At 39.3% G+C, this 72,089-nt stretch overlaps 3 protein-coding genes across 6 annotated transcripts; 2 read left to right on the top strand and 1 right to left on the bottom strand.

Moving 5' to 3' along the window:
• Positions 1-17,265: 17,265 nt before the first annotated feature.
• Positions 17,266-36,486, top strand: LOC306867238 (uncharacterized protein). 4 transcript variants are annotated; one of them, XM_079412838.1, is made up of 8 exons: positions 17,644-17,805; positions 25,341-25,689; positions 34,114-34,155; positions 34,679-34,759; positions 34,832-34,956; positions 35,411-35,485; positions 35,939-36,221; positions 36,298-36,438. In XM_079412838.1, exons 6-7 carry the CDS (start codon positions 35,450-35,452, stop codon positions 36,212-36,214), a joined length of 312 nt encoding a protein of 103 aa, XP_079268964.1. In that variant the 5' UTR covers positions 17,644-17,805; positions 25,341-25,689; positions 34,114-34,155; positions 34,679-34,759; positions 34,832-34,956; positions 35,411-35,449; the 3' UTR covers positions 36,215-36,221; positions 36,298-36,438. The 4 variants fall into 4 exon arrangements, with proteins under 4 accessions (XP_079268965.1, XP_079268964.1, XP_079268966.1 ...); XM_079412839.1 differs by lacking the exon at positions 25,341-25,689 and having other exon boundaries at positions 17,266-17,805; positions 36,298-36,486; XM_079412841.1 differs by lacking the exon at positions 34,114-34,155 and having other exon boundaries at positions 17,700-17,805.
• Positions 36,487-43,378: 6,892 nt separating this feature from the next.
• Positions 43,379-50,393, bottom strand: LOC306866799 (uncharacterized protein). Its single transcript, XM_079412164.1, has 3 exons — positions 50,336-50,393; positions 49,966-50,105; positions 43,379-46,023 (listed from the first exon to the last, which is right to left on the bottom strand). Exons 2-3 carry the CDS (start codon positions 50,048-50,050, stop codon positions 44,765-44,767), a joined length of 1,344 nt encoding a protein of 447 aa, XP_079268290.1. The 5' UTR covers positions 50,051-50,105; positions 50,336-50,393; the 3' UTR covers positions 43,379-44,764.
• Positions 50,394-60,452: 10,059 nt separating this feature from the next.
• On the top strand, positions 60,453-63,934 carry LOC306866906 (uncharacterized protein). The gene is made up of 2 exons (XM_079412338.1): positions 60,453-60,531; positions 62,397-63,934. Exons 1-2 carry the CDS (start codon positions 60,477-60,479, stop codon positions 63,434-63,436), a joined length of 1,095 nt encoding a protein of 364 aa, XP_079268464.1. The 5' UTR covers positions 60,453-60,476; the 3' UTR covers positions 63,437-63,934.
• The last annotated feature ends 8,155 nt before the right edge of the window (positions 63,935-72,089 follow it).

Here is a 72,089-nt window from a genome sequence, read left to right as displayed (position 1 = left end):
GGGCTTTGAAATGATCTTTTCTAAGCGAAGTAATCACATTTTTTTTTCTTAAAAAGGTAGAAACGGAAACACAGCATCTGTATCAACATGTGCGTTCTTGAAGCGGCAGCCATAAGAGAACAGATCCTTATGCTTTCGAATAGCTCTCGCGTATGCTGTTCGGCTGGGGTCTTTAATATGGCGGAATGTATTTTTTTATTATTTTATTATTATTTTACAGCAAGTCTCAGATCTAACAGACGACTGTGATCGACGGGTTGGCCATCACTGAGGTGCTGTAGGCTACATTAAAAATGTAAAAGATAAAAACAATAACATTGTTATTGAAAAAAAGTCTTTGTCTTGTGGGGGAAGAATCAGTCTAAGGAAGCTTGTGATTTCTATCACAGGTTTACATGTGCCGGCCATCTCTTTGACCATCAGTCTTGATTACTTGCCCCAAATTTGACAATCTCCTTCCTGGTTGGAATTATCAATAAGTATTCTTTTGTTTTAATGTTGCAAGCTGTTTTGTGAAAATGTTGGTTGGTTAGCTTGCTTCAGACTAGTGGCGCCAGAATCTAATTTATGACGTTGTCCTGTTTTCTTGGGGCCTCTCTGGAATTTCAGCTCCTCATGTTTCAATGTTCTGATGAATCTTAAATTTGTCTGATTCAGTCTCTGATATCCTACATTAATTATTTGCATATTAAATATAAATATGTTAATGTATACTGTATAAGTTAGCCGGGAAAAAGACAGACGCACTAAAAACTATAATAAAAACAAAAAAAAGCTATATATATATATATATATATATATATATAAGTGTGGTCAATCGATTAAAAAAAAAAAAAGAAAAAGAAATTTTTTTCTGAAATTAATCGCAATTAATCCCATCTGACATTGCATTTTTTAAATATAGTTTTATATTGCAATAATTGCACATTTAATCTTAATCTACAAACAACATAAAGACAGTATATTTTTAATATTTGTTTAACGACATCATTTTTTTTAGGACTGCAGGCCAGTATCACTGATACCAATTAAAACCAATTAATTTCCCTATAAAACTTTCCCCCTAATATTTAAAGGATTAGTTCACTTTTAAAAAAACTTTTGCTGATAATTTACTCATCCCCATGTCATCCAAGATGTCCATGTCTTTCTTTCTTCAGTCGAAAAGAAATTAAGGTTTTTGATGAAAACATTTCTCCATAAAATGGACTTCATTGGGACCCAAACGGTTCAAGGTCCAAATGACAGTTTCAGTGCTGCTTCAAAGGGCTTTAAACGATACCAGACGATGAATAAGGGTCTTATCTAGCGAACCGATCGGTCATTTCAAAAATAAATAAAAAAGTTTTATAAGCACAAATGCTCGCCTTGCTCTGTACTGTGATGCGCGTTCGTGACGTCACGTAATATGCAATTACGTTGAAAAGGTCACGGTTGACTTAGGCGGAAGTACCGAGTCAGTGTTTACAAATGTGCGGAAGGAGTCAGTAGGCTTTTTAATATTAAAACACCCAGGATATGCACAAATGGGCATTTTAAACGATAAACTGACACAAAGACATTTGAATATGTGTATATGGTCCTCCTTCCGCACATTTGTAAACACTGACTCGGTACTTCCGCCTAAGTCAACCGTGACCTTTTCCACGTAATTGCGTATTACGTGACGTCATGAACGCGCATCACAGAACAGAGCAAGGCGAGCATTTGTTCTTATAAAACTTAAACTTTTTTATTTATTTTTGAAATGACCGATCGTTTCGCTAGATAACACCCTTATTCATCGTCTGGTATCGTTTAAAGCCCTTTGAAGCTGCACTGAAACTGTCATTTGGACCTTGAACCGTTTGGGTCCCATTGAAGTCCATTATATGGAGAAATGTTTTCATCAAAAACCTTAATTTCTTTTCGACTGAAGAAAGAAAGACATGGACATCTTGGATGACATGGGGGTGAGTAAATTATCAGCAAAAGTTTTTTTAAAAGTGGACTAATCCTTTAACCAATGACTATAGCCATTCAACTTTACATTATAATTAAGAGCTATCAATTTGAACATTTATTAGACTTTAAAAATAACTTCACATAAATAATCTTCACATAGTTCACAAAGTTACCGAACACTAAATTCTAAACTAATACAGATGAATCTTAAAGCTATAAAAGTTATTGATTTCCTCTTTTTTCTTTTGTTCTTGATGAACAGACATCACAGCAGCTGGTTATTAGGTTTTTTGATTGCTATTTCTTTAAGAGCTACCGCTGACAGTGACAGCGCTGGGCTGCTCCAGGACAGTTTGGGAAACCTTTTCAGAGACATGTTCTTTGCATGCACAGTTTTAAAGGGCACCTATTATGCAAAATGCATTTTTACATGGTGTTGGGAAATAAATGTGTTGGCAGTGTGTGAACACAACCACTCTACAATGATAAAAATCCACCCACTCCTCATTTTTTGATCCCCTTTAAACCAAGTCAGTCTCACGAGGCCTGCCGTTTTGATTCTCACCGCAGTGTGACGTCATATGTCGGAGGGCCGGGTCACGGGGGTTGATTGACAGCCCTGCATTGCTATAGTTTCCTCCTTCAGCGGTTAATTTATGCTGTCCTTTCATTTTCTCCGCGCTCGAGCAGCTGTAATGTCAACAGTGTCTCGCAAGCAATCCCGATGCTCTGTGTTTGGATGTAAGACTGAACATAAGAGTCTTCATTTTCTCCCAACATCTGAGCTGCTGAGCACGCTGTACATTTTTCAAGGTAATGCGCCTCAAAATCTACCTAAATACATGTATCACTCCAGACTCCTGTGTGAATGTCATGTCATTATAGTGCTTAGCGTTTTAACTGTATTTGTATGCATACAGAGTATTTTTAACTGATCAGCACCGCGCTTGTGACATTATTTTGTGCTGTTCGTAGCACAAGATTCGTTCAGTAGCGCGGCTCGGTCAATTGATTTGCGCCAATGACAGGTCAGCACGGTGCGAGCTCTGTAACATCGGTTCCCTTGCTCAGTTATGTTGCTTCTACCGGCTGTTTATTGCTGTAGATATGCAATGCAGAGAGATGTATACGTGACGCCCTCTTCTGGAGAGGCTCCAAATCAGCTCTTTTTTAGACACACCCCAAAAATAAAATTTTCCAGCTGTTATAATAAATGATCTGTGGGGTATTTTGGGCTGAAACTTCACAGACACATTCTGGGGACACCCAAGGCCAATATTACATCTTGTAAAAAAGGGCATAATAGGTGCCGTTTAAGGCAGCTTTAATCGCCTTTTTGGTAACTTCATGCCTTAACTGACCACGAGCCACGACATTGCATGCACGTAGATTATTTTGCGCTTTGATATGAAATGATACAAGGTACAGCGCACGCTGGCGCCTCTGTGCGTGCATTTGAGGAGCCCACGCTGCGATCACAGTACCGCTCCGCGCTCGCTTGACTCAAACCTTGAGCCTTGAACTAAGCACTGATGTATTTCTTTATTTGAGTCCAAGTTCATAATAAAACTCTATGAACAGCTCCATTGTGAACATACGGAGCTGTATGAACAACTGCAAAGTTGCAGGTAAAGTAAACAGGTAAAGTAAACAGGAAAAGTTTGTCCGAACGCTTCCGGTTTACTTTTGCGAGGGAACCCAAAGTTTCTCAAGGGAACGCAAAAGTTTTGAAAAATAATTTTTTCCTCTCACCCCAAATCAGTGGCGGCTCGTCAGGGGGGCAAGGGAGGCACAGCCTCCCCAAAATTTTGAGGTGAAAATGGGAGGAAGAGGATGATTTAATGTTAATAAAATTCACAATTCATTTTAGTTCATGTCTCAAAATGTGTCTTTTTTTGTTCGTAATTTCACAGCTGTAATATCATAACATGCTACTGAAGTTGCCGTTTTTCTGTCTCGAAACGTGAATGTGCCGAATCTGCTGATGTAATTACAACCGTTAAGGAATGAGAGCGGGAGGCCGGGGGAGCGCTGAGCTCTCATGCCTCTTGTTGGTAAAAAATAAAAAAACAATTAACCAATCAGCATCGAATGTTCACTTTCACCTAAAAATCTGAGAGGGGTCTGGCTGCAGACCGTGGGCGAGTGGAGCTCCACTCACTAACAGGAAATACGTCACCTCCACATGAATAATTCAAAATGGCGTCGCTGTGAGTTCTTCAAACTTTAACTGGGAGCAGTTTAGTGTTGGGGATAGGTGAATGCTACTCTCAGATCAAATGCAGTGACATTAATTAATATTAGCATCAATAAGTCTAAGTGTTTCATTTTCCTTGTAGATGTTGGCCCTTCGTACCATTGTGGGCAGCATTGTGCAACACTTACTGCCATCAGCAACCTCAGGCCCTGCAGAGCATTGTGGGCAGCTAGAGGAGATCCCTCCAGGAACAGTTGGTACATGAATGCAAAGCTTATGTGACAAGTCCATTTCTGTAATTGAAATAATTGAATGATTTTGTTGATATTGCCTGTGTTGCAAATCTTTTAAATGCTACTTTTAAATTTGCATGTCTTTTTGGCTTCGTCTTACTTGTAGGTCAGCTATGTTCTGGACAAGGGTAGGCCTGCCCATGAAATTATTATTAAGGATGGTCCTACATGTTTGACCAGGGAGAACCTGTTATCTTTAGGTCTAAACAGGCAAATGGACTCAATGGTGGGTGAAAGATTTTGTTGGAATGTGAAAGTACTCAATATGTTTTGTTTGTATAAACAGTAAAAAAAAATTAATTCAATCATATGCACAGGTGGGAAATGCCTGTCTGAGGCTTGTGAAGGAGTTAGTCGAGCTACAGGTATGTATACTAGGATGAGAGTTGCTGAAATCGCGTTTGGTCTCGTACTGTATCGTGTATCTTGTCAGTGTGTGCACTTGCTTGGCCATTTGTAGTTGATAAACAAGAAAGTGGGTCCAGCTGAATTGAAATGATCATTTGTTGGATTGGTATAATAAAGGTTATTATACTGCGGCAGCGGTCGCGTGAAGCCCTCTTAGTGTGAAGACCAAAGAGTGTAAAGACCATCGACTCTACCGTGCGACTCCACCGGGCAGGGACACCGGCAAGGGATAGTAGTAGCTTTTTATTAAATTTTTTAATTGATATGTTTATTATTGAAATGTTGTTGTTATATGCATGTGTTAATTTGATTTAATTTCTTTATTTTCTTAAATATGTGGGTAGATAGTATTTATAGAGTTGTAACTTTTTAGTTTTAGTTACTTTTTCTTATTTGTAAGTCGCTTTGGACAAAAGCGTCTGCTAAATGACATAAGTAAGTAAGTAAGTAAGTAAAGTATACATCTATATTTTAGTGGGACCTATGTGAGTTCTGTGTAGTACAATGAAGAAAGTAAGTCAGCTGTCTTTCTGTAGGGGAAAAATATCTTTATTATGGACCTCCACATCCCCCCAACATGGCTCCAACCCTTGAATTGTGACCCTTTAGGCAGTCTTCCTGTAAGGACCTACCCATTTGCACAGCAATAAATAAACTGATTTGAATTGGCAACATAACATGCTTTCTTTAAGGTCGACTCCACAGAGAAAGATGCACTTATATTCCCACTGTGGACACAAGGGCATATTTTGCTATGTGTAAGTGATGCATGCATTCTAAGAAAGTTTGTCAAGCTACACCGTTGATGTTAAAAAGAAGCATACGAAGATTCCTTTTTGCAACACTTATTGGAATATTCCACTTGACAAGTTATCTCATTGCCAAGGCTATTCTCATAGGTGATGCTGCCACTCAAAAGAGGAATACTGTTCCTCGATTCACTGTATGCACAGCGGGAACAAGGCTTTGGCCACAAGCCCTACCGAGACATCTTGAGGTTACAACAGGATGATCTATTTTGGCAGTCATGTTCCCCTGACTTGACTTGACTGATTGTTGGCATTTCATGTTCAACCAAACACTGAATGTTCTGCATTGTTTGTGTTCCCCAGCTGAATCATACTCTGTGTATTTAAATTGTAAATATTCCTCGTAACGCTGTCTTGATTTTTATCAGGGCTGTTACACAACAGCTCATTCCTGGGCCATGGGAAGAACAGTCAGGCTTGGATGTTGAGATAATATTCATTTACAGTACAATGAAAATGTACAAGAACAACATGTATAAGTTTGACCATCATTGTAAATTCTTCAAAATGGGTGTTCTTTCTTCAAACAGGGACTACCCCTACAACATTTTGGGATTGACTGTGGAGTATTCATGGTTATGGTGAGTTGCCAAGCTCATTTTCAGGATGTTTATTGATGTCCACACAACATCCATTGTGTCCACACCATGTCCATTATGCCCATTAACGCTATTACTGAGCACCTCATTTTTATTAATCTTTGTGAATTTTTGCTCATACACAGACATGGCAAAATATCAGCCTTCATGCTTTTATATTATGTCTGGTACATAACTATGGAGGCAGCATTTGATTTCACCATTGTAAGTGAAGTCTTAGTGTTAACATAAAAATGTTTAATGTTAATTGTTTTGAATTACCTTACAACTGTTCTTATGTTCAGGATGACATGCCATATCAGATGGCTGCTCTGCAATCCTCAGGCTGGCTCTGACATGCCAGAGATTTATCAACATTGTCAGCCAGGAGCATTTTCAACAGGAGGCACACTTCAGCTGGCTTGATAGTGAGTTCAAGAAGTGTGGTTGCCCCCTCTTGTTTTTTGTGGGTAATCTTACTCTCTTCCATTTCCAACATGAAACTTTTGACAGTTAAAGATGTTCATTTATTGTCTGAATTGTGACTTAATGTGCTGTCATAACTGTGTTTTGATTCTGAACAGGTGTAGTGAGTTGGAAAATATATTCAAAGAGACACTATGAAATGTACAGAAAGCCGTACACCATCTCTAGGTGCAGTCGCCTACACTCTCAGAAATAGGGGTACAGTAGGAGTCCATTTCTGTACCCCAAGGTACAATCTACACTAACGTACCCCATAGGGCTTATTATTGGACCTCATGGTACATATATGTACCTTTTTGAGGGTCAAAAAGGTACATATATGTTCCCCAGCATTAAAAGGTACATATATGTACCGTTTCTTTTAAAGGTTAAGGTACAATATCAAGAGAGAGCTTCTGCTAAGCCAATTTTTATTTATTTATATAAAAGTAGTTGTTTAAAGGTTTTAATGACACCTTAATTATTTAAGGTAGATTTTAACTTATCACTATATTTGAGTAGCCTTGAAATAAAGGAAATACAAGTTTTGTAAGTCAATTTGCTGATATTAAATCATTATAATACAATTATCCAGCTGATGAAATTATAATATTATATTGATTATGTAAATGAAAAACAACACATATAAACACACAAATGGCTGATTCTCAGTTTATTTCATCAGAAACATTTTTGCATTGCATAGCCTGAGTACATTATCCCTCCCTAATTTACTGGAGAGAGCGGGAACGGAGACTGCCAGCTGACTACTTTTGATTGGTGGAAAGATGTGTCAAATATGTAGAGCCAGCCCTGATTGGCTGCTTGAATCTCAATTGAAGAGAACGTCGTCCGGTTCGCGACTTCGCGGTCTTTCTTTCGGCAATCGGTGGAGAAGAAGTCATACGGTTACTCATGGCTCTTACAGGGCTTTCAACCGAGGAGGTCCTTCAAAAAATATCAGAAGCAGGCATAGAAGTAACCGACGTCGAAGCCCAGAGATTCAGAGGTAAGTTTTTATTTAAATGCCATTTTATTTGACAAAATATTTGTGGTAGCCAATGCTAACGGGCTAATGTTACCCCGCCAAATTGTATGTGTCCTCTGCTAGTGGATGAAACGTGGAATGTTACCGAATTTTTCCTTGGCTGGTCAGGCCATGTTTTTTAATATTAATATTATAAATTATTAGGATTGCAGAAGACTTCAGAACTTTAAACTATGACCGGGCCTTGTGCATAAGCTTGACAGTTGGTGGCGTCATAGGCCAGTCCCGCCACTCGACCACCGTCTTTGCCGCTGCATGAGCACTGTGAAATGCGGCCGCCATCTTAAACAGTTCTTAGTTACGTTGCGTGGCAGCAGTTTAGATGCTGAGCGCTATACAGCATTTTCCTGTTCAAATCCGCGGACAATCGAAAATAGGGCTCGGGGTATTGCTTTTCACAAGTAAGATTTAACATTACCGTACTATTGGTTGTATTTTGTGAATAAAATATTACCAGAGTTGAGAAGGAGCAAGGATCTTTGATATTACTGTACTGAAATCGTAGCCAGCTAATGTTAGCTAGGCTATTACTGCACCGGCTGGTGTTCACCCGGCTATGAACTTAGAGTTGATAAGTTAACAGTGTGTGTGTGATTTTGGTTGGGAGACAGTTGTAGGTTACAGTTTGACAAAAAGCACAATGTTGTGTTTTATTGTGAGTGTAAGTTACACAAATGAGTAAACACTGCAGTTTGAATGATGTCCTGTATGAACAAATTGTATGTTTTTGTTTCCACTGTTCGACCGCGCCCGCGCCTTACACACACACACGCACACCATATTCCAGCCTGTTTACAGTCACAGAGCTTCAGAGCTAAGGCAACAGATTACGTTAGGTGTCCCTAAATAACCCGCATATCTAATGCCTGGTTCAGGTTACAAGATTTGTTTGTCTGTTACAATAGTCACGGTGTCAGATTACACGATTTTGACTCATAAAATCTAGTGTCGTGGACAAGAAACATGTCAGACTAACGTTGCTTTCATGACAAGTCATCGGTGCCGTCACACGCACACATTCACTCGCACACACACTGTAACGTTAGCTCGCTCACTCACTCACTCGCGCACACACAATCGCTCTCGCATGCACACACACTCACTGTCGCTCGCACACATGGCGCACACACACTCACTGTTGCTCTCACTCTCGCTCACATACTCACTCTTGACGGAACCCGTCGTGGAGGACCGTTAAAAAATGAAACATGCTAGTCTTTCTGTCGTGAAGCATCGCAGACGCGACGTAGGTTGTCGCCCACTATGACACTATACGAGATGAAACGATCGAATCTTGCGTCCCAACGCCCGTTGTCTTTTACGAATCCCCACGACACCCTACGTCAAACGGATCGGGCTAAAATCGTGTAATCTGAACCAGGCATAACAGTAGTTCCGCATTACATTAACGTTAATTAATTTGCACGCGAGTTTTATTTATTTTTATACGTGTATATTCATGCACCGAACCTAACATGGGCATTGGCCACAAAGCTAATGTTGTTGCGATTATGTGCTGGTCAAATTATTTCATTTTGTTTGGATTACTTTTTAGTCAAGTGCACAGCTGTTTCATATCCCTATGTTTACTTTCTTTCAGATAATGATGTGGATGGTGAAACAGTTGACTGTGGCCTCACAGAGACTATGGTATCGTACCTGTTTCAAGGATCTTTTAAGAAGCAGGTCAAATTCAACCAGTTTGTATGCAAGCTGAAAGAGCCTGTAGTAACGCTGACATTAGAGCCTGTGCCTCCAGAGGAATGCCAGCAATCTAGTTCAGCTATACCAAGGTTAGTGAATGTATGATGTTCTCAAAGCATCTTCCAAGTTTCATCTTAGCTTTAGTGACCAACTTGAAGCTTAAGAACTCTAGTACCATAACTTTTGTTCTAGTAATTATTGTCCTCAAAGCAGTTAATATTTGGGGCAGACATTGCATTTTTTAATTCAGGCTACCTGAATTTTCATACCTGACCTGTTGCAAGGATTTAAGATATATTATCAAAGACTGCAGGCCTGCACTTTACGTATTGTTTGGTAACCTATTAATTGGAAGGGTCTTAGCAGTGTAAACTGTTTGTTAATTTGATTTACACCTAAAATTAAAAGTAAAAAAAAATCTATATTACAGGAATGGAGCTAATGTGAGACTGCCTGGTAGTTTTGACATTCCAGCATTCCCCAGCTACCTACAAACAAAACTAGACAACAAAGAACCATGCCAGAAAAATCCAAAGGATAGACACATAATGATCCGGGTTCTCTATGAGGCTGTGGCACAATACACAATGTACGTAAGTGTGTTGAAGGCAATGTTAGACATGGGAAAGCGATACAATGATTTGCAAGACTTGAATGTCAGTGATGTATCAACCTAAGCTAGTTAAAACAAGTTAACTTAACCTGCATGTAAAAGGAAATGTCACCTAGACTTAAAGCAGTTGAGCTAAGGCTAATCTATACTTCCATTTAAAATTTCATCTGATTCTAGGAAACTACCAGAAATGGTTAAATTGCCTAGGGGGAAATATTTTTTATAGGTGTAACTGGAATATTTTAACTGAAGTCTTTGTAGAGCATATTTGCCCCATGAAACAAAATTCATGCTGAAAAAAAAAATGGATTGTGTTTGTCCTGGTGCATGATTATTTCAAGGCAGATGGCCTTCAATTGAGTTACATTTCTTCTCTTGTAGGTATCCCACAACTTCAGAATATGTGCAAGTTGTAAAGATGCTGATTGCGAAATATCCTTTCCTGAAGGATCTCGAGGGAAATGGTTATGTAAGTGCATTAGCAAATAACTATACACAGTATTTTTAACATGAGGTATTACATCTTCTCAATGTTATGTGCAGGTCTGTCATAAAAGAAAAGTGGGGTGGGGTTTGGGATGTTACCTTAACTTAGGTAATGTTACCTAGGTTAATTGTTCATTTATGGAGACGAGTAGCAGCAACCTGGATGTAATGTAGGCTAACGTCAACAACAGGATAAAACGTGTCGGTATCTTTCTCTTGTTACATTTTTTTTGCTGCCGTATCCATCTCACCTTTTTTTTTACCCCTGACCAGTTTTCATGCCTGAGCAGTCTTTGGTAATTAATATTTCTGTTTCAATTAGCACACATGGCACATGTCTCTGAGGCGTAAATTCAAATGGGAGCGTGCACCTCTGGTTGACAACAGTGAAGTGAGAGGTAGTAAGGAGAAGTTTGGCCACACAAAATCAAAGCAACTTGTTGAAACGGCGAGGACCAGTCAGAGAAAGGTGTCCAAGGTCAGTGATGCCCAGCTTGGTGCATTGGTAATAAATGAGGCTTAGTTAAGTTGTAGTTAGTTGGTTAATGTATCTGTCGTATTTTCTTTTTCACAGTTTTGTAGTTATCAATTGAGGTTGGTCAAGTAAATTCAATCAGATTGATAGAAGATTGGTTCACTCAATGGAACTACACAAGACAATTTATTGTTTAGTTTTATGTCAGATGTGTTTGTAAGTGTATCTCTCTCTATCTCAATTCCCATAAAGGCACCAAGTGTTCTGGGTGAGGATCCATCCTCCATTGAGGCTCATGTGAATGTCTTAAATAGCCAGTACCAGAAGATGCAACCTGACTTAAGGATTGTACGAGACCGAATGCAGCAGACGTTTGCATGGCGGCAAAAGGAGATTGCTAATGGCATGACTGTAGAGGACACAGTTAAGAAGTACCCTTTTTTAAGGACACCCACCGGGGTAAGTAAAAATGTATCCTAAGGTCATAGTTAGAATTTTTAACGGTATATTCTTATTTGCTGGTCCGTGTGAGTGTAATGCATGCACCAAGTTTGATTCCCTGTCATGAAAATGAGAACTTCACCAGGAGTGTACTGTTCCAAAATGGCATACACACAGATACAGAGCTCTACAGTGCGACCATTTTGCTCGCATATGCCCCTAAAAATCGATACGTGCGAACCGGAAAAATTATTTACGAGCACAATGTGCGAGTAACTACAACCTACCATAATCCCCCCACCCCGCCAGCTGCGGTGCACCTTCACTAATCGTTCAAAACACCACGTCCCGAGTAGCGGGCAGGACGCGACACAAAGCTGGTGTCAATCATATGAAAGTTGTTGAAAGTCTGGCAGGAAAAAAGCCAGCTAGTCACCGGAGCACCGGGAGAGATTCCTTGTGAAGTTTCAATGACAGGGAAGGAGTTATTGGGTCAAACTTGGTGAATGTATTGTACTCTAATAAACAAGCTATGTAACTGAAATGTTATTAATCATCATTAAAAATGTGACAGTGGAAATAAATGATGTGAATTTTAATGGTTTAGTATGAAAACTAACATGTAGTCTACACACAAATGTCACATATCTTCCATATGCCATTAAGTACTGCTTCTTAGATTAGTATCAAGCTGCATGGTGATTTCTGGTATGGAATAAAGCTTAATGTTTTTTCTTCTGTAGTTGTGTGATGAGTTGGAACGTATCCATCCAGCAACAGGGAACTTGTGTCAGCGATTCAATGAAGGCTTCAAATGTATTGTACCGAAGGTGCTTCAACTAGCTCAAAGGAAATGCCCACTATTCCAGTTTTACCTGGAGACAAAAGAAGAAGCTCTTACTGAGGATCTTCCAGGTACTGATTAAATGTTAATGCCTATACCACAGTGTTTCCAAGTCGTGGGCCTTAATATGTCTTTAATTCTATTTTAGATTTGTTGTTATTCTTATGTCATAAAACGGTGTACTTGAATTGAGGTGTTAATTAACACCGGTTTTGTGGGAAAATCATCTTTATATTCAAATTGCTTGCCTGAAATTGACATCTACACTGGACCAAATGTCTAGTGATGACCTTTATATTTACCTGCACTGCTTCTGAATTAGAAAAATGTTGTTTAAATATCAAGTATATCTCATGTCTTGCAGATATTGACTTTAGGGCAGCCCTCATCTTTCTGCCTTACATCTTCAAGGAGAACATTGATCGCTTTATTACACTTGGAGAGGTATGTCTTGCTTACTAAAATCTCTTTTGTTCACCTCCATAACACCAAATACACTTGACAAATGTACTGATAGAAAGAAAATCATATTAACACCACACGTCTCCACTTAAAGGAATACTTTATCCACTTTTAAATATTTCATTACTTTTAAGTGGTATGTAAAGTGGTAATGAGGCTGATCACCTCATCATTGTTGCTACGCTGAAGACTTGCTTGGATGGTCATATTGCTTTTTGTCTTCCACCATTGTTAAATTACTTTAGATTCATCAGTTCTTGCTTAAATCCAGTCAAACAAGTTTTAACAGCAATTCATATGTTCTTGTGTGTCTAATTTACTAGCTACCGAATCTGCACACCACATCAGAATATAGTCACATTCTAATTATAAACCACTATTTGAGCATATAATGTGTATGCAAAGAATGTAGATGATGCATGTGCTTGGTAATCTAGTGTATCTACCCAATAACACAATGCTAATCATTGCTATTTTAACAACCCTATCAATGAACAGCCTCACATTCCTCCTTAAAGAGCAAGTGCAATATGTCAGAATGGATTAAGTTTTCGTTCGTTACCAGAATTTGTGAGGTATTAATATTTTGCACCAAATGGTAAGAATGTCAGGTTAATTTTGCTTTTTTCCTTTTGGCTTTGAATAGACTGATCTTGACAGCCCGTACCCAACTATTCAGTTCACCGACCGAGACTGGAAAATGGCCTTTGCCAGGAGAGCTCCAAACATTCTGAAAGTGGACCACATCGAGGTGTTTCGCAACTCAGGAATCGACGAAGGAATCATCTCAGCCTTCTGCACATACTTTGTGTTCAATCTTGCATATCCAAGACATCTGAAGAACACTCTGATGTTTCTCCAAAGGTACATTGCCAAAATAGTTGTGGATGGTGACCAGCCTCTGCCAATAACTGTCACTAGGCAAATAAATCTCCTATACTGACTCCACCATGCCTCGTCCATACCAGTGCCCCAAATGCTCCAGGAAGACATTCACCTTGATGAAACTAATTCAGCACATAGGACTCATTCATGCCCATGAAGCCAATTTCACAATTACATGTGGACTTAATGACTGCCAGTCAACATTTACAAAATATGAGTCTTTTAGGCGACATGTATATCGAAAACACACAGACCGTGTTTTACGGCATAATGATGATGATGGAAATACTGAGGTAGTCGAAGAAGATTTTGATCAACCTAGGACACACACTGTCACTGAAAATCCTCCATGTATGGATGAGCTGTTAAAAGGTTTTAAAGAAAATCTTTTTAGGTTCATTCTGAAATGTAGAGAGAAAAATCACCTACCATTGTCAGTTCAAGAAGAAATTGCTGATGATGTTAATTTCTTACTGTGTTTTTTTAAGGAGAACTATGATGCTTTTATAGTTTACCACCTGCAGAAAAGTGGTTTTGACATGTCACAAAGTCCAGAACTGAAAAGGGTCATACAGTCTAATGATTTTTTTGATGAGGCCTCAAAAGCTATTCGGTCTCCGTACATGATAAAAGATCATTGTAATTCCAAGCTTAACATGACAGAACCTGTCCATTTTAAGTTAAGGGACTCTGTAGGACACTCAGTGGGCTCCTATTCATATGTACCCATTGGTAAAGTGCTGAAAAATTACTGTTCTCATGAGGACATTTGGGATCAAATTCTGAATGAGAATAATCCAGAGACAGACAGCGAATTTTTAACAGACTACTGTGATGGAGAAATTTTCAAACAACACATGTTTTTTAAAGATCACCCAACTGCACTGCGGCTGCATTTCTATGAAGATGAATTCGAAGTAGTTAACCCATTGGGGTCAAAAAGAACCAAGCACAAGCTGTGTGCATTCTATTATACTGTAGGCAATTTGGACAAGAAGTATAGATCGCAGCAGAGACATATTCATTTAGCGTTGTTGGTGCGTTATTCATATGTTAAACAGTGTGGTTTGGATGTAATCTTAAAACCTTTGCTAAATGATCTTAAAAAACTGGCAACTGATGGTTTTACAGTAACTGTTGATGAAACTGAACACACATTTCGTGCTGCTCTTGCAACTCTATCTGGTGATAACTTGTCAGCTCACATGATCGGTGGATTTACCATGTCATTTAACTCAGGTAGAATTTGTCGTTATTGCATGGCATCTTATGGAGATATAAAACACATGTTTGAGGAAGACTGCTTTGTTTTAAGAACATCAGAGGTTCATCAGTGTCATCTTGCCCGCATTCAACAAAATCCTGACGACAAAGTGATTTATGGTGTGAATGGTCCTTCACCTTTTGAAGAGTTGCAATATTTTGATGTGACAAAAGCTTTACCACCGGACATAATGCACGATTTGTTAGAGGGTGTAATTCCACTTGTTATGAAGCTAGTTATTGGCAAAGCTCATACAGAGAAACATATAACTATAAGAGAAATAAATGAAGAACTACAAAAACTGTGCATTGGGCAAAATGACAAGGTAAACAAACCAGTACAGTTATCAGAAAGACTGCAGCATGTTGGTATTACTGGATCTGCTTCTCAAAAGTGGTGCCTTTTCAGGCTTTTGCCTTTTGTAATGGCCCACCGTGTGCCACCTGATTGTAAATATTGGCATGTTTTTCTGTTGTGTCGAGAGATTACTGAGATCGTTATGGCTCCAAAGGTGAGGAGAGAGAACCTTTTTTTGTTAAATGTACTTGTTCAAGAGTTCCTGACAGAAATGAAAGATGTGTTTGGGGGTGTTATTACTCCAAAGTGTCATTACTTAGTTCATTATTCAAGACTGATACAAATGTATGGGCCCCTGCGTTTGCTATGGTGCATGAGATTTGAGGCCAAGCACCAATATTTTAAAATGGTTGCCCATAACTGCAGAAATTTTATAAACATAGCTACAACACTGAGCAACAGACACCAGTTCAGACAGTGCTGGGAGTTTTGTGGGAGTATGCTGGGTGAATTTGAGAAAGTCCTGGTAAAAAGTGTGACCACTCCATTTTTATCTTTACCTGTGGAGCTGCAGAGAGCCCTGATGGACAATCACAACCTCTGTGATGTAGATTTAACAGAGAAAGCTATCCAACGTGTGTCTGAAGTAACAGTCAACAATGTGAAGTATGCGGTCAGAGATGTATTTGTCATAGATGTACTGCATTCTGAGCGTATTCCATTATTTTGGCAAATCAAGTACATCTTTAACATAGACACTATGTGGATCCTTTGTGGAAAAATGTTGATTCCTCTGTTCTATGACCATCACTTTCATGCATGCAGTGTCAAGGTTGATAAAGAATGGACTTTACTGAAACCAGGAGATGAAATGGACTTTCAGGCATATGACACTTACTCAGTTGACGACAAGTTATATGTCACAGTTAGACATTGTGTTTAAAATGAAATGTAAAATAAGATAAAAAGGACTTAATAAATTCTGATATTAATACAGCGTGTGTGTAATATATATATATATATCATAGTCAACGATTGTACCCTGTCAAAGCCAATTTTGTACCCTTTTTGAAGGGTCCATTTTTGTACTGTTAAAATAAAGGTACAAAATTGTCACCACAGGTACAAGACTGGTCTCTTAAGGTACAAATCACGAGGGTACAAATATGTACCCTATGCCAAGGGTACAAAAGCTGTACCCTTGAGGGTACAGCCCCAGTGACAAGCCATTGTACCCCTAAAGGTACAATTATGTACTTTATTTTCTGAGAGTGTACAGTGCAGCCAGCTTTACAAAGACTGTGGGGATGGCTACCAGGGAAATGGACAACGGGGAGTGCTTTTGGGGTTTTACTCCTTAGATGACCACCTTGGCTACTGTAGCTGGGATTGCTTTACAGACGATGGAGGTCTTGGAACAGGCAAAGTGTGTGTATGTGCGCACGCAGTGTGTCTTTACTGTAACAATTTTGGTTACTTGCAATTCATGTTTTCAATATAGTGTAAGATGTTGCTTTTTTTGTTTTTTTTACTCCATTAAAATTGTTAAATTGTGGAAATTAGTCATTATTTTACTATTTGATTTGTTCAAGTTAATTTCATTTGTATAGCACATATACAACAGGCTGACCAACATGCTTTACAGATTATACCACATACACAGAAAAACAGACAACAACAAAAAAAAAGAAGGTATATGTTGTTATTTAGCTTAAAATACAAATGTTTCATTTAATGTTCACTGCTAAATATCACACAGTGTTTACTTTCTAAAATGTATGGAATGTAACATTGGTAGTTGAAATATGTATAGTTAAAAAACAAACATGAACAAAAGGCAGAGGACCTCAAAATGTGTATTTTAAACCTACTTCTATGGTTTTATGTCTGTAGTGCAAATTGCTGGGGCAAAAAAATAATAAAGAGAGCGCTGTCGTGTCATAAACCGTAAAAGCTTAGTTTATTATTATTAATGCCAAGATAAAAGTACAGAAAATATCAACATTATGTACAAAGAGGTGACATTATATGCAAAGCACCATTTATACATGTGTATATAACAATTAATAAATAGCGAGTGGAGGTGACGTATTTCCGCTCTTGAGTGGAGCTCCACTCGCCCTTGCCCGGACCAACATGGCGGACGCGTCGCGAGTGGAGGTGACGTATTTCGGCGAGTGGAGGTGACGTATTTCCGCTCTTGAGTGGAGCTCCACTCGCCCTATGTCTGCAGCTAGACCCTATTGAGTAAACCGGAAACTGATCTGCCGATCACTGTGGAAAACGGAAGTACGTCACGGGACTTGTGCACAGAGCCTATTAATAAATAGCGAGTGGAGGTGACGTATTTCCGCTCGAGTGGAGCTCCACTCGCCTTTGCCCGGACCAACATGGCGGACGCGTCGCGAGTGGAGGTGACGTATTTCCGCTCTTGAGTGGAGCTCCACTCGCCCTATGTCTGCAGCTAGACCCTATTGGAAAATCTTGCGATTCTTCCCCTTTAAATTTGAAACGGCAGCAGACTTCGGCTCCTCGCCATCTTTCTGCGCGTTCTTCAATCCACAGACTGCGGTGCGCAGAGGAGAAGACAAGGTGTGTGTTTATCGATAGATTGTTATAATATCTACATCTGTGCAGTTCTTTGTCTTAAATACAGTTTACAAAAAGTCATGGGAGAGCAATCGGTTTCCAATCTTCTGTAAAGTGTTCGCTGCATTCACCACTCATCACACCACAGCTGTTTCCTTCAGCGAAAGCCCTTAACACATTATACGCATACTTTATAGAACGATCACGTTATTGCTATTTTCATTTGAAAATTTAGCTTTCAATATAGAACTTAATATTACAGTGCATGTGGCATTAACTACCATACAGTTCTGCATAGAAGTGATTAAAGACAGTGACAGACAGCACTCAGTCAGTGCACTCATTTTAATTGCATATCAGAGTGATTGACAGAGATCGAAACATTGTGTGTCCTTCTCACAGACTGCTTCAGTTTTGCTGTTTTTTTTATTTTTTTACTTTTAAAAGTTAATCACAGCACCCACATAGTTTAATCCATTGTCCAGCCTTATAGCTGTGTTGTTTATATTGCTAATATGGATAGTCAGTGAAAGTTTAAAGTGATATGATGTTTTATGTTTACAATTTTCTGTTTGTACTTGAGCATAGAAAAAGATTTGTACTAGTAATGCAAACAGTAACATTTTTGGTTTGTACAGTAAACAGGTGTGTGTGTGTGTGTGTGTGCGTGTGTGTGCACCTGGTATTCATCACGTCCTGGGGACCAAATGTCCCCACAAGGATAGTAATACCAGTAAATCTTAATCTTGTGGGGACATTTTTTGGTCCCCATGAGGAAACAAGCTTATAAATCATACAGCATAAAGTTTTTTGAAAATCTAAAAATGCAGCATGTTTCCTGTGAGGGCTAAGTTTAGGTGTAGGGTTGGTGTAGGGCAATAGCACATACAGATTGTACAGTATAAAAACCATTACGCCTATGGAGAGTCCCCATAAAACATGGAAACCCAACATGTGTGTGCGTGTGTGTGTGTGTGTGTGTGTGTGTGTGTGTGTGTGTGTGTGTGTGTGTGTGTGTGTGAGATCAGGTAGACTTGTATTTGGCTTGTACTCGGATGTTATACCCATCTATGCAATACAGTGGAATACTGCAATAAGTTTAGTATACCATCCTACCCTATTAATACATTTTTTTGTAAATATTTATTTATTTATTATTATTATACCATCATTGGGGTCTGAGCCCCCCTAAAATGAAAATCCTAGCATCGCCCTTGCTGATCGCTCAAAAAAAAAAAAAAAAAACATATCCAGATAAATGGCGCCATCCGGATAGAGTGAATTGTGGTTGGATGAGAATATAAACCTATACCATTCCGACACCCAATTGGTTTGTACGCGATCCATCACACCTGCACATGACACAAATCACGTCACACTCAAAAAAGATTATTTCTTAAAAGTTATTATTTCTCCACTACTGGCTCATTTATCAAACGGGTACTTTCTCTTCGTCCGTTGCCCTCACAGATTCCTGCAGCTAAGCTTGGATGTACATTTACATTCCAATAAAGGTTATTGATGACATGCCTCTGAATTTGGACTTTTTGCACCATTACAATACTTACAGGCAACTAGTCATCATATCTTCCGCTCCATGAAACACGTTAATGCTCAGTAGTACACATATATGGTTTTTTAATGTATTTGCATTGTACTAAAATGCGTTCATTTTCAGTGGGCACATATACGGCTGAAACAGGTAGCCTAGTGCATCCCACATTTTTCAACATTAACATTTTAATATAACATTATAGTCATTATGGCCTTTAGGAAAAATTTTTTTAAGGAGGTGGGGTAGTGCACAATAGGCCCCTGTGCCGCCCTCTTTTGTCCTTAATGGCATTTTTTTCCCCTTCCATTACTTTTACTTTTATACTTTAAGTAGTTTTGAAACCAGTACTTTTACACTTTTACTTGAGTAAAAAACTTGAGTTGATGCTTCAACTTCTACAGAAGTCTTTTTAAACCCTAGTATCTATACTTCTACTTGAGTAATGAATGTGAATACTTTTGACACCACTGCATTGCGAAGTCTTGATTTGCCCCGGCTGTCATTTCTGAGCGTTATTACCTGTGTTTGTTTTATACCTCTCGACCCTGGACTGTGTATCGTTGCTGATTGTTCTCTGCCTGCCCCGACTTGGATTTGTTTATTGGACTTTTGATTCTCGCTGCCTGCCTCGACCTTCCGCCTGTTGTCTCGACTCTGTCTCTGCCTCGCCTCTATTGCTCAGTTTGCTGGTGATTGACCCTGCTGTATGTCACTTCACTTCACTTCACTTAATAAAAGCTGCAAATGGATCTAACCCAGTCTGGTCTATCGCAACAGAAGACTTCGCCAAACAAGGATCCAGCGGCTTTTTTCAACGGACTTGGGTCAGGTATGGATGCAGCGATCTTGTGGGAAGTCGTGGCCTAATGGTTAGAGAGTCGGACTTGTAATCCAAAGGTTGTAGGTTCGATTCTCCGGCCGGCAGGAATTGTAGGTGGGGGGAGTGAATGTCCAGCGCTCTCTCCACCCTCAATACCACGAGTGAGGTGCCCTTGAGCAAGGCACCGAACCTCCAACTGCTCCCCGGGCACTGCAGCATAAAATGGCTGCCCACTGCTCCGGGTGTGTGTTCACGGTGTGTGTGTGCACGTTGGATGGGTTAAATGCAGAGCACGAATTCCGAGTATGGGTCACCATACTCGGCTGAATGTCACTTCACTTCACACTTGTTACTAGCCCTCAAGCAGGAGCACGAATTCCGAGATACTTGGCTGAATGTCACTTCACTTCACACTTGTTACTAGCCCTCAAGCAGGGTACACGATTACTCGAGCGAATATTTGGCTCTGGCTAATGGCTCAGAATTACCAGACTGTGTGTTAATAGACTTTTTTTGTGATGGTCTTAACCAGCCGTTGAAATCAAAAATGATTCGTAAGGGCCCTCGTTTGTCACTGAGTCATTTTCTGGATTATGTTCTGTGGACTGTTGGTTCAGCATTCACTGTGGGTGTCGTGGAGGAACGCGATACCGCACTCACTAGTGTGATAACAGCCGTGCTGGAGCACACTCACAAAATGGCGGCCACAACAACACCCCGTCATGTCATTGCTGCCAGTCATGAGTTCAGTCAAGTCACAGCTGATGTTAAGGAGTCAAGTCACAGCTGATGTTAAAGAGCCAAGACAAGTCACACCTGATGTTAAAGAGCCAAGAAAAGTCACAGCTGATGTTAAAAGAGCCAAACCAAGTCACAGCTAATCTTCGTGAGTCAAGCCAAATCACCATTGATCATCACAAGTCAAGTCACATCTCCGCTGATCTTCCAGAATCTCTTCTCGTCTCAGCTGGTCATCCAGAGCCACACCACGTCTCAGCAGGTTATCCAGAGTCTCTTCACGTCTCCACTGACCTTCCAGAGTCTCTTCACGTCTCTGCTGACCTTCCCGAGTCTCACCACGTCACCGCTAACCATCTTAAACCACGTCATTTCACAGCTGAGCAGATATTCACACCCAGATATTCAAGCCCTGTCACACCCAGATATTTAAGGTCAGTCCTTTGAGTTCCCTGTCTGGTATCCAGCGTAAAGGATGCACCGCTGGTGTCTGTACGCGCAGCTGGTACCCCCAAATCCACTCATTCTATCCCTCCTGTTCCTGAACTAACTCTCTTTTCCGAAGTGCTTCCCATGATGGGGATCGCTCTTTGGTGTGTTTGGGCCGCGTACACCACCACAGAACTCCCAGAGACAGCGGCGACCACTATGATGTCTCTAGAGGTGGCAGCTGTTGCTGCAGAACCTCCGGAGGTGGTGGTGCTTGTTGCTGTGTTCCCCGAAGCGATGGTGCCTGCTGCAGTTTCTCCAGAGGTGGCGGCGCATGCTGCAGAACCTTTTGAAGCAGGGGAGCTCGCTTCAGCTCCTTGTATGGTGGTGGCGCCTAACAAAACACTTCCAACCCGTCATGTCATGGTCAAAAGAACCGTAAATGAGCACTGTACTTGTCCTGGTAATGAACTCTCCCTGTTTTATAATGGTACTGCTGTAGAACCTCCAAAGTTGGCGGCTACCGCTGCAGAACCTTCTGAGATATCAGTGGTATCCACTCAACAGCTCTTTTTCTGTCCTGTCGCAGCCAAAAGGGCTGTCACTGAACTGCTGTCCTGCCCTGTCACGGCTATGGAGGCTGTCTATGAATTCTCGTCCTGCCCTATCACGGCTATGAAGGCCGTCTATGAATCCTCGTCCTGCCCGGTCACGGCCATGAAGGCCGTTTGTGAGCTCTCGCCCTGTCCTGTCACGGCTAAGGAGGCCGTCTGTGAATTCTCGCCCTGCCCTGTCACAGCTATGGAGGCCGCTCGTGAACTCTTGCTTTGTCCCGGACTGGTCACAGAGGCCACTTATGAACTTTTGTCCTGCCTTGGGCTGGCCGATGGTCCCATCTCTGAACTCTTGTCCTGTTCTGAATCAGCCTTGAATGCTGATTTTGAACTCTCTGTCTTGCCCGTTTCTGTTAATCTGTCTGATCATGAACTGTCAATCTGCCCAGGTTCAAGCTATGAATCAGTTTTTGAATTGACTGTCTGTCCCATTTCCCCTAATGAGTCTAATGTAGAACCACTTGTCTGTCCAGTCCCTAACAAGAGACCTGTTATCCACCCCATTAGTCCAGTAGAGAGCCCAGAAACTGCAAATGCACAATATGTTTATCCCGTTAACCCTGTCACGGCCATTGAGACCATTCATGAACTATCTTCTTGTTCTGTTTCTCCAAATGTGTCTGTCTTCTCAGTCTTAGTTAGGGAGTTTGCTCATGGACTGTTTACCCGCTCAGTTGTCACCAAAGGAAATATTAATGGACTTCCCATGTTCCCTGCCTTGGTCCTTGAGACCGTGTATGTTCTCTCTGTCTCGTGTGTCGCAATGTCCTCTAGGTCCCTGCCATGGTTTACAGTTCCCTCCGCCCTGGTGGGCTCCTGTGCCGTCTGCTCCGCCCTGGTGGGCTCCTGTTCCGTCTACTCCACCCTGTTGGGCTCCTGTGCCATCTGCTCCGCCCCTGGTGGGCTCCTGTGCCATCTGCCCCGCCCTGGTGGGCCTCTGCTCTGTCGGCCCTGTCCTGGCCTCTGGCTCCGCCCTGGTTTCCTGCCCTGCCGGCTCTGCCTCGATCCCCAGCCACTCCACTTCCGCGGGGACCTGGCCCTCCATCCCTCCCCCTGTTCCGCCTCCGCTCCACCGCCCTCCTTGATTGTATATATTGGGGGGGCTATGTCAGGAATCCTGGCCATGAACTTCCATTAACTCACCACCAGAGGTCATTCGCTCATCACATGAACTCTTGCACTACACTAACTGTTGCACGCCACCTCAGACTACAATTCCCATCATACCTCATACCTGGGACTGATTGCACTCCACACCTGTATCTCATTAACACACACACACACAAAAGCCATTCACACACAGCACCTCATTGCGAAGTCTTGATTTGCCCCGGCTGTCATTTCTGAGCGTTATTACCCGTGTTTATTTTATACCTCTCGACCCTGGACTGTGTATCGTTGCTGATTGTTCTCTGCCTGCCCCGACTTGGATTTGTTTATTGGACTTTTGATTCTCGCTGCCTGCCTCGACCTTCCGCCTGTTGTCTCGACTCTGTCTCTGCCTCGCCTCTATTGCTCAGTTTGCTGGTGATTGACCCTGCCTGTTTGACCAATCTTAATAAAAGCTGCAAATGGATCCAACAGCTACAGCAGTCAGCTTAATTAAATGGCACAACACATACTTTTAAGAAGGGATGGATGTTGCTTTAAGTGATAGGCCAGGTAAGTGAAATTGTATTATCTTGCTATCTGAGTCCTTTTCTTTACATTTTCTGACTAAATGCTACCAAAAAGCCATTTTAAAGTGGTTAAGCAAATACTAATATTAATCGGCAGGGATCCCCAGACCAATTAGTGTGCCTCCCCTATTTTAAAACCCACGAGCTGCCCCTGCCCCAAATTTTTTCTACTCATCCCAAATTTCTTTACACGACCATGTCCCTAAAGGGGCTCCGTAGGAATGGGATTAAATGAAAAAACGGCTTCACTTTATGGCCTAAGGAGGAAACATTTAATTTAAAAGTCTGTGAAAGTGATTTTGTGCCTCTTTGGGATGGCTTCTAGAGGCACATAAGTCTGAAGTAATGAATGAATGAATTTGTTTTCACAAATCAGAAGTTATTTTAAGGGCTCAGGAAAGGGTTAACTGACAAAAACTATACTGTGAAACCTTTTGCAAATCAGAATATTGAAGCGAACGACTCAAGGAAAGGTACAACAACTAAAATATTATTGTGAAAGATAACACAAATCACCAAAGTCTATTAGAGCCATATAAGCTGATTTATCTAATGGCTTGGAAACTGTTATTCACTGGAACAGAACTGTATGACAGTATTATACAGGAGAAAGAGGGCAGAACAAGAAACACTGACACAAGATAAAATGCGATTGTGAAAGTTTTCACAAATAGAGCTTGACCTAAAACAATGAATTTGTATTCCAGCAGTCTGCGTGTTTATTGGTAATAGACATAAAACATGAAGAACCCCCATCGTTCACATTCCTTACTAGTGGACTTACCAAGGGGTTTACGGACAAGAGCTTTGCTGTGAAAAAATCCACAAATCAAGCTGGTGAAGGTGACTCATAAAAAAAAAAAAGAAAAGAATGGAAGTTATTAACTTTAAATGCTACGTTTAAAAATCTAGTGTTTATTCGGATCTAAATGATTATTCAAACAAAAAACTTAAAAAAACAAGCAAGCAGGTGTGACCTGCAATATTCTAGATACATATATATTTAGTAAAGAGCCATAGAGGTACCTAGCGGGAAAACCATGGCATTACAAATGAATTTTTTTTTTTCCTGACCACAAAATTTGCCTCTTTGCATTGGAATTCAAAACCCTTTTCTCTATTTTAACCTAATATTTATTTTACACTTGATTAATTGTAATATAAGTAATATTAGGAAAAATATTTTAAGTCATTAATGGACCATAATTATCGCACAAATTAGTAATTAGTACCAAAAGATCTCCTCAATATTAAATAAATATTATTGGTAACACTTTACAATAAGGTTAATTAGTTAACAAGAACTAAGCATGAACAATACTTCCACAGTATTTATTAATATTAGTTAATTTCAGCATTTACTAATGCATTATTAAAATCACAAGTTGTGTTTGTTAACATTAGTTAATGCACTGTGAACTAACATGAAGAAACAATGAACGACAGTATTTTTATTAACTAGCATTAACAAAGATTAATAAAGAGTGTAATAAATGTAGTGTTCATTGTTTCATTCATGTTAATTAATACATTAAGTAATGTTAACGAATGACACATTATTGTAAAGTGTTACCATATTATTGAACTAAAATATAGAACATTTAACAAGAAAATAGTTCAGCTATATGGTAACATATGATACTGTAAATGTCAGACATAATAATCAATGCATAATATGCTGTAATGTTTATCAAAAATTGCAGCAAATATCTGTACTGCTTATGAACCATGTGACCGCTGGTGTGGCGGTGCTGGCGAGAGCAAAGCAGAAGAAGAAGACCGCAAATTTCCAAACTGGAAAGAAGAAGAAGGACCAAATTTCCAGGACCCTATTTTTTTTTTTGTAACAGCACCAACTAGAGAATTGGATCACCACAGATAGACAACTTGTTTGGCGGCGCTGGCGAGAGCAAAGCAGCAGAAGAAGAGGCTTTCAGGACTGCATTTCCAAACTGGAAAGACGAAGTAGTAGTAGTAGAAGAAGAAGGACTGCAATTTTTTTGTAACAGCGATAACTAACTAGCAAATTATGGACAACTTGAGCAGTGAAGGGTGAGTAACTTTACCGAGTTTCAATTGAGTTTTATTCTATAACGTTAAACGTAGCCAAAGTGAGAACTGCTAAGAAATAAGAATTTGTTTACTAGTTTTATTGATTATCACAACGTTCTTAATTCGTGAGTTCATTCAAAATGGCCTCGGTCAAGAATCATGTTCTTTAGCAAGAATAATCCCCTTGTTACAGTGGCCAGAAACCAGTCTGGGGTGGCACAGGAATCTTTGTTAATTAAAAATGTGTTTGACTAAAGTACTAGACCGCTTTAGTGCCTAAAACACAACCGAATACAATAAAAGAGGCAGACAAAGTACACAACTCCATTACTTGAGTGAAAGTACAGATACGTCTGGTCAAATATTACTCCATTACAAGTGGAAGTTGTGAAGACAGATTTTTACTTAAGTAAAAGTAAAGAAGTACTTGCTCTTAAAAGTACTTAAGTACCAAAAGTAAATTTCCTTTTTTTATGTCAATGCACTGTTTTATTATGTTCTACTTAATACTTGCAATACTTCTGAAGCAACTTACAATACCTTACACCGACTGAATACACTGACTAGGTTGTAGCATCTTTGGAATAAAGAGCTTTTAGAATCTTAAAAACCAATGGGGGAAAAAATAAAACAAAATAAAAATGCTGTCTAATCGCTCTCTCTGTACTTGTCACACATAGAACACTCTGTGCAGTGCTGCTTCAAGTCCATCGCCTATTGTGCTTTGTTCAGAGACGGGGGAATTAAAAAAAATCCCTCAGTAAAACCACCATCCCCCATAACCATCCCCTTTAGATTAATAATGTTGTGTATTATGTAAAACTGTTCAAGCAATTGAAATGTCAAAATACTTTATTTATGATAATTCAAAAACGAAATAATGGCCAATCAGAAATCGGTACTGTAACAAGCTACGCACAAGCTGAAGCAAGTTTTAGTCATTTGTTGCGCAAAATGGTTCAAGTGCACCTTTTAAAGTTCTTTAAAAAGAAGACAACAGAAGGTATGATTTTTCCTTGATTAGAATTTAAAGACATTCCCCTGACCTAAAGTTATTGCGCTGCATTTGTGACTGTGAGGGACAGAAAGACAACAGGAGAGCTGACATATCGACTATAGCAAAAAACAATAGGTTACTTGCGTAACCCCGGTTCTCTGATAGCATTAAGTGAGGTGTCTCACTATGGGATACGCCCCTTCCGCGTATTCCTCAGAAGCCCTATTACATTACGCCAGCCCCAATTGGCTGGCAGACGTGACGCTGTGTCTGGGAGTGGCCTCCCCACCCCTCAGTATAAAGGAGCGACACAACGTCACTACAACATTCAAAACAAGCACACCTCTTCCTCGCTTCGCACAGCAAGGAGGGTGATCTGGTGAGACACCTCACTTAATGCTATCAGAGAACCGGGGTTACGCAAGTAACCTATTGTTCTCTTTCAAGCATACGTTTCGGTGTCTCACTATGGGATATCCTAACTCCCGTATTGCCAGATAGCCTGCCTCGAAGTCTCCTGCCAACCACAATACTGCGTGCGGGGCTGAACGAGTCATGACTCGTGATTCACATTCCAACGCTCAATACTGCATGCGCTAAAGTCTGAGCTGTAACGTCCAGCTTATAGAACCTTGCAAATGTATGCGGTGAGGACCAGCTCGCCGCTTCGCAAATATCCTGTAACGAGACTCCTTTAAACAGGGCCCAGGACGTTGACATTCCCCTTGTTGAGTGTGCACGTAAACCAGATGGGGACACAAGACCCTTACTGGAATATGCCAGCGAGATCGCCTCCACTATCCAGTGCGACAACCGCTGCTTAGTAATCGGCTTCCCCGTACGAGGTTTCGCCCAAGATACGAACAGCTGATCACTTTCCCTGAACCCTCTAGTTCTTTCTGTATAAATGCGTAAAGCACGCACTGGACACAATGCATTTAACTTTTGCTGTTCTGATGAAGCAAAAGGTGGTGGACAGAAGGCTCTTAACTCAAGAGGAATGATAGCCTTAACTATTTTGGGCATGAATGCAGGATTAGGTTTCAGAACTACCCCTGCATCCCCAGACATGAACTGCAAACACGCTGAGTGCACTGAAAACGCGTGAATCTCGCTTACGCGTTTTGCCGAGGATAAAGCTAACAGCAGTGCCGTCTTAAATGACAATATTTTTAAATCAACCTTATCCAGCGGCTCAAATGGGGACATGGAAAGAGCATCTAGCACCAATCCCAAGTCCCATGAGGGGGAAATCGGTCTCGACACTGGCAAGGCGCGGCGCGCACCTTTCATAAACCTGCCTACCAAAGGATGCTGCCCCACAGTTTTATCAAAACCAATGTGACAAGCAGATATAGCAGCCAGAAACACTTTTATGGTTGAAAACGCTTTCCCTTGGTCTATCAAATCCTGAAGAAATGATAGAACCACTGCCACTGAACACTGAAAGGGTATCTCATGTTTAGTTGCGCACCAGCGCTCGAACACGCCCCATTTGCATTCATAAAGAGACCTAGTCGATGAAGCTCTAGCATTTTGTATGGTTCTAATAACGCTGTCAGGCAGACCGGTTATATTTAAATTGACCCACTCACAGGCCATGCCCATAGTGCCAGGCGTTCTGGATGAGGATGAAAAATCTCCCCCTCTGCTTGTGACAGAAGATCTCTGCGCAGCGGGAGAGACCACGGGTCTTTGTACAGCATATGTATGATCTCCGCTAGCCAATACTTCCCTGGCCACCTCGGAGCTATTAATATCAGTTTTAGTCCCTCCTCCCTCACTCTGTAAAGTGTTGGGGATATCAATGCTATCGGTGGGAAAGCGTAAAGGAGAGTGCGAGGCCATTCGTGCGCCAGCGCATCTATCCCCAGAGGCGCGCTCTGATCTTTCAGGGAGAAAAACAGAGGACACTGAGCATTGTCGTGTGACGCGAACAGATCTACTGTCGCTCTGCCGTATATGCTCCAAATCTGTTCGACCACCTCCCTGTTCAACTTCCACTCCCCGTAGAGAGGATTGCCCCTGGAAAGCAAATCCGCACCCTGGTTCATAACACCCTGTACGTGCGTCGCTCTCAGGGATAAAAGATTGGTATTGCTCCATAAAATCAGTTTGCGTGCTAACATGTGCAAGGGAAGTGATCTGAGACCTCCCTGCCGGTTTATGTAAGCCACAACCGTAGTGTTGTCCGTTCTCACGAGAACATGATGCCCTTTGAGAAAAGGAAGAAAATGCTTCAACGTCAGAAAAACGGCTAGCATTTCCAAATAGTTTATGTGAAGACTGGTCAGATGTTGATCCCATCTTCCATTCACTATCCTGCCCTCGTGAATGCCCCCCCCAACCGGACAACGACGCGTCCGTTGTTATCACTTTTCTGGCTCGAACCACGCCCATGAGTACCCCCTGAACCAGAAAGGTCGGGTGTCTCCACTGGCGCAGTGCTAAGACTGCCTCTGACGTCACTCTTACTCTCCTGCGGGAGTGACGTATTGGGTCCAGTCCCTGAGACGCTACCCAGCGTTGAAATTCTCTCATGAACAGTCTGCCTAAGGGAATAACTATCAGGGCTGAAGCCATCAGTCCTAATAGCCTGAGGCATGTGCGAAAGGAAACACTGTTTCCCCTCTGAAAATCGGTCATGCACCGAGTGAATTTTCTCACCCTGTCTTCTGACAGTCGTGCTCTGAATGTCACCGAGTTCAGTGACAGCCCCAGATATGTTATAGACTGTGTGGGAATTAAAACACTCTTTTCGATGTTTAATTTGAAACCCAGTTTCTGTATGTGTTCCAGAAGCATAACTGTGTGTTCTCTCGTTTCTCGCTCTGACTGAGCTGTCACCAGCCAGTCGTCTATGTAAGTAGCGAGACGAATGCCCTTCTCCCTGAGCGGAGTGAGTGCCGCTTCTGTACATTTTACAAACACTCGGGGGCTGAGAGACAACCCGAATGGTAGAACCAGATACTCGTATGCCACGCCGAGGAAAGCAAACCTCAGGAATTTCCTGTGGGGTGGATATATCTTTATGTGAAAATATGCGTCCTTCAGGTCGATTGACGTAAACCAATCGCCATGGCGCACTAATTTTAGGAGTGTAGAATGAGTGAGCATTCTGAACTTGTACTTTCTTAAGTACTTGTTCAGTGCCCGCAGATCTAATATGGGACGAAGAGCTTGAGTCCCTTTCTTTGGGACGAGGAAGTACCTCGAGTAAAACCCGCTGTGGCTCTGCTCGGGTGGGACCACTCTTATAGCCCTTTTGTTCAACAGAGAGGAAATTTCTTCCTGAAGAACATGCTTTAATTTTTCCCGCACCTGAGAATGAATTATCCCTTTGAAATGCGGGGGGGAAGCGGCGAACTGCAGTCGGTACCCGAATTGTACTGTCCTTAGTACCCAGCGGGACCGTGTGCATTCTCGCCAACTGTTTATTTGCAGCGTTCTGGCGCCCTCGTGTGGCTGAGCCGTGAGCGAGTTTGTTGTCTGTACTGCGCATGCGTGGGCATTCAGCGCTCGGACAGAGTTTAAGCGTCTCATCACCCCTAAGGGAGCTAAAGCTCCCCGAGGTGATGTTATGCTGTGGTCTGTCAACGTGTTTTGCAACGTTTTTTGGGGAATTATGTTTTGCAACATGTTTTGGGAATACAATGAAAACTTTATTGAGTTTTGGACATGAAAAATGCTTGTGACTAGTGGGTGGGTATACACCACTGCACCATCCCTTGTCCTTTTCACTGCTCTGGTTCCCCTGGCCCAACCGGGCTCTATCTTTCCACAGAACATCCGGGAACTTTGGAACTCGTCCACTGTCGAACGCTGAACATCTGGGGGACGGGAGCTCGCGAACGGGGGGGCTTTTGTGCTCCTTTCCCCGGGGAAGACCCCATCAAACTGCCTTCTTCTTCCTCCTCGCTCCCTGAGGATGGGAGTGAGGATGAGGTTGAGGAGCTGGCTGGACCGCCTGAGCTGTTGCAGGCGGGTAGTTCTTCCTAGGCCAGGCAGTTCTCTGTTCCGGGACTCCGCTGTGACCCACTGCATTCACGTTCGGTCTCTGCCGCCGAGGAATGCGATAGCTGGGGGGTGGGCGGGCCGTAACTTGTGCGAAAGTCTGCCGAGGTGGCGGGGGGGGTGCAGTCTGTGCCTTCCGAGGCATACAGAGCTGCAAAGCCTCATCATCCCTCTTCTTTTCCTCGCATCTCTTTTGCATCAGTGTCAACGCCGAGCCAAAAATGCCTTCTGTGACCACCGGTGCGTCCAGGATAGCTTCTTTCTCCCTGTCTGAGAGATTAGCCAGGTTAAGCCAACGTCCTCTCTCTTGGATGACCATTGTGGCCATGGCTTTGCCCGCGGCTTGAACCGCGCACCTCTGAAGACGCAGAGAGAGATCTGTCACTACACAGATCTCTTCCCAGTGCGTCTGACCTGGTATGGTCGACGCTTCGTCCTGCAATTCCGCTTGGTACGCGGTCAGCATAGAGGTAGCGTTCAGCGCCCTGACAGAGAGAGCAATCGCTTTATAAGCGCGTTCCGACATGCTTGACTGGAAACGGTCCGCTTTGGATGGCAACGTCGGATTTGCAGCTGCCGTGTGCTTTGGATGCAAGTGCGCGGCAACTAATGGCTCCATGGGAGGCATTCGGAGAAGTCCTACTTTCTCCATTCCCTCCACATCGAGAGCGGATCCTCCCTGCACGGGTAACTTGCTGGTGAACGGTTTGTCCTTCCAGGTCACCGCAAGCTCCTCCAGGAGCTCTGGAAACACAGGAAGGAGCTGCCGTGCTGCCCGTTTCGCCCTCGGCAGCCGCTTACCCTCATAGCGAGACTTTGCAGTCTCTGCTACCACGGTCGGCCACGGAATATTTAGTTTCTCTGCAGCGCGTTTGCACACATCTTGCAGATCCACACTGAGCAGCGGGGATGGTGCCCCATCCGCATCTTCCGTGGTCCCCGCCGCGGCGAAGGGTTGTGCCGTGTGCGCAGGGGGAATGAAAGGGGAGTCCTCGAAATCTTCCTCTTCTTCAGAGAGAAGAAAGTCCGATTGTCCCTCTTCCTCGAAATCGAGCGCGTCTTCTTCCTCGTCCGTGCTAAACACACTGGTCAGAGGGACGCAAACGTCAAGCTGTTCACCCCATGATAAAGCTGCCGTGGTGGGCAGCTCTACAGGGATGGATACCTGCGGAGTGGCAGCTGGAACGGGGCTAGGCGACATGAGGGGATCGTGGCCTGACAGGCTAGCTTGGCGTGCTAGCCTGCGACGAAGGCTCTTCGTAGTGAAGCGTGCGCAGTGTTCACAGGAACCGGGGTTCTCGATCGCCATTTGGGCATGTTTCAGCCCAAGACATGCAGAGCAGACCTGGTGTGTGTCTTTGCATGAAATTTTGTTCCCACATGAACAAAGTCGCACAGCATCTCCCTCGCTAGCCGGGACAGTCTGCATTGCAGCAGCCATCGTAGTATCGAACACTCCTTGCAATCGGCTGGAATGCAAAATTGAAGGAGTCAGGCGAAAAAACGGCGTGGTGGCCAGTCGTTCGTCCGAGAGTTCGTTAAGGCTTCTGGTGTGAAGCGAGAAGAGGTTTTTGAATGTCGTAGTGACGTTGTGTCGCTCCTTTATACTGAGGGGTGGGGAGGCCACTCCCAGACACAGCGTCACGTCTGCCAGCCAATTGGGGCTGGCGTAATGTAATAGGGCTTCTGAGGAATACGCGGAAGGGGCGTATCCCATAGTGAGACACCGAAACGTATGCTTGAAAGAGAACAAAATCATTCACTGCGCGATGGAGCCTATTAGAATGCCTTTATAATTCAAACAATTAAAGAAAAAAACACCCATGCATGAGTTTTTATGTTTTATATTCATTGTACAAACAATGTACTTTTCTGTATATCAGCACATGTGCCATTAATTTGATACAACAGTGCAGAGCAACACAGTGTTTCATTTCTTGAATTAATCTGTTTTTGAACAAATCAAGTGAGCCAGTGGTTCAACGGTCCATTGAGATGGACTCACTTGTTTCATTTCTATTGAATCAGCGGTTTTGAACAAATCGTTTGATTAGAATGATTGAATAAATCATTTATTAAAACAGGGACACCTGGCGGTTTAATTGTCATCATTATTTATCCATGACCATGACAGACCTAAACCAGCCAAGGTGTAATGGTGTGAATGTGTTGCGTTTCATCAAAATTAATTTCATTTATAATGTAATATGTGGGTTAAAAGAATGTAGTTCGCCCGGTCCGGATGGCTTGGAAGTTAAATTTGTTAAACTTGCTTCTCACATTTTAATGTATCCTTTGACTGATTTGTTTAACTTGTCTTTGTCTTCCTGTTCAATACCCTCCATATGGAAATGTGCTAAGACTATTCCTCTTTTCAAAAGTGGTGACCCATCTGATTTAAACAATTACCGTCCAATTTCTATTATTTGTACTGTAGCAAAGGTTTTTGAGAAATTAATTTTTTATCAAATATCCAACTATATTAATCAGTTTATTATTTTGTCTCCATTTCAGTCAGGTTTTAGACCTAACTTCTCCACTACCACAGCTTTAATGAAATTTACCAGTGATTTGTTTATTTCTTTTGATAAATGTCAACCTACTGGTGCTATTTTTATCGATCTTTCTAAAGCATTTGATATGGTGGACCATTATCTTTTGCTTGATAAATTACACTCTTTAGGCTTTGATCAAAATTCTCTTCTTTGGTTTAATTCCTATCTTCATAACAGACAACAATATGTTACGGATTATCTGGTTATTGATAAGGGTGTTCCCCAAGGATCAACACTTGGTCCTTTGCTTTTTTGTTTATTTATTAATGACCTTCCTAAAACTTGTTTACACTCTTCTATTCAGCTTTATGCAGATGATACTGTTATTTATTCTTCTCATTCTGATATTTCATTTATTCAGTCCTCTCTGCAGTTAGACTTTAACTCCTTAAAGGATTGGTTTTACAAAAACAAACTCGTTATTAATAAAAAGAAGTCCTGTAGTATGGTGTTCTTTAAAAGATTCCATCGTCCTGACTCTTTTGATTTAGATATTAGTTTTGAAGATGGGTCACTTCTATCTAAAGTTGTTCTATTTAAATATCTTGGTCTTTGGCTCGATCCTGAATTGTCTTTTAAGACATTGATTATATTATTAAAAAAGAAGAGTGAAGAGTGTGTGTATATATATATATATATATATATATATATATATATATATATATATATATATAAAAAATTCATACAAGATGGGAATTGTGAGTGTTCTACGTGACATTCAGTCATCTGTTTGTAAAAAAAAAAAAAAAAATCAATTGCACAATTGCTCCATACTGTATTTGTTCAAACAGTAAGATTTTATGTCATCTAGTTTTGCTAATTAGTATACCCCCCCTCTGATCAGTGGTATGTTCCCAGGGTGCAGTAAACTTCAGTCTGTGGGAGGCACTCTGAGGAGAGGTATGTGTTTTAGTTAATGGACAATTTAATTGTTTTAGAGTTTATTAAGTAGAAATTAGGATGAGTTTAGAATAAAACATGGTGGTTTTGTGTTAAACAAGGGATTACTAATGTTGAAAACGCTGTATAAAGTGTATTTCTTTAAATGAGTGTTTGACAAATTTTTGGGATTAGTATATCTGAAGTATCAATTTACATTGTGTTCATCTCAGGTATGAAGAGGTTTGTTAATATTGATCGTTTTATAGTTTTAATGTATTTGAGTATGACGAGATTAAGGTGTTACTGCACTGAGTGGAGTGCGCGCCAATAAGGGGTGGTGCAGTCTGGGTAATGTAGTTCATGACCTACTGGACATTATTTGGGATAAGAAAAGAGTAAGACAACTTGAGTGTGATTTTTGTAGTTTTGGTTGTTGCCTGCATTTTAGAGTGATGGGACAATGTACTAAATCAAAGATGTATTTGCAGATTGTAAACTGAACAGAGACGATTGTTGTAACTGTCCCATTCTGTGCTTGCAGTAAACACCTTAAAAGACCCTATTGGTGTTCGTCCTTCTTGGCGGGTTGGGTTCTGTGGTGCACAAGAAGACTGCTACAAAGGTGCCAGCACAAAAACATATTCAGCAAAATATTGTTTAATTATCAGTATTGACCAACATTCCACCATTTCAGGCCCCAGAAAGAAGAAAAAAATGAGACCAATTTTGTAATCATTGTGGAAAATTAGCAACAGGACGCATGACTGATGGAGCAGGAGGAGGAGATTGCTCTGCTCAGAGCTGAAAGGAACAACACACGTGAGTTCTCACAGACATTTACTTACATGTACAGATTTGTTTGTTTTTTAAACTATCAATACAATCTAACTTGATTTTTTCATGTATCATCATATCCACAGATGTTTATTCAAATCTCAAATTACTATTAATTTCCACTAAAGTCTGTTACCAGTTGTCATATGAATAGACAGTCATTAATGGCACTGATTTTAGTCTCCTCGAACCTTTTTCACATTTCTGGCTTTCTGAATAGCGGAAGTCATAGTTGGGTGAACAGTGAATGGGAGACTGCTACAATATTTTTTTTTTTGCATTTGCTCGAATAACAAAAGAAGTCCATGATAACGGCAGTCAGAAGAGAGAATGGGGTCAGATTTAACGTCACTCCCATAGATGCTGGATTAGGGTCATTCCATGTCATTTAATATTTTGGCTTTATGAGCTTCATGTGTGGTGTGTTTGTTTCGATCAGGTGAGAGAGCGTCTGCCGGTGGTGCTCGCCAGATGCCATATGCTGGAAGAGCAGCTCACAGCCACTCATAAAGAGGTTAGACCAGACAAGGCACAGCTTCAGAAAACAGTCAGGGTTATAATAATGTCACGGTGGGTTAATGTTGCTCTGTGGGTTGTTGTAGCTGGCAAGGAGCAGAGCAATCAGAAGAAGGTGATGAGTAGCTCTGTCCAAAACTTACATGCTCCAAAAAGCCATCATAAGAGTAATGGATATGATGAACTGATTAACTGTAGGCTTCTATTCACATATAAACATATTCATAACATGGAACGTACACGGAGCTGTTTAACTGTGTGAAATATGTTTAACAGAAGCTCAGGGTCTGGCTCTTTCCAACATTATTTATTTTCTTTCGGCCGGAGAACAGAAGCATAACTGCTAAACATATTTTCAGCTAAATAATTCAGTGAAAGTGTTTCTGTTGAACATCCTGACAGTTTCCTGAAGTCTTCATATTCCAGTGTAACGCGTGGTGTGTGTTTACAGCAGCGTCAGGCGCCTCTGGGTGCCGAGGACGAATTTTGGGAGGACAGGGAGATGCAGGAGGCCATGGGCCGAGTCCTGCTCATGAAGGAGCATGTAGAGTCTCTCAGCAGCCGCGTCGCAGGACCTAAACGGCCACCTCCAGAGAGACTTACGAGAGGTACAGAGCAGAGCCTTCGTCCGCAGAGAAACGCATCAAACGAGCCAGTTTGTGACCATGTGTTTCTGTTGAGATGTCAGTCTCTGGCTCAGAAGGAACGCATAGAGGAGAGAATTTAATGACATGGTGATTTGCAGAAACATCATAGTAAGTAACTGTGCATATGTGTGTATTGTTTTTATGACTGTGTGTTTCCTCGCAGGACCAATCCTCAGGTGACCGGTCATCTCTCCCTGCGTTTGTAAAGACTTCTATCAGAAGCATAGGCTGGAAAAATAGTTTATTTTCTTTTTTTTTTCATATTCCTTTGTTACTTATGTTCAATTAAACTCATCTTTGTTGTATCTTTTTATTGTCCTTTATTGAAATAAATCTTCTGTTCCTGTAATATAAATAATGCACAGTCTAAGTACTTATGAACAGATGATTTTCCTGAATCTTTTGTCATTTGCCAATTAATTAAAATGAATTTCCCAGTGGTGCTCCCATCTATCAGTCTGTGTTCAGACATCAGAAGCCTCATTCGAATCAAATACTCACAAGTCATATTAACTAAAGTTTGTCATTGCACAACAGCGTGTTTAGCCACCACGCAAAACCCAGGTTGGAGCTAAACTCGGCAGGAGACCGGCCCTCCAGGAACAAGTTTGGTGACCCCTGGCATAGACAACACCCTTTTGGACTTTGTCACAATCTATAAAATTGTTAATTGAAAAAAATAATAATATAAATACATATAATGTTGCTGGTTTTGCTTGTAACTTTATATTCATTTTAGCAACGCAAAATATCTCTCAAACTGACATTTATACTTGTACCTAAATATTTGAGACCATGGAAAATTCATAGAAAAAAAAAACTTGACTTCACGGAATGTCACCAAGCATAATTAAAGATACACATTGTAAATTTAACAAAACTGTGATATTTTATACATTAAAAATTTTAAGTAGGCACTGTGTAATCACAGAAAAATAAAAAAGGAAGTACAATTTGGCCCAAGTTGGCAGAAATGACTCAAAATGCTACCCTGCCCCCTTTCATTTTCAATAATGCCAAAAATGGAAAACGCTACAATAGATTCATTCCAGCTCAAAATCAGCCTAAAATATGAAACCGCACATCTTTACTCATCAGTCTCATCCCTATCACTATCTTCAGAGCCATCATCCCATATATCTCGTTCCTCTGTTTTCTGAGAAACATTTGCACAGTATTGGCACTAACATTTAAGGGGACCTATTATGGAAAAATCACTTTTATAAGCTGGTTGAACACAGTTGTATGGCCGCAGTGTGAAAACAACCAGCCTATAAAGTTAAAAACCCAACAACTCATTTTTGAATAAAACCAATAAATCATGAAAAGCCTCTCTAAAAGAGCCGTTTCAGATCACTGTTGCCAACTCTCGCGAGACAAGCAAGCAACCGCAGCTTCAAAAACAAGCCCAATATTTTTTTGATGATTTATTATCAATATTATTTATAACCAACAAATGAGCCTGCAACATATTAAACTGAAACCACTCTTTTACCTGAAAAGCAAAAACAGAAGCTATTTTACAAAAAACAGCAAACTGCAACAAAAGTGGGAACCAAAACTCGTCTCCAATCAGCTGTGAGCAGAATAGGATTGGAGAGATGAAAACGGAGAAAAACACAAGAGCTTCAAATGGGAGCTGTAACATAGTCACATACTTATAGCCTAAAATATATCCACAAGTTTCCTACGTCCCATGAGGCATTGCGTCAGAAGTGGGCGCGACTTCCGGTTCGAAGTTGACACTCATTCATTCATTAGTTGACCGTCATTCAAGATTTAGTGATCCAAACTTAATGATGTGGGAACACAACCTCAACGAAATTAAAAGGGGTGATATAACAGTACCTTTACCGGTTGGGAGGATGACGTGAAGAAGTGGCCTCGTATCACGGAGGGTAACATTTTTAGCTATTTTGTAGATTCAGTAGCCTGTGATGGTAAGGCGTTGAGCAATCTGAAAAGCTCAGAGGCATATCAATATCTACACAGTGATAAAGTCGGTCGAGTGTTGTTTAAGGACGTCGGAAACGACCTTGCGTATCTAAAAGCTGACATTGAGCCGAGCCAGAGCCTGCACGTAACACATCATAAGGCTTGGGTGCTAGTTTCAGTGACAGGTGAAGTACAGACAGCGGGTTGTTCATGTATTGCAGGGCCAGGACGCTCTTGTAGTCATGCAGCAGCACTTTTGTGGAAGGTCAGTAAAGTTAGGACAATTAAGGGCACAAAATGTATTATTGTATATTTTTTATTAATTAATAAATGTACTAAACTGAAATGTTTACTGTGTGTCATTCATTTTCTGTATATGATGCTTCACAGTAGCCTTGACTTAATAAAATTGGATAATAAAACAATTCAATTTAGGTTGAAAATGCAGTCAGACAGGGCAAGACAGGGATGGCATGCACTGATGTGCAAAGGAAGTGGAATTCAGGTGCGAAGAAGAGGAATGAGGAAGGTGGAATGAGGAAGGTGAAGAACATTATTAACACTATTAACCATCACAGGCCATACCACATTTATCCAGGCACATCAACAGTGCCTCCCCAACTTTTTAAGAACCACAGAGAGTTCATAGCCCACAGTAATTCATCAGTGATGGCCCCACTGTTTCAGCTTCGGACAAATGGTCTTATTCAGTTAAGTTATAGAGCAGATGTAGACAGCAACAAGGCAGGCCACAGCAAACATGATCCAACCCACAGTAATACACTCTGTCATACTGAACACAGCAAAACACTAACATGTCCAAAATGCACACATTTTTATGAGGGCTACATTAAAGTGTCCCCTACACAAGCAGCTACACTGATGGAAGAAACCAGGATGCAAAGTGCTTCACAGTCATGGCATGATGCTAGAAAGCTTCGTCTAACAGCCAGCACAGCAAAACAGGTCCCAAAACGAAACAGATCCTCAAAAATGTCTAAATGAGCATCTGTACCCAACATTCACCGGCAATACAGCAACACTGCATGGCAAAGAAAATGAGATAAACGTCATCACACTCATGGAAAGCAGAGGGCATACTGTGGAGAAGAGAGGCCTGGTCGTGCACCCTGACCATCCTTGGTTGGGAGCCAGCCCAGATGGGATCCTTGACTCCTGGCCTACAAAGTTGCAAGCTAGTCATCTGGACACCAAGTGAGGACATCAAATTGGAGATTCCATTTGATAAGCACTACACAGATCTGCATCTGCAGAACTTCTTTTTTGTACACATGCTACCTAGATAAGCTGATGATTTTGATAATAAATAAATATTATGTTAAAAAACTGAAAATTATATTATATCATATTATTATAAAAAAAGATAAAAAATCATTAAGCTGTCATTCATGAAGGCAAAAGGTAATGTAACAATGTGGAATAAGTTTAAATGTTACAAAAATAAATAAATTTTAAGACATCTATTCGAACCAAATGTATTTTCTCTTAGTATTAGGATATGACTACTTGTTTTTCTATTACAGCCCGTGATAATTAATACTTTATTCTATTCTGCTCTGCATCAACCTGGTGCTATTTTGGAGAGTATCCACTGAATGTAAACAGCATATGCTGTTCTGTGTCAGCTCTAATCTCTAAAAAGGCGCCAGGCTGACGCAGAGATGGATTGTTGAATAAACTTGTTTTTTTTATTTTTGCGCACAAAAAGTGTTCTCATGCTTCGTAAAATTAAAGTTGACCCCCTGATGTCAAATGTTTTATTTTACTGATCTCCTTGCTATGTTTCTGAGCTTTGATCGTGTAAATTACATTACTGTCTAGATCTCAGAACTCATCAAAAATATCTTCATTTGTGTTCCGAAGATGAACAAAGGTCTTACAGGTTTGGAGCAACATGAGGGTGAGTAATTCACGACAGAATTTGATTTTTTTGGGGTGAAATATCCCTTTAATAGTGTATATTTGTAAAATGTGTCATTTGCAGTGTTGGGTAAGTTACTCAAAAAAATTATCCACTACAAATCACTAATTACTTCTTTAAAATCGTAATTTGATTACTGCATTTAAAAAGTAATCAGATTACTAATTACAGGGTTCGTACAGAAATTGCCAAATGAAATTCCAGGACTTTCAGCACAATTGTTTTTGGCTTTCAAGGACTAAAATCAGAGATCTCGCTTATCATCTTTCCAATTATAATACATAAACTAATAAAACAATGGTACAAATAAAGTGCAGCACAAGCAAAGCATGCAGTGACCATTTTAACATTTAAAACTATACTATGGCAAAGTACACTTTACTTTTATTTTATGAATACATGATTGACCTGAAGAATAAAAGCTATATCGTACACTTGGAAAAATATGAGCTATATCATGCTGATTATTTTGACATTTGAGCAATATGATAATTTTTAGTAATACAAATAAAAGTGAAAAACTGGCTTTTTATTTATATATAAACTAACAATGAGGCAATCATAATTGGTTTAAATAAAGTAATCAAATCCAAGTAATTACATGGTTTTATTTAACAAAACTGTTAAAATGCATGAATGTAATAATGCCTGTATATAATATGAATATAACAACTTAAGAACAAATTCCTGCAGAGGGCACCAATGCTTCATTTTCAAGCATTATTCAATGACATTTAAATCCATTTAACACAAGCAAACTCAGAGCAACTTTTATTTTGAAATTGCAATGTACAACAAATGGCATCTTTAGAAATATGTTGATGTATTCACCTGTGTTGGCATAGATAACACGCACTGTTTTCCTGGATGACCGCTTTTCACTTCAAGGTGAAATATCGCGAGATCTCGTGCGCTCACAAAAGCCGGGAGAAATGGTAATTAACACATGCAGTATTGTTCATTTTGCATGAAAATATTGTTTTTTATCGAAAACAAATATGAACACTAATTTCTACGGAAGTTCTAAGCGGCCATGCATTATTATAATTGTTCTGTCTTGTTTTCTCGTGATCACGACTTAATTTTCTCGTAATCTCGACATAACGAAAGTTGTTTTGTCGTTATCACGACTTAATTTTCTCTGTGTATTCGGCATGAGAAAATGCTATAGAAGCAGCATCATCGCAGCATCATGGATGATCGTTTTCGCTTTTACGTTGATCAGGGACTCACTCAAACTGAAATAATAAAAATAAAAATATGGTATAAGTACCATCGCAAATATTGAAGGTGTTGTGTGTGTGACCGACTACATTGATCCATGATAGAATACTTGTCATGCATATTCATACTCGGACATTTTAGCTCTGTGTCTGTCAGTGATTGACGACTTACACATAAGTGTTCAACACTTGAGAAGGAGGCTGTCGGGTCTGCAACTTTATCGAAGAAGACAATATAGCGACCCTGATTTTCTCACGATAGCTACAATTACGTCTTGAGAAAACGGTTTTTAGGTTGAGATCAACAACTTTCGTTATGTCCAGATAACCACAAAACAAATTTCGTTATGTCGAGATCACGAGAAAATTAAGTCGTGATCACGGGAAAACAACTTTCGTTATGTCGAGATCACGAGAAAATTAAGTCGTGATCACGGGAAAACAACTTTCGTTATGTCGAGATCACGAGAAAATTAAGTCGTGATAACGACAAAACAACTTTCGTTATGTCGAGATCACGAGAAAATTAAGTCGTGATAACGACAAAACAACTTTCGTTATGTCGAGATCACGAGAAAATGAAGTCGTGATAACGACAAAACAACTTTCGTTATGTCGAGATCACGAGAAAATGAAGTCGTGATAACGACAAAACAACTTTCGTTATGTCGAGATCACGAGAAAATGAAGTCGTGATCACGAGAAAACAAGACAGAAAAATTATAATAATGCATGGCCGCTTAGAACGTCCGTAAATTTCATATATACTGCCTTTTAAAATTTCAAGTACCTTTTCATAAATATGGCTGTTTTCAAGGGTTTTCCAGGTCTTAAGTTTCAAAAAGTCCAATTCAAGCACTTTAAGCACCATGTACAAACCCTTTAATTACTTAACTTGAAAAGAGAAGTAAACTTGAATGTAATCAAACCTAAAAAATACACTACAAAGTGAAACTCATGTCATTTTTCAGCGAATATTAAATTAATGAAAGAACTGTTTTTATACACTCCCAATATCAACAAAAAATTATTTTTGGTTTTATAAAAACAAAAATAGGGTGCACTTTCTGCATTCTCAGACTCCGTGAATATCTTCCTGAAACAAGTCACGAAAATGACACGAGAAATATATCTACAGAAAAATAAGTGTCTATTTTTAAATGAAGCAAAAACAAATATTCTCTGATAAAATAATCAGTATGAAACCAATGCGAGGTACAGTCTTTCCTGTCTGAGCTCACCTGTAATGTGATCACTTCCACCAAGATTGAGACGCACAAATGTGTGAACACCCATATCACCTCTGTAAACAAAGAAAGATAAATCAAGTTCATCTCGGCTACTTTGCGTTTTTGGAAGACGACGCGCTGTTAGGAACAAGCCTTGAATTGACCTCAGAAAAAGAATACGATGCAGCTTAATCCAGCACTGAATCTCATTCTGAGGAGTCATTTATTTTTACTTATATTAGTGTTACTGTGATATAAACGTGTACACATTCACTTGTTGAACTTTTCCCAATCTATAATACCAGACTAAAATATGTTGAGTGCAATATTTTGAAATATGATGCAACCTTTCATTGCATCTAAATGCTGTAGGACTCGTCTGCATTTATTACATTTATTTTTTATTACATTTACTAGGGCATACTGACACAAAATATGATTTTTACTTCATATTTTTAAGCAGGAGGCGGGTTTCGCCTAACAGTAGCCTATACGTAGAAAGGTTTGTTTTGAAAGGTTTGGTCAGAAATTCAGCGGGAGCGGGATTAAGAAAATAGCCGAATGCCGGACATTTTGGGTGATTTAAGAAATCCCGGCCGGACGCATTTCTTTAGGTCAAAAAAGAGGACAAGTCCGGGAAAAAGAGGACATATGGTCTCCCTAGTACATGTGCTATTTACAGATGAAGGTTTGATGAGTTATTTACAGATGCACAGTACTGAGGTGTGTTGTTCAGAGCTTTCTGACCCTCCATAGACAGCAATGCAACGGAAATGTTCCCAGGTCCAGAAACGAAGTAAGGAAATCAGGTTCAGAGGAAAGCACATGCATGTGTCGTGGTCCTCTCCATAATGGCGGATGATGTGATTCAGAGAAGAGGAATTGCTGAATAAAGTTGTTATTTTTGTTTTCTTTGCGCACTAAAAGTATTCTCGTAGCTTTGTAAAATTACGGTTGAACCACACATGGACTGTTTTACTGATGTCCTTCGTTTTTGGGCCTGGGAACATTTCTGTTGCGTTGCCGTCTATGGAGGATCAGAAAGCTCTTGGATTTCATCAAAAATATTTTAATTTGTGTTCTGAAGATGAACGAAGGTCTTGGGGGTTTGGAACGATATGAGGGCGAGTAATTAATGACAGAATTTTCATTTTTGGGTCAACTATCCGTCTAAATGTTGCACATGATGTGGACTCGGCTATACTCTGTCAAATTCCTAAGTCCAAAATGTCTGAGTCCATGTCTAATCCATTGTTAATAATTGGACTCAAGCTCAGACTTGAGTTCAAGTCCAAGTCCAAGATCGAGTACCCCAACTCTTAACGGTGCCAGACAGCACCTTCTCAATATAGAATCCTGTTGAATATACAGCAGAGTCTCCTGGTGTTCACTTCTGAGCTTCCTACACATCATCGTGTTATTACATGATTCCTGTCTGCGAAACTCCTGATGACAGTTCTCTCAAATGAATCCTCGTGTGTTGATCAAGATTGTGTTTAAAGGGGGCATAACACACAATTTCACCCAATCTCTTGAGTATTATAGAGTAGTACTGCATCCATCATATATCCAAAAAGTCTTTAGTTTATCATAATTATAAAAGGAAAGATACAGCTTTACGATTCTTTCCGAAAACAGCCGGCGCGCCATGGGCGAAGCTAAAGAGTGACGAACACTAGAGTGCCAATTGCCAACAAAACACAGATATTTGATGCCATTTCATTCATCATCTGTAGTTCTGAATCGTGACAGGGATCTTTTATAGCTGGGACCGCTCCATTTTTCAGTCTCAAACGATGTGCAAATCCAGCATCGAACTGGGCCTTGTTTATAAAACGTTCATCCACAAACACACTTGAGAAACTCTGTTGCTGCCCCGGAAAAACTAAATGCGTCCACTGTTTTCATAACGCTGGGTTGTTCAGGAAGCTGAACAAGGTCATCTTTCCCTTACAACCAAAAACACACTTCTTTGGAGACATTGTTCCCGAGCGAGTCCCGTGCAGTGCAGCCGAATGAAGCGCGCTGATGGGCGCACTCTTGCTCTCGCTCTGGTCGATGCGTGCACACTCTTCAGGGAGAAATGCTCATAACGAAGAGTTCCACCTATCAATACGTCACGAAGGACCATGATCGAAAAAAACTTTCGTAAGAAACCCGGAAGTGTGTATTTGGCACAAAAAATACTCTGTTATACATCCAAATGTTTTTTTTTTTTACTTTGGCCATGTTTAGCACGAGAATCCAACTCTTTAACAGTGTAAATAACTCAACATGCATGAAACGGCATTGAACCCCTCTTTAATAAATGCTGTGTAATTTTATCATGTGCCTGTTAAGGTTTCCTTTTTGAGTAAAACGTTTTCCACACTGTTGGCAGGTGAAGGGACTCTCTCTAGTGTGAACTCTCATGTGGGCTTTAAGGCTTCCATGTAGATCGAAACTCTCTCCACACTGAGGGCATGTATACGGTTTTTCTCCAGTGTGAATTCTCATGTGCCTGTTAAGGAATCCTTTTTTAATGAAGCTTATTCCACACTGTTGGCAGATAAAACGACTCTCTCCAGTGTGAACTCTCATGTGCACTTTAAGGTATCCATTCTGATAAAAACTCTTTCCACACTCAGGGCAGGTGTAAGGCTTGTCTCCAGTATGAATTCTCATGTGCCTGTTAAGGTTTACTTTCTGAGTAAAACTCTTTCCACACTGTTGGCAGGTGAAAGGGCTCTCCCCAGTGTGAACTCTCATGTGGTCATTAAGGTTTCCTTTTCTATTGAATATTTTCCCACACTGTTGGCAGGTGAAAGACTTTCCTCCAGTGTGAATTCTCATGTGCCTGTAAAGGTTTCCTTCATGAGTGAAACTGACTCCACACTGTTTGCAGGCGTAAGGCTTCTCTCCAGTGTGAACTCTCATGTGCACGTTAAGGTTTCCAAGTTGATCAAAACTCTTTCCACACTCAGGGCAGATGTGAGGCTTGTCTCCAGTGTGAACTCTCATGTGCCTGTTAAGGTTTACTTTTTGAGTGAAACTCTTTTCACACAGCTGGCAGGTGAAAGGGCTCTCACCAGTGTGAACTCTTGTGTGGTCCGTAAGGTCTCCTTTTCTATTGAAACTTTTTCCACACTGTTGGCAGGTGAAAGGCTTCCCTCCAGTGTGAATTCTCAAGTGCACTTTAAGATTTCCATGTTGATCGAAACTCTTTCCACACTTGGGGCAGGTGTAAGGCTTGTCTCCTGTGTGAATTCTCATGTGCCTGTTAAGGTTAACTTTCTGAGTAAAACTTCTTCCACACTGTTGGCAGGTGAAAGGCTTCTCTCCAGTGTGAACTCTCGTGTGGACTTTAAGGTTTCGATGTTCATTGAAACTCTTTTCAAAGTGAAAAGGGGTGAAATAACTTTTAGTTCCTGTTGTATGAGCTGTTTTCTGTGAGAAAGTCTCTTTAGACTGTGGCAAGCTGAAAGATTCTTCTCTGACTTTAAAATCATGACAAGTCTCATATTGTTCTTTCTCTTCCGTTTCATCTGGTACCATGCACTCCTCTTTCAGCGGCATAAGGTCTAGGGTGAAAAAAAGGCAAATGTAAGTAAGCCCAGGTTAATAGCACAAAGCAACAGACATCAAAACATGTAAGCTAGGTGATGTGTGTATATATGTTATAAATTATTCTCAATATTGTTAACTCTTTTCTTTGTTTATGACACCTCCCAAAAATATTCAAGCTGGCAATTATTAAACCCTTTATCAAAAACAAGCAAAGTTTGGCCCAGGAAAATTGGTTAATTATAGACATTTAAGGATTTAAGCCCCATTATAATCAATAATACGTGCTTATTAAAATTACAAATGAACTACTTTTGGCATCTGATTGTGGCTACATCTCTACTCTAGAGCTTATAGATCAGTGGTGTAGCAGTGGCAGAGCCAGGATGTTTTCGTAGGGATGGCAAGAAAGGGGCCAGCAACCAGTCTGGCGTGGCACAGAAATCATCATTATTTCAATGTAAAAATGTGTTTGACTCTTAAAATTAATTGTATTCAATTCCAGTACTTTATTGTAGCCGAGATAGTTGTGAATTAGATTAAGTAATACTGAGTGAATATGACCATTTTTGTATTACCTTGACATATAGCCTAACAATATCTCATCAGACTGCAGTTCACTGTTGTTCTACTGAAGCTCATTTGGTCCCTGTACCTTTTCTGCGCTCGGTTTGACTTTGAGGTGAAGTTGAAGTGCACGTCTGAAAAGTATCTTGTTTGTTGTGGTCGTAAAGAGATAAACATGGAAAGCAACAGAAATTTAGTAACTAAAGCATGTTTAATTATTGTTTAATTTCCTTAGATAATTATTTCATAGCGGGCACTGCGCTTTGACAGGGCTGTGGGACACGAGCAGGACATATGTAATTCAATCCTACAACTTGTCAATTCGTTCCTACGACTTATTAATTTGTGGCCACTGTCCATGTTTCAATTATTTGTTCCTTAGTTGAGAGGACACCATTTGTCTAGGGTTATCTATGTTCAGTTTGCAGAGACTTGTATAAATACCTGTCCAGACCACAACAGCTTGGGAAAGGTGGTGGTCTCACCATCATTTATCGAGACAACCTGCGTCTTACACAACTTGATATTCAAGACACCAATACATTTGAATATATGGTTCTGAAGGCCTACTCTCTTATAATTATCCTACTCCACTATCCTCCTAAGGCTTTGTCTAACTTCTTATCTGAACTCAGTGAATTGTTGACTCTCGCCTGTTCCTTGTCTTCTTCTGTTCTTCTGCTTGGTGACTTTAATATTCATGTTGATGCTGTTTGCTCTAAATCTAATAAGTTATTTGACCGTTTTAATTGGACTCATGTTCATTTTCCTACTCGTATGTGTGGCCATATTCTTGATCCGATTTGTACATCAGGGGTACATCTTGATTGTATCTTAAGCCTGCCTGTGTATATGAACATCCTAAGACTGTCATATCCAACCACAATCTTAAAACTGTTGACATTTTGTACTTCCATTGTTTTCCCTGTTCTTTCTGAGGTCTTTGCTCTCTCTTCTCTCTCACTGATATTATCTAAATATCATCCTACCACTTCCGAGATCTTGCAAGAGCACGCCCCTATACGTTTAGGAATTAATACCAACGCTTCGTGCATGAACGCCAGCTCCAGACAAAGTAAGTATCATGCATTTGTTTTCCAAATTGTCTTTCTGAAAGAGCTTATAATAATCAGCTCATAATCAGAAGTGGGACTTATAAAGTTTGTGATAGCATGAGACCAGCTTTGTTGTTATTATATTATTCCCCATCTGTGTAATTCATGAACGCGGATTTATTATGCACAGTATAATCAGATGACTGACTTTGAAACAGTAGTTTTCTGTAAAGATAACAGGTTTGTATTAATAGTGGAATGTTCATTTGCAAAGGCTAGCACTGCTCTTGAAGCTCCGCCCTCTTCCCCCGGGAGCAACAGCTCACTCGCATTTAAAGCAGCATACTCAAAACAGCGCGTTTTGGCTCACACCCTAAAAGTGGCAATTTTAACAAGCTGTAAACATTTTGTGATCAACATGTAGTACATCAAGCTTATGTATTTGAAAATGCAGCACTTTTCAGTTTGTTTGTTTAATAATCATTCATAATAATCCTTCATTGTCCAATTTCAATCTGCATAGGACTAAAATGCCGTTAAAATTCATATAAATATGACAATATTTAAGATAGATTTAAAAATGGTTGACCTGTCTATCTGGGGTTTTTAATAGCCTTAACGACAAATCACGTTCACATTCATCAGCCAACACCACTGCTGAACATTTCCTCCTAAAACTACAGCCCGTTTCCTACAATCACAACCCTATAACTAAAGCCCTACGTGGGACTTTTCTTGATCCTGCTCCTACTGAATTTCTGACCATTTCCACATTGTGGAAGTGAGCAAATATTCTAATATTGTATAGAATTTGTGCGTCGGAGAGCTATAAATATGCACAGTTTTAAAATAATTTTTTAATTAAATTTAATTAAAATTTCGTGATAATGCGTAAAAGGAGCACATTTAACAAGATATGATGTTTATCAATGAGCTCAGGATCTGTTGAGCAGCAAATTCTCAACCATGGTGATCATGGGAGTCAGTCATCTTGACCCTTGGTCAGTGAAATCTGACCCCGGCGGCTCGTGTTAGATTCAGGGTTGCCAAGTCCTTTGTGCTGTGTTTATGATTAATGTGCAAAACAGTGACTATAAATTTTGTATTATAGGTATGGAAATAACATTTTTGGATATGGTCATTGTGCTACTTTTTGTCACACAGACCTGGCAACCCTGGCTGTATGGAGCAGAGCAGACACTTTCTGTTTAGTATTGTAGCATACTTGTTTTTCAACTTAACTAAATTATTTTTATTTCAATAAAAAGAAAAATGACAGTGGGGACAGTGCCCAAATCGCGGGACTGCGGGGATTGAACAACCCGTGCTACATTTTTTTGACCGCCATGAGATTTGCGGGATCCCAATCCCAATGCAGCCCTCTACATGTAACCAATCCCATCAACTTGTGGAATGGGGCTTCGCATTCATTAGAAATTTGGGTAAATTTGAAAAGTAAATAGCAGTAGTGGACAGTAACGAAGTACTTTTACTTTACTATCTGTACTTTACTGGAGAAGTTTTATTTTGAGTAATTTTTACTTCACTACATTCCAAAGCATAAGACTGCACTTTTTACTCGACTACATTTCATAAAACATATTGTTACTCCTTATTTTGAAATGAAGAAATCATCATTTGCTCCGAGACACAAACTGATTCTTTTCAATGAACATTGAGCTGTTAACGAGTCAACAACTCACCGATTCAAATAAATCTGTTCATAGCGAGTCTCCAAGTCTGACAAGAACCGGGGATCCCCCAAGTGCAAAAAAAGTCATTTACTAATGTAGATCATATTTAGGTCACAACTGAACTAGTCTGATGTAAAGGGTGATCTGTTTAAACCCACTGAAATGCTTGAATGTGGACCAGTGTAGGTTTTAAATAAAAAAAAGAAACATTAAAATAATGCATGCATGGTCATCTTCATACTTTTGGAACAAAATCACAGTAAAAGCAGTTTTAGCTTAAAGGGTCCCTATTATCCCTCTTTTTACAAGATGTGATATTGGTTTTGGGTGACTCCAGCAGAGTATGTGATTTTGAATGAAGGGAGGAGCGGATTTAGTCGGAGCGTGGTGATTTTCCCTCGCTCCAACACGAGTACAATTCATGCCGACGACCCGTAATATAACTGCATATTTAGACCAAGCTTTGCCCAAGAGCGATAACAATAACTATTATTATAACTATATTTGTGTCCACACAGCCTGTAATGTTTATTTAAGATCACAAGCTGCTCATGAAAGTGGATGTAGATGAGCTGCAGCTGTTTCACAGAGGAACTGAAGGAAAAACAGACACTTCTGGATCCATGAGATCAATGAAACCAACCTGTTTGTTCCTCAGGATCTTCATGTTTGACTCTGAAAGCTTCTTCAATCTTCACATCTTCACTCTCCTCTTTAATAAACGCCATCTTTATAACAGTGTCTCCTCAGCAGAAGTGTTTCTGGTTAAATGCTCTGTCATGACTACAATGAGGAAATTAAATCTCTCCGTAAATCTCATAAATAACACAAATAATGACTTTTACTATAAACTTATGATATTTGGAGCAAAATCAGATGCACTTTACTCACACAAAACAACACTCGTTAATGTTAGACAGAGCATTATAATGTTAAATCCAGCAATATTAAAGCCTAGACGCCGAAATCTGTAAAGAGTGGTTTGCGTTAATTTAATAAATAAACAAACAAACCTTTCTCCAGCAGCAGCGAGGCGCAGACCTGTGACGACACAACACAACGGCAAAATAAAAGTCCCGCCTAGACATTGACCTCCTTATAACAACACATATAAATAAACGCGTGTCAGAGGTATATTAATTTTATGATGTTTTGATGCATCAAAATATTTAGTATAATAATACGTTTATCTTTCTGTACATTATAATTTTATTTAAAAAATGTATTTTGTCCGAGCAAAAAATAACAATAATGAGTTTCATACATTTTTAGGATTATTTCCAGAAGACACCATTCAGTGTAACAATAGTTTATATCTAATCTTAGTCTATAAAATCTTATTTTATTTCAGATTGTTGAGATGCTTGAAGCAGATTTGGTAATAACTGGGGTGTCAGAAATCAATGATACTCTCGTTCTTCTGTAATGTGGGCTGGAAGATCTTCATTTCTACTCAGACTCAGACAACATTAACAACAGCTCCCTCAGAAACTAAAAGTCAGGCATGTTCACAGACGTCAATACTTTTAACATATTTATTCACAAGTAACATTCAAATGTATAACAACGCTTTAACAACTGTTTATTGTACTTTATTTTTTATTAATGTCACATTTCTGTTTAATTATAACAATGAATAAGTCTATAATCAATAACAAACATGAAACAAGACACGTGATAGACTGCATGACCTCAGTTTGGTTGCTAAACTGGGAAGCTGTCAGGTAAATATACTGTTTGGACAATTGAAAAAATGCAGAGATCAATTTGTAGTTGATTTTAATGCTTTTAAATCTCTTCTTAAAACATTTTATTTTAGGATTGCTTTTACATGATCTTAATTTTATGTGTTTATTCTTTTTTTTTTTTTTTTGGTATTTAAACAAAATGTCATTGTGTTATTCCTTTGTTGTTATGCTTGTCTGTAAAGCGCTTTGAGAAAGCTACTTTTAAAGGCGCTATACAAAATAAATATATTATTATTATTATCACAGACAGAAGTGAAGCCCCCCCCCCCCCCCCCCCCCCTCCCTCTCCAGTTGTGTTTATCTTGGTGTGGAGGTGAGTGGTGATAAAAGACTAGTTACCTGTGCCTCCAATTTACAGCTAATTATACAAAAGGCAAATATAGTTAATTTGCCTTGCTAACATCAGCTACCATAGACCAGTGCGCGTTGTTTCACTGCATGATTCAGTTTATTAAAATGCATTTAGATTAAGAATGATCACAAAATTCAAGATATGGGGGCAGAAATGACAGACCAAACGTCACAAGGAAATTATTGTGTCTGTTTGGAAAGAAATCTATGAAACACTTAATTAGATTTGGCCTTGAATCACATCACACACACGCGTGCGCAAACACTCTCTCTCTCACACACACACACACATGTAAACATACATACTCAAAACCTTGGACAATTCTTGAGTGGCATAAGTTATTCTATTTTTAAATAACAGCTGTATATTGAGATGTGGTGGAAATTATATTTGTTCATTGTAGCTCGGAAAACAAGTTAAATATTTACATTTTGTCTTGTAATCCAAGTTTGTCCTCTTACAGACCTTAAAACTAGGCAAATTATTTAAACTTATGAGACTTATCTTAGACTTACCACCTTTAACTTACCAAAAACGTATTTACAAAAGATATATACAAGTTAACAGTAAACAATACATAATCGTAATCCAAATTTGTAGTCAATCAGGCATGGGTCAAGTTAACAAGGAATATCACAAAATGGAAACAAAACAAATCAACTAAACTATCACAGAATTACAATCACACACTATCTCTCTGGTAAGACACCCAAAGACTTGACGATGAATGACGCCAGCAACGCACAAAGGCAAACTACAGAGTCACACACACGATGGCACAATAATGGCCTCCATTGAGTGTTTGGGGTAGTCCTTATATCTGGGTCAGCTGAGGAGGAGAACCAATCGCAGCTTCCAGCAAATTATCTCAGGGAACCGCCCATCTGAAACACAAACATACACATACACCAAGAGAACACAAGTGACAAGTGACGTGACATACGGCCAAGTATGGTGACCCATACTCAGAATTCGTGCTCTGCATTTAACCCATCCAAAGTGCACACACACAGCAGTGAACACACACACACCGTGAACACACACCCGGAGCAGTGGTATACCACAACATAACATCTGAATACCACAACATAATATCAGGTACATACACTCAACAGCCACATACCGTAATGAGAAAATAGAAGGGGAAAACTTTTTTATAAAGTGTTCAAAATATCATGAAATTACAGTTTAATTCAGTGTAGACACTATTCCCCAAAGGAATTAAAGTGAAAAGAGGGTGGCCAATCCCCAGACACTCATAGACAAATATGCCTGTTACGTGCTAGCTAAATAATTCATACATTTGGACACACAAGTTCTCCAGAAAAGAGACTTAACTCCCATCTCAAGTCAATACATTGCATTACACTTACTAAAAACATCAAAACCACAACAATAGAAACATTACAGTAACATATTCTTTAAATAATACAGCAAAGTATAGGCCTATCATAGAAATAAAACAGAAAAATTAGTTACCATGTAAAACTTTTGATTTTCGGTTGTATCACCTTCCAAGTCATCATCAGGAAGTGAAAGAACGTTGACTGGCATTACAAGGTTACGATGTAACGATGTACAGTCTTCACAACACCAGTACGACTGTGCTGAATTCTGTGCACAGGAATGACAATAGTGTACACCGTATCCACTATTATAAAAAAATTATAAAAAAATGTGTTTTATGGTGAGTGCAGACATAGTAGGCAGTAGGCTATTCACACGTGACGCAGCATTCCCGCATCAGCGACCGCTCGCATCTCATGGTTGCGGCTGAAAGCAAATGATCATAATTGATGGACAGCTATGCCCGTGAAAAGACATCAGCAATCCGGCGCAGAGAAAAGAAAAAAGTATGAAGCCCATGCATCACTTTTAGATAGCCTACATTCATAATCCTGTGAAATGTTTTTGGCTGTTGAGGTTAATAACGTGTTTTAATGTTGGTAATAATTTAACCACCAACAACGCATATAATATTCTCTCTGACTTTCCATGTTCACTTACGAAAACTAGCCATGGTTTTACTATGAATAAAACCAAAAATCATTGCTCTTATAAGTTTAACATTGTTCTTGAAAGAAGATAATATTTTTTGTGGTTATAAAAACAGACCTAAGCCAACCTGCCTTTAAAATGACTTAACAAAACAATGAGGCAATAATGATTGGTTAATTAATAATTATATAGTTTCATTGAAAAACTTTGTTAAAATACATAATGTAATACAAAATAAACAATTTAGATATTTACATTACATATTGTTACAAAGGGAGCCAAAGGCCTGGTAATACACTTACAGAACCATCAAGTCCTTTAATATCGACCTATTTAGGCTAATTAAAATATCCACTTAATCTTTCATTTTTGGCCACCTTTTTACGATAGAAATGCTACAGCAACCCTTACAAAAAGTAACCATGTTTTTTATCGTAGTAAAACTGCTAAATTTTGTGTGATTTCTGAATGCTTGAGACCATAAAATCAATCAGACAACTGTATTAATATATGTATTAAAATATGAAACGGTATAACTTATCGTGGAGAATTTTATCATAATTTATTTAATACAGTGTGACATTATGCTATCACCATCACTTGGACTTTGAGTTTCTTTTCATTCATCCCATGTGCCCCTTGACCTAGTTTCTGTCTCCCCTTGATTGTGTCATTCTGTTCACCTGAGTCTAGTTTATTATCCTCATTTGTTTGTGTATATAAGTTCCGTTCTGTTCAGTCTTAGTTTTTTGGGTCTCGTCGTTGTGTGCTTGTGTTACCAGACAGACAAGGAACACAGGTACAGCAAACTGAGACAAAACAAGAGAGACGGCAAGTTGTGGTGCCATCTTGGAAAGTGTATGAGAAAACGCGTATACTTTTTTTATTGTCCTTTATTTTATTTTACTTTTTTGTCCTGAATTTAACCAGAACAAAGTTTAAAAATTAGATTTCTGAGATTTAGAATCTCTTTTCAAGAAGGGACCTGGCCAAGATGAGCAGCCACAGAGGTTGCCATAGTATTCCGATTCAATTGTGATAATTGAGTATTGCGATTATTTGTAACTATTACGATTCAATATTACAATTTATTGTGATTGTTTGCTTATTAAAGACCTGACAATGGAAAATACTTGATAATACCTTTAAAGAGTCATATTAACCCTCAAAAACCGAGACCGAAAAATAACTATTGTTCTTAAATTAACTTTTGAACCGCTAATCATATCTGAATACTTTAAAAAGTGTCATAAAACAGAGATTCTCCGCTTTTTGGAGATATCACAATTGTCTCAGTTGGTTATTCAGAGGCTCAGCGTACGTCATCACATTTTGACAACATTGATTGGTCAGAAGAAACCAATGCATTTCGTTCCTCTGAGCCAAACAGAAATGATTGTTGACGCTTAGTCCCACCCCCCGTGCCCAGATTGGTTCAAACGTTCAAATATTCAACCAATAAACATAGGTTTTGGTCTTTTGAACCGTTGTTTAGCGTGTTTCTATGGGAATTTGAGCAAATGCAGACTGAAAGTAAAGTGTCGTGCGTGCATGAAAACAAACACAAAATAACACATTTGCATGAGAGCACTCTGAAAAAGCCCAGAAAAACACAGGAGAGAGCACTTTGGCATAAGATAAATCAAAAGCAAGGATGAAAAATCGGTACAAATCAGATAAAGCACTGGAATTTAGGTCTTCGCGTCGTGAGGCGATGTCCCGGTAAAATAAATTCTGACGCAGAGTGAAGCCAGCGGATCGATCCATTTGGCTCTTTTATTATGTAAATAATATTATATAGTTCATAAAGATCATTTGCACTGTTTTTTTCTATTGCACTCTATATATTTCTCACCCATTGTGTGTGTTGTTTGTGAATCATTTGCACTGCTTGTATTTTTGTTACACAAGGCAATTTTTTCACAACTTGCTGCACTGTTTGTGTTTGTTGTTCATACTCAGATTGAAAATATTTTTTTTTCCAGGAAAAAAAAGTGCATTTTTTTTAATGTATTTTGTTATTATATTACACGGTTTCCATTTTCTTTACTCTCTAAATGTTTTTTTGGATAAATCTATATTGTAAGTAAAGTAAATAGACCTGTTTTTCACTGAAAAGCGCCTATAACAATATTGTAATAAATGGCTATAACTTGTTTGGGGAATGTTATATGTAGACAAAATTTTATTAGGAAGTGTAAAACACACAAATACAACTTTTTAAAGAAAAAAATCTAAACTTCAGGAGTTTCTGTTCGATTAAACAGTAAAAAAAATATATATATTGCTTGCGTTTTTCTTAATTTAGCTAGACTGAAACTTCAGTTCTCCTGTTTATAATGATATATGGCACTTGATGCTGACTGCTAGAATAGGTCTGAAAAAAACTAAGAAAAGTACAGGTGTGTCAGGTGCCCCAAAAATGTTCTAGGTCTTTAAGGGTTAACAAAAACAATGCATCACATCTTTCTTAACTTTTATTTTGGGTGCATACACACACACACACACAGTGTATATAGTTCAAGTACCTTGAACCATGAATCTTTCAAGAACCAAAACCCTGAACTTGCACATTAATATAATAGTCAAATGTGCAACAAAATAAGTAGAAAACAACCCTCTGAAATGAAATAAAGTGCTATGTTACTTTGCATACCGTTTTATGGCCCTTGCAGACAGGATACCGAATGCGCTGCGCTGGCCGCTGGGTTCATATTGGGTAGCATATTGCCTACCTACAAGAAGCTACCTGACTTAAAACACACCTGACATGCCAACTTGATTTGAGATATTTCTCCATGACACAGCTTTTCTCTGTATTATGTATGTATAGCTCCAGAAGTTCCAGCACACACTAGCTGTTCATCCATTTGCTTTCCGCGCTTGTTTGGATGCCGCGTTCTATTGGCTGCTCAGATAATCGTCACTGAGTTCAGCAGCGAAAGTTGAACTATTTTGACCGTGGCGTGCACGTGAGCAGCTAGCCAATGGAGCGCTCCAGTCGACGCAGCTACAAACCATCTTCGCGCTACGCAAGCCATGGGTTTCATAGCGCAGTGCATTCCACATCCTGTCTGAAAGGGCCATTAGTCATGTCTAGCGCTGCTTTTCCCGGCAATGTGTAAATCCAAATTGTTTCCACACTTGGGACTTAACACAAAGGTGCAGAAAGAATTCTCGAAGAGGTTTCATCCTCTGCCTCCGCAAAGCTGGATTTGCTTTCTCGCGCTTTCTCTGAAACGGATACAATGTTTTCAAGTCCAGATAACAACAATTACATTTTGCCCTCTGTTGGAATAAAAGTGGTAACTTCTCCCCACCACCTCTTATTAATAGTAAAATAATTTAATTTAATTTAATTAAATAATTAAATATAAATTGGTTCTGGGATAAACCAATCAATTTTTCAGTCATTTTGAAAAGAATCACGATAGTTAGGTGAATCGATTTCTTTCTCCCACCCCTAGTTTTCATAGGAGTGTGTGGTGGGGTCATTCCATGAAATCAGTGCCTTTTCCGCTTGGAAAAATCTATTTTTACCTCACAGTTTTTGCTGTTGCACTGTATACATAAATTGTGAATTATGAAAATTAAAAAATATTTTAATTTATCTTGAAAAAAGATTGCAGAAAATATTCCAGATGAGTGTGCCATATGCATCAGACGTTTAGCCAACGGTCCGTGGGTGTGACGTCTGAGGCTGAGACTAGTCCCACCAAAACTTCCTTTTAAAACATTCTTGTGTTTCTCTGAAGAGGTGAGACCAGCATGACACCTTTTTTAAAAGTTTAAACTGTATTATATTCAGATTACACTAATAACTGTTTTCTCTGTGTATTACAGCACTAGACGAATGTTTAGGTATTATAATGTCATTAGAAAAATGCAAGTATTGCCATGCAAAAGTAACATCATTAAAATAACAATTTTAATCACCATCTTAACTATAAAATCTTTCTTATTCAGTGAGTGATTATTATTAAAACGAGTAAAACTCAGCTTTAAGAGATGCATTATGTTGTAGGAGCCATTTTCAGTTGTGTAGTTTTCTTTCAAGCCACTAGAGGGCGCAAAATGTATTTATAAAGTATGGCCATTGCGTATTATTGTCAGTCTTCTTTTCAAGTCCAAACAACGCATCAGAAACAAGATCGTAAAATGGACAATCATGCACCTACAAGCACTCTAATAGATGATACATAATATTTGATTGTGAAATCATTCAGTTTGGATGTGTAGCTAATATGTATATATTCATATGCCTGCATATACATACACTGAACAAAAATATAAACGCAACACTTTAGTTTTTGCCCCCATTTTTCATGAACTGAACTCAAAGATCTAAGACTTTTTCTATGTACACAAAAGGCCTATTTCTCTCAAATATTGTTCACAAATCTGTCTAAATCTGTGTTAGTGAGCACTTCTCCTTTGCCGAGATAATCCATCCACCTCACAGGTGTGGCATATCTATCAATTTGCTTGTCCATCTACTTTGTCAATATTAGACCCTCTTTATCATGCGGCTCTCAGGTTCATTACAAATGCAGGCTATCAGACACATCATTGCATCTTATATAATATGGTAAATTGGCCGTCACTTAAATCGCGCAGGATGCGACATTGGTACATTTTTATTTATAAAGCGATTTTAGGTATTTTGCCGTCTTATATTTGTTTAAAATTTGTTCGTACCCAAAGTACATATCGATTAAGATCTAGTGATGTACTACTTTTTAATGTACCAAGAATGAGGACAGAAGCAGGAAAGAGGGGTTTGTCATTCTATGGTCCTTCGTCCTGGAATGAACTCCAGTCTGGACTTAAGATTGGTGCGCTAATTTCACTAGCTGCTTTTAAAAAAAGAATATCGGATATGCGGACGGACATGTGTAATTGTTTTAATTAATGGTGGGTGGACATTGGTTTCTAGCCACTATTTTCGTTTGTTTATATATTTTAAATTCACTGCATCTTCACATGTAAATCTTGTGTAAATCTGCGTTGTATTTTATATTGTAATTTATTGTCTTGTAACCTATGTTTGAACGTGCTATACAGGACTCCCTTGTAAAAGAGACTGTGTCTCAATGGGACTTTTCCTGTTTAAATAAAGGTTAAATAAAAAATAAAATAAAATAAATATCAAGAAGCTGATTAGACAGCATGATTATTGCACAGGTGTGCCTTAGGCTGGCCACAATAAAAGGCCACTCTAAAATGCTATAGGGAAGTGCAAGTTTAGCGATACTTGGCTTGAAAAAACTGAATTTAGGGCTTGGTTAAGGCCAGTTGCTAACAATGTATTTGAAGCCTACTGCTTAGTATACAAGAAAGCGATTAAACTGGGAACGTTAGGTGTACGGGCACTGGAGACTCACTGAAACATCTAACTGTTGTGAAGGGTCTCCAGCAAATGACAGCTATCATCCAGTTCTGCCAAGTATCTGGTGGCTCCACACTGCAGCTCTGCAACCCCCGTGAGACCCCGTTGTTTCAGACGATGTTTCCAGACTCTGACATTGCTAAATCATTCAGGTGCAGGAAAGATAAAACTGCCTACATTGCACGCTTTGGACTATCGGATTTGATCAAGAGAGACCTAATTTCGAAAGTAACGGGACCATTCGTGCTGATCTTTCACGAAAGTCTGAATCGCACCTCCAAAAAGAAACAGCTGGACCTTCACGTACGTTTTTGGGAATGCAGGCAGGTACAGTCAAGATAGCTGGGATCCCAGTTCATGGGGCATGCTACAGCCGAGGATTTAATGAAGCATGTGAAAGTTATAAAAAATTATTAAAAAAAATTTACTGTCACGTTTATAGTTTTTCTTTCTTCATTAGCAGAGGAGTGATTAGGCTTACCTTTCTTTTGTATTATTTTACTTATACTACCTGTTCAACAGTATGGTGTCTACCTTCCTTAGTGTTGGAAACTTTTTCCTTCGTCAAAGCAGAGACCAGGAGACTTTGGGATAAGTTACTCTTTATTGAGAACTCGCTGTAGTCGCTGTAGTCATCCAAGTCTAACTATGGTAGTAGACATTGTAATTTATATGCATTTCAAGGGGGAGGGATTTACATAGAGGTGGATACACTCGGAACAAAGCATGCAAATACAGTACAGGAATCGGCCCATTACCAGAATTTCCCCAGCCCTGACATCATCAGCATAACAGTGTGATTCAAATGCATAGGTGCTAATCCAATCAGCCTAGAAACAAAAGGTTAATGTCAGACACCTGGATTGCTTGACTTCATCATCTATGCCTCAAATGGTAAATTCAGTCTACTAAACCTTCTCAGTTTATATACTATTGTATTGGAACCTAAATTGATTCAAATGCTGTATGTAAACAATTAATTAAAGTGTGAATACAGTGAAATCTCTGCTGATGATCATGTAAAGCTTTTCAGAAGTGCAGATTTCATGGTAATAGTTCCTGTTTTCACCTCATTCATGACGCTGATGTCTTTAAATCACCTGTGAACTGCCACTTAAAGCTCATTCAATTGGTGTAAACAGACTGAAACCAACTGCAGTTCAACTAAGTTGAAATGTTTTTTGTTGCTTATACATCTGTACAATTACTTCTGAATCAGTCCTTTCTTCTGTTTTATTCATATATTTTTATATTTGATTTATATGTGTGTGTATATCTATTTCTTTGTTAGTTTGTTCTCATGATAGATAAACGAATGAAAAGGTTGAGGTTTATATTAGATCGACTCGCACATAAAAAAATAAAACAACTCATAGAATGTGAACTTTTACTTTTATCTATCCATCTTTGAAAATGTGAACAAAACATTGAATACTTAAAATGTGTGAAATAATGAAAACATCAATTCATTAACTGATTATTTTGGATTTTAGCAGATCTTCTATTCCTGCCACACAGCTTGAAGCTCCTCCCACAACAACTCCCCTTCAGTGAAGCTCCTCCCACAACAACTCACCTTCAGTGAAGCTCCTCCCACAACAACTCACCAATAAAAGCTGGAATATTCCCATCAGCCTAGAAGTGAAGCAGAGCTGAACACTGAGAACATGAGAGACCCAGAATCCTGCAGAATGGAACATGAAGAGACCGAAGAACAAAGAGGTTGGTGTTTATTTTTGAATCATCATTAATGATTAATGAACATTAAAGTTATTATTTGTAGTATGAAAAGTCATATGGGTTGTGAAATGTTATTTCATATTTAGTTAACATATCAAGTAATACACAGGACACTTTCTAAGAAAGTTTTTAATTTTCAACAAATGGTCAATGAAAGGAGGTGCGAGGAAAAATCTGGAATTCTGATTTCCTGAATTTGATTTACATCTACAGGTGCATCTCAATAAATTAGAATGTCGTGGAAAAGTTCATTTATTTCAGTAATTCAACTGAAATTGTGAAACTCGTGTATTAAATAAATTCAGAGCACACAGACTGAAGTAGTTTAAGTCTTTGGTTCTTTTAATTGTGATGATTTAGGCTCACATTTAACAAAAACCCACCAATTCACATCTCAACAAATTACAATACTTCATAAGACCAATAAAAAAACATTTTTAGTGAATTGTTGGCCTTCTGGAAAGTATGTTCATTTACTGTATATGTACTCAATACTTGGTAGGGGCTCCTTTTGCCTCAATTTGGCGTGGCATGGAGGTGATCAGTTTGTGGCACTGCTGAGGTGGTATGGAAGCCCAGGTTTCTTTGACAGTGGCCTTTAGCTCATCTGCATTTTTTGGTCTCTTGTGTCTCATTTTCCTCTTGACAATACCCCATTCTCTCTGGGGTTCAGGTCAGGGGAGTTTACTGGCCAGTCAAGCACACCAACACCATGGTCATTTAACCAACTTTTGGTGCTTTTGGCAGTGTGGGCACGTGCCAAATCCTGCAGGAAAATAAAACCAGAATATTTAAAAAGCTGGTCAGCAGAAGGAAGCATGAAGTGCTCCAAAATTTCTTGGCAAACGGGTGCAGTGACATTGGTTTTCAAAAAACACAATGGACCAACACCAGCAGATGACATTGCACCCCAAATCATCACAGACTGTGGAAACTTCACACTGGACTTCATGCAACTTGGGCTATGAGCTTCTCCACCCTTCCTCCAGACTCTAGGACTAGGTTTCCAAATTAAATACAAAACTTGCTCTCATCTGAAGAGAGGACTTTGGGCAACTGGTCAACAGTTCAGTTCTTCTTCTCCTTGGCCCAGGTAAGACGCCTCTGACGTTGTCTGTGGTTCAGGAGTGATTTAACAAGAGGAATACGACAACTGTAGCCAAATTCCTCTTGATGCCTTGACCCCAGCCTCAGTCCATTCCTTGTGAAGTTCACCCAAATTCTTGAATCAATTTTGCTTGACAAGCCTCATAAGGCTGCAGTTCTCTCATTTGGTTGTGCGTCTTTTTCTTCCACACTTTTTCCTTCCACTCAACTTTCTGTTAACATGCTTGGATACAGCACTCTGTGAACAGCCAGCTTCTATGGCAATGAATGTTTGTGGCTTACTCTCCTTGTGAAGGGTGTCAATGATTGTCTTCTGGACAACTGTCAGATCAGCAGTCTTCCCCATGATTGTGTAGCCTAGTGAACCAAACTGAGAGACCATTTTGAAGGCTCAGGAAACCTTTGCAGGTGTTTTTAGCTGATTGGCATGTCACCATATTCTAATTTGTTGAGTGAATTGTTAAATGTGAGCCTAAATCATCACAATTAAAAGAACCAAAGACTTAAACTACTTCAGTCTGTGTGCACTGAATTTATTTAATACACAAGTTTCACAATTTGAGTTGAATTACTGAAATAAATGAACTTTTCCACGACATTATAATTTATTGAGATGCACCTGTATCTCTGCTTCAAATTTTTTGAACATTTTGTAAATTGAGTAAAATCTCATTATATTTACTTAAGTGGTCTGGAGAATAGATGGATGAAAATAATTAATTTTTTATGTTTTATTTTAGACTACATGGAACAGATCGAGGAGAGTGAAGAACTGAGTGAAGGAGAGGAGATAAATCATCACGTCCAAACTGGAGAAAAGTCATTAAGGAGAGACAAAAATTCTTGCCCTCAGACTGGAAAGAGATTACCAAACAAAAAAAGCCTTAAACTTCACATGAGGGTTCATGATGCAGAGAAGATGCACACATGTGATCAATGCGGGAAGAGTTTCACACGAAAAGTAAACCTTAAGAAACACACCAGGATCCACACAGGAGAGAAACCACACACATGTGATCAGTGTGGGAGGAGTTTCACACAAAAAGGCCACCTGAAGCAACACATAAAAATCCACACAGGAGAGAAGCCACACACGTGTGATCAGTGTGGGATGAGTTTTGCACAGAAAGGAAACCTTAATGGTCACATGAAGATCCACACTGGAGAAAAGCCGTACCCATGTGACCAGTGCGGGAAGAGTTTTGCACAGAAAGGAAACCTTAATGGTCACATGAAGATCCACACTGGAGAAAAGTCGTACCCATGTGACCAGTGCGGGAAGAGTTTTACATATGCGAGCAGTCTTAAATCACATCTGCGTTCGCATTCTGGAGAAAGACCATATTACTGTGACCTGTGCGGGAAAGCTTTTACATCAGCTTCAATCCTAAGGGTCCACCTGAAAATTCATACAAAAGAAAAGCCTCATACGTGTTCTTTGTGTGGAAAGAGTTTTAGTGAGCCGAGTCGCTTCAAAGTACACCAGAAAAGACACAGTGGTGTGAAGGAACATATGTGCTTTGATTGTGGGAAGACCTTTGTTACTACCACTGAGCTGAGAAAGCACCAGACCGTTCACACTGGAGAAAAGCCTTACGAGTGTTCACACTGTGGCCAGAGATTTTATTGGCCAAGATATGTGAAAATACATGAGAGGATCCACACTGGAGAAAAGCTGCACACATGTGATCGGTGTGGAAAGAATTTCACACAAAAAGGAAACCTTAAGAAACACATGAATATCCACAATAGAGACGAGCCACATGTTTCTTACATGTAGCACTCTTAAGTTACATCTGCATTCTCACTGTGGACAAAATCCATTTAACTGTGATCAATACAGTAAAAGAATGAGCATTATACCTGAAGAAACATGTGATAGTTTGTACGAAGGAGAAGCCTCACTATTGTTTTATGGCTGGGTGTTGTGGGAAAACAGATGTAAGAATGTGTTTAAGATTCACTGATCTTGTGTCTTGATTTAACGTCACATGAAAAACTAAGGTGAACGTTGTAGTTTCAAGTGAGAGTCAAACTATGTGAACATTTAAATGCCTCTACTTCTCCTGACCAGGTGCTGCTTAAGCCATTCAGGTTTCTATTATCTTTAGGGACTGGGTTTGCTAGAGCAATTTTTTGTATTGTCTTTCAATGCCTTGGTTAAGGAGTCACTTTTGAAGTTTAACTGCTTATAAAATACAGTGCTTAGTTGGACTTCATGACTGCAGCACCAAACGGCACATTTTCAATAAAGGCGTGTTTTGAGTTTGAGCTCCATCAAGTTGATTCTTTGTCGTCTATTTTCTATCTTAAAAACAATTTTATACACTATCATTTTCGTTTCTATAACGTGTGAATATATCCACTATAGCATTCTAAAACAAAACCAATCAGAGCGCCTTGTTATCACAATTTTTTTGATTTCTCGAGTCTGCTATTAGCTTATAGCCCGTTAGCATTATTAGATCCTGTACCTACTAAATTACTGAAAGAGTTGTTACCCGTAGCCGTATTATTAACTCATCGTTATATTTAGGTCACGTCCCAAAACCATTCAAGCTGGCAGTTATTAAGCCTCTTGTTAAGAAACCACAACTAGATTCTAATGAACTGGCAAATTACAGACCCATTTCAAATCTTCCGTTTATGTCTAAAATTTTAGAAAAAGTTGTGTCTGCTCAATTGTGCTCCTCCTTGCAAAAAAATTATCTCTATTAAGAATTTCAGTCAGGTTTCAGGCCTCACCATAGTACAGAAACTGCACTTGTTAAAATTACAAATGACTTGCTTCTTGCTTCAGACCAAGGCTGCATCTCATTGCTAGTATTACTTGATCTTAGTGCTGCATTCGACACTATAGACCATGACATACTCATAGATCGACTACAAAACTATACTGGTATTCAAGGGCAGGCTTTAAGATGGTTTAGATCCTACCTGTCCGATCGCTACCACTTTGTTCATTTAAATGGGGAGTCATCTCAATTATCACCAGTAAAGTATGGAGTACCACAAGGATCTGTCCTAGGTCCTCTGCTATTTTCAATATACATGTTGCCTCTTGGTAATATTATTAGAAAATACGGGATTAGTTTTCATTGTTATGCTGATGATACTCAACTATATATCTCAACAAGATTAAACAGATTAAACTTCTCAACTATCTAAGCTAGTAGATTGTGTAAAAAATGTAAAAGATTGGATGACCAATAATTTCCTCCTATTAAATTCAGATAAGACAGAGATATTACTTATTGGACCAAAAAACTGTACACAGAATCTTTTGGATTACAATTTGCAACTAGACGGATGCATTGTTACGTCCTCTAAAGTCAAAAATCTGGGTGTTATATTAGACAGCAACTTGTCCTTTGAAAATCATATTTCCCATGTTACAAAAACAGCATTCTTCCATCTTAGAAACATTGCCAAGCTTCGAAACATGCTACCCGTTTCTGATGCAGAAAAGCTAGTTCATGCATTCATGACCTCTAGACTGGACTATTGTAATGCACTGCTAGCTGGTTGTCCTGCATCTTCAATAAACAAGCTACAGATAGTCCAAAATGCAGCGGCTAGAGTTCTTACCAGGTCAAGAAAATATGATCATATTACCCCAATTTTACAGTCTCTGCACTGGCTACCTATTCAGTTCCGTATCATTTACAAAATATTATTACTTGCCTATAAGGCCCTAAATGGTTTAGCTCCTGCGTACCTAACTTGTCTTCTACCACGCTACAATCCAACCCGCTCCCTAAGGTCGCAAAACTCTGGACTTTTGGTAGCACCTAGGATAGCAAAGTCCACTAAAGGAGGTAGAGCCTTTTCACATTTGGCTCCCAAACTCTGGAATAGCCTTCCTGATAACGATCGGGGTTCAGACACACTCTCTCTGTTTAAATCTAGATTAAAGACACATCTCTTTAGCCAAGCATTCACATAATGCATCTTATAATCTTGTACTGCAGTTATATCTGATCAAATGTACGTTTATTACTATACTTTAGCTTGGGTTGAACAAATAATTTTTGCTTAGATGGAACAGCAGCTACGCTAATTATGTCTCTATTTGTTTCTCTGTTGATTAACATCCCGTGGTAACTAGGAATGACAGAAGCTTCAGTCTGGATCCAACCCTTAAATGATCTGAGATGACCGAACACCTAAGAAAGATGATGTCAACCCCTCAGAGGACTTCGGAGGATGCCAATGCTCAGACAACATACAGAATTACCAAATTTTGCCATAAGTCAAACATATTAAGGTTCTGCAATATATAAATATATTGTGGAAACAAATTCCTGTAGAGCTGCTTTGCAACGATTTGTATCGTAAAAAGCGCTATACAAATAAATTTGAATTGAAATTGAATTGAGAATCCTGTTGAAGATAAGCCTGCATCTCATGGTCTTTGCTTCTGAGTGTCCTACTGTCTTTTAAAATTACACAAGAAAAGACAAAGATGTGAAAGGTCATGTGTTTTGACTGTGGGAGGAACTAAACTACACTAGAGATATCACAATGGAGAGAAACATTATAACCTTTCACACTTTAAAAAGCAGAGGCAGTCTAGATCACAGTAACTCAGCTCTAATGAATGTTTCAAGCTGATTTTAAGAAGTAGGCTAATATTTTATTGTGCTATGATAATGAGCAGTGAAAACAGCACATTTTTAACATCTATGGGGTTACATGATTATGGACATATTATAATTGTTGATTATTTCCCTTTGTATTGTAATTGTTGATATACATTAAAATACTTTGAGGGTGGCAACTGCATGACATATTATGTAGATTACACACATCCAAACCGGACAATACAGGGTGCTGTTTAAAAGCAATACAAATGCCTGGTTTAATGCATCTTTACTTTGTTAAAAATGGCTGTGGCATCCATGTTTCTTTGTTCACAGCCACAAGAGGCCATAATTCTTCACTCTAATAGATAATAATACATAATATTTGATTGTGAAATCATTCAGTTTGGAGGTGTAGCTAATATGTAAATATTCATATGCCTGCAGATACATAATAGAATAAATTTACCATTCGGGCTGCCATTGGTTGTTGGGTCATTCTACAGAAACGTCCACTTTTGGTATGGCTAGATTTTTAAAAATGTATTTACTTTTTTAACATTTAAACTTAGACCACATTATTACATGACCTTTTCACTTTATGAATACACATAAATGACAGCTTTTTGTATATTTATTTAAAGACCACATGTACCATGTTTTTGTCACTGGTGTTCCCTTCTTTGGCAATTTTAAAGGTTGTTATGAAAACTTATTTCTTGATTTTGTTCAGCACATATAGTCAGAGTTACAGAAAAATAATGATAATGCAACAAATAAGGAGATTGTTTTATTTATTTTAATTGGGTTTGTTAAAAGTGGGATTGAATGATGTTAGTTCATTTGCACAACCATGTATTTGCTACAAAAATGAAAATATTTGAAAAACAGTTATAAACAAGTAATGATGCAATCCTTTAAATCTTAACTCTTGAGTGTTGCAGAATTCAATGGATGTATAATTATCATGTTACATGTGATACATTTTATTTAATGTGACAAAAAAAAAACACGGTACCACCAGGGACATACATTAGACCAAAGATCCTTATTCTTCAGCTATAATTATTAGATGAGACTAAATTGTGACATTTGGCATTTAGTGAAAGCAGTTAGTAAAAGAATATAAACAAACCTATCTTCACTGGTGTTACCCACAAGGAAGGTAACACCATTGACAGTAACACCAGTGACAGTTTTCACGAAAAATGCATTTTACAAAAAATCTGCTGCAAGATATCAAACCACATGTTGTCAATCATGGTATACTCACTAAATGAAGTACTTTAATCCAATTGTATTCTAGTTTTTTTTTACAATTCCCTAACAATAAAGTGGGTCAAACCAGTGACGTCAACTAAAAGCTTCATATGAAATCATGAGATAAATGAGAATATCTGATAACTGAAAAGAAACAGTGTACTAAACATGGGCCTTTTTTCATAGATCTTTAGAAAATAGGAATGAGGAAGTCAGATGATGTCATCAGTGTGATTTTTATTACAAAATAAATTATTTTTGTTAAGCTGTAACACCAGTGACACAACTGACCACTGTTTTCATTATATATTTTATAATATTCATTTGGCATTTTGATTTCTATGTCATTCACATCATATATTTGATAGTTATGAATAGACTTTTGTATTTTAAATGGTATAAAAACCTGCAATAAAGAAATTTTCCCGCTGTACATGGCTGTGGGGACGAGCAGTTTTGTGGCGCTTGGAATACTTTGTAATTAATTAAAAACAAATATTGCCACATTGATGGCACAAGAAGGTTTAATTGTTCAAATAACACAGAAGAAAAAACTTCAAGTCAAAGATAGTGAGCTAAATTAAAGCAAGTTTAAAGCTCTTCCTTTAGTAACAAGCAGCCAATGAAATAAGTTTAATTTGTATTACATGTGGTTGTAAATAATGTTACTGTGTGAAAGGTAAATATCTGTATAAATATTGTAGTTAAATTATTAGATGAACTTAACTTTGTTTGGAATGCTTGTAAAGACAACTTTTATTTATGTATTTGTTTTTATGTTCTTTGTTTTTATTCTACATTTGTGTATTTAGTTCGCACGGCATCTCAAGTCGGTCCAGTCAATAAATCGCCAAAGAGAAGTCACTGGGGGAAGCTACAAGTACATTACATTAATGACATGTAGATTAACTACACATATAAAAATAAACAAGAATGATAACAAAAGTCATTTTGATATTTTGTAAGTACATTTTAGTGCTATGACAAGTAAATGAGGAAATGTTCCTTTTTATTTTCTATAATAACTCATGCATCAACATCCTTATATCTAATGATGCTACAACTTAAAAGTAAATACTGTTTTTAATAATGGGGCATCTTCCCCTATGTTGGAAAATGTTTTACAATAGTTCAAAATATTGTAACAATATTCTGTTTTTTTGCTGTTTTTAGGGTTAATTACCTCTAGCAGTTAATGAAGGACTAAAATGCTTAACGTGGCTTAATGTACTCAAACATTGACCAGGGAAGTCCAAATTTCTGTCAAACCTTACTTGTAAAAAACACTAACTACTGTCAAAAGAACGAGCTCTTATTCCACATATAAAGTGAATAATTTCACGTTAAGCGCTTTCTCCCCCATAGTCCATTATAAAGGAAACAGCATAACGTGGTTTAACGTAGATTAACAATGACCTGGGAAAACCAAATTTCTGTCAAATTTTACTTATGATAAATACTTTCTGCTGTCAAAAGAACGAGCTCTTATTCAGCGTATAAAGTGAATAATATCACGTTAAGCGTTCTCCACCATAGAAGTCTATTTTAAGGAAACAGCTTAACGTGGCTTAATGTACCTTAATAACGATCGGGGAAAACCACATTTATGTCATTGTAATTGTAATATATATATGCAGTAATTTTACTCAAAAGCCATCGTGCATTGCGTAAGTGTTAAAAAGCTTTATATGACTAGGCTACATGAAATTAACATGAGACCAATCACCGCAAAGGAGGGGTTTGGAAAAATGAATCGTTGAGCGAATCGTTTGGGAGTCGTTGAGCAAATAAGGTAAACATAAATGCATATTATAATACAATGAAAGTGTGTCTTGACCTTGCATGCATGTCAACCTGTTGTTGGGGACTCCCAAAACCAAAATATGAACATTTCATAACCTATAATACGAGCACTTTAAATAAATGTGTAATGTTGAAAAGGAAATCGTCACTCTGTCACTGCATATTAGTAGAAATCTTGCCTTGGGATGAACCAAGACTCAACTCAAATTTAAGTAAGTAAGAAAGAAAAATTGGTAAGCAAGTAACTATAAATATAAACATGTTTTTATTTTTTTTATTTTCTGTCTTTTTTTTGTCCTTTTTTGTCTTTTTTAAGGTTTAACAGACTGTAAGTTTATATAAACTTGTATCACAAAAAAATTAGTTTATACTTAAAAATAATGCTTATTTTTTCCATTTAGGAATTGAAGTCATTTGTCATTAATTTCATTATGTTACTTCTATAGATTTTAGCGACGTCCAAAGAACAGCAAATTCCATATTAACTGGATTGGCGAGAACATATTTGGCATTTATGATGACTTCGGACCAGTCATGGATGATACTTTGGGTATGCATCCAAGGAGCAAATGGAGCCTCTGTTTTGTTTGCCGTGGATCCTTGAGAAAGTTGTGGTGATGTTTCAGACAGGCTACCCATACTTGAAAACTGGTGAGTGTAGTCCTCTTTTCTAGCACCAAGCTTAGACAGATCAATTACATCATTACTGTCATTGTGTTCTGTGTCCCATTCCTTTTCAGGATCCACAGAAAGTGATAGAGTGTTACAAACAGAATAGTCAAAGTTATTTGAACACCCAACCAGGTGGGTGTCAGTCTGTGATGGCACCTTTGACAGATCTATTACATCATAGCTGTCACTATTCTCTGCATTTCCCCCCTTTTCAGGATCCATAGAATGTGATGGAATGTTGCCCACCAAAGAGTCAGGGATAGAGGAGAGGAAGGAATCTGGTGCCGGATTGACCAAATAATCATAGTCTTTGGTTCGGGCTTTTTTCCTTCCAGATTTCGTCTCATTGCCTCGCCCTCTCTTTCTCATCACTGAGAGGCTATATTTTTGCTTAGTAGATAAATTAAGCCCGGTAGCCATTTCTACTGCAAGTATGTGGTAGCACTTTCCAGTGCTGGCACAAGAGCATAATGCACCATTTGTGTTATTCCATACAACATGAACTGTTTCATCTGAGGGACTTTTTACAACAAAAACTCTCAATGATGTATTCAGGCTTACAAGACCCATTTCAGTGACTGTTTTTGCCAAGGATGTCTGCAATGACAGGAGTTTGAGTCTTTCAACTTTACATGGCTCATTTTCTATGGTGGACTTGACTCTCCTGATAATATCTTCCAAAGGAAGAAAAGAGGGCATTTGTAAATCTTTCACTGCTGAACATAGATTTAGCTTGTCCTCATAATTGCCCAAGCCAAATTTCATTCTTTGAAATTCAAAGAGGAAGTAAGACTGCATGTAATACAGTGAAAGAACCATGGCGTCCACTGGAAGTCCCCGCCATTCATTTTGGTTTTTAATAATTTTGTTCATGCTCTCACTTAGGTTGTTTGTTGGGGTTTTGTCTTTGAATGCTGTAAAATGTTTTGTGTAAAATGCAGCTGTGTTTTCAAAAATATCTGATTTTAGATGCTGGTCAAAGTAGCAGAGGAATTCCTCTGACCATCCTTGGGCAAATGCATGGTAACGGGCCTCAAATTCACCTGGAGAGGTGGAATCAATCAGCTGTTCAACATGGTCTTTCAGTACCTTTACATCATCCCTTTACCCAGTGTTCAACGTCTCACAAGATGTGGTTGTGGCAAAACACTATGCTTAGTGTGGTAAAGTTTTTTTTTCAAAGCAGCCACAATTCCCTTTTCCCTGTCAACTGTAAACTGTATCAGTCAAAAACTGCTCATGATTTTGCATAAATTTCCGTTCATGTAGCATGGAAGCCAACTGGAAACACTGGGTTTACCAGTGCAGTGTTTCTCATTGCCAGAATAGACACATAAAAATCCCCCATCTCAAATGTTGTGTCATAGCTGATGATTTGAGGGTATCCAAATTTCACAGATTCTTCCAAATTGGCACATGCTAAATCAACAATGTCTGGCATTCCTGCATACACAAGAAGGTCCGGAAAAGTTGTAATATGGCAAATAAAACCTGGCAGCTGGTATGCCAATTCATGGAGACTAAATATTTCAGCGTGTGAAATTCTGTCTTTACACCTCTGGGCATACACAGTGTTCTGGACCTGCTTCAGGTTCCGTGGGCAGTTTACTGGCATCGTCCGCAACTCTCCCGAGCCCGCTGCCGTTCGCAGCTCACACGAGCCTATCGGCAGAAGATATGGCAAGCCCACCTGCCGAAGATAAGGCAAATCTGCCGCCCAAAAATATGGCAAGCCCGTCTGCCGAAGATAAGGCAAGCCCGCCATACGAGAATGTGGCAAGCCCGTCAGAGATGGACAAGTGTCCTCCAGTGCCTGCTCCTGCGTCTCCGCTGGTCCCGTCCAGCTCCGCTCTTCAAGAGCGCCCCCAAGTGCCCAATCCGTCCGAGCACCCTCAAGTGCCCGCGCCGTCCGAGCGCCCCACAGAGACCGCTCCTCCTGAGCGCCCCACAGAGCCCGTTCCTCCAGAGCGCCCTCTAGTGTCTGCGCCTCCAGAGCGCCCCCAAGTGACCTCGCCATCAAAGCACCCCCTAGTGTCTGCTCCTCCTCAATTGGGGAACTTCCCCAATAAATTTTTTTTTGGGGGGGGGGGGGGGGGCTATAGGGTCACGGCCACA

This window comes from Barbus barbus, assembly GCF_936440315.1.
Source record: "Barbus barbus genome assembly, chromosome: 4".
Lineage (NCBI taxonomy): Eukaryota > Metazoa > Chordata > Actinopteri > Cypriniformes > Cyprinidae > Barbus > Barbus barbus.
Note: the sequence above shows the minus strand (reverse complement) of the source record. Positions and strands in the feature narration are given on the sequence as shown.

Excerpts from the sequence above, each read along its gene's own strand:
- LOC306866906 (XM_079412338.1), top strand. The coding sequence starts at position 60,477 with ATGAGAGACCCAGAATCCTGCAGAATGGAACATGAAGAGACCGAAGAA. Across the intron at positions 60,532-62,396 it reads AGAGACCGAAGAACAAAGAG|ACTACATGGAACAGATCGAG; the intron begins GTTGGTGTTTAT and ends GTTTTATTTTAG.
- LOC306867238 (XM_079412839.1), top strand. The coding sequence starts at position 35,450 with ATGCTGGAAGAGCAGCTCACAGCCACTCATAAAGAG. Across the intron at positions 35,486-35,938 it reads TCACAGCCACTCATAAAGAG|CAGCGTCAGGCGCCTCTGGG; the intron begins GTTAGACCAGAC and ends GTGTGTTTACAG.
- LOC306866799 (XM_079412164.1), bottom strand. The coding sequence starts at position 50,050 with ATGGCGTTTATTAAAGAGGAGAGTGAAGATGTGAAGATTGAAGAAGCT. Across the intron at positions 46,024-49,965 it reads AGATCCTGAGGAACAAACAG|ACCTTATGCCGCTGAAAGAG; the intron begins GTTGGTTTCATT and ends TTTTCACCCTAG.